Below are 72,089 nucleotides of genomic sequence, written 5' to 3'. Positions count from 1 at the left end.
TGGATCTGATGAAGAGCTGGGATTCTGGAGAACTGGGACTGGCTGGGCAAAGAGATTGAAAGCAGGACCTGGGGCTGCAGATTGCGAATGGATGAGGAGCCTGGGGAATTAGATTGGTAGAGGAGGCCAGGATGCTGGAGAGAGACAGACCAGATGAGGAGATGGGAGGGGGACAACTGGGACTGTCTGTCTTTGAGACTGCAACTAAAGCCAGTGCTGGGACATCCCAAGCCTCTCCAGGCACTTTCCACATTTTCCCAGATTCCCCCTTCATCTCTGTTTACTTCTCTTTTCAGTTTACCCCCTCAGGGACCACAGAGCAGTTAAAGGGAGGAACCACAGGATTTGCAAAGTAACTTCTTAAACATACACACTTTACTCTTAGGGCATGGCTACACTTGCAGATGTAGAGCGCTGTGAGTTAAACCCACCTTCGTAAAGCGCAGTGGGGAAAGCGCTGTAGTCTGTCCACACTGATAGCTGCAAGTGCACTGGCGTGGCCACATTTGCGGCACTTGCAGAGGCATTGAGAATGGTGCATTATGGGCAGCTGTCCTGCAGAGCACCTCTTCCCATTCTGGCGCTGTGGCTTGTGGGAAGGGGGTGGGGAGTGTGGGGCATTCTGGGTCCTGTCCCAACACCTCATGATGCATCGGTTTGCATCCTAACATTCCCTTTGCTTCCGTCCACGTTGGGCGCCGTCTTTCAGTGTTTTTAATACTACGCGCTCGGTCTTCCCTTTTGGTCTGCGGGAATGGAGTCCTGTCATAAATATAAAGGGAAGGGTAAACATCTTTAAAATCCCTCCTGGACAGAGGAAAAATCCTTTCACCTGTAAAGGGCTGTTGCCGGCACCCAGTGTCGAGAGGCTGAACAACAGCTTGAGTTGGTTTGTTACCCGGTGTGCTACACCCAATAATTACAACGGGGTGGAGAAGCAGAAAAGTTTATTTGAAGCTTCAAAAAGGTACAGGGAGATTTGAATCTCAAATCCTGTACAACAGAGCAGGAAGTTACACAGGCTTTTATACATTCTTTTTTTTAGCATACTTATTTAATAGCAAGCTGCTCCAAGTATCCATATAGCCAGCCAATCCAGTTCCCAGCTAGTTCCCTGATTCTCCGTATCATTTGTTAAACTATACATAAAGCTGCTTTATTCAGCATTGTGCTTCCATATCTCCCCTGTTTGGCCTTGCTTAGTTTCAGGCAATCTGACTCTGCAACATACTGTTGCAGATTCTCAGCATAACTGCTGTGTTTGCCTCCAGGCGGGGGGGCCAAGGACACTTGGGCCTAGCACACAGAGCTGCTGCGAGTGCCTCCAGGCAGGAGGGGGGGGGGCAAGGACACCGGGGCCTAGTGCGAGGGGGCTTCATCGACACTTGTGGTCTTCCATCCCCTCGAGTTACCTAGTGGCCATGCCCCAGTGTTCCCAACAACTCCCCGCTTTGAGAACACTTAACAGCCTTGGCTTTGAGTTTTTTTACTTGGGCTATTTATTTTTTTATAATATGACTTTGCATAAGCACTTTGTGATAGCTCTGAAGAGAATGACTTATTAATTTTTGCAAAAGGGCCCTGACACATGATACCGCACAGCATAATACCAGTAATACAAGCAGTACAGGAAAAAGAAATTTTAATAGCAGGCTAAATAAACCATCAAGCCAAGACGACAAACCCCAGCCTGAAAACAAGGTTTGCAACCAATTGTTTTCTGGGGCAGTATAGGCAACCTGTGCTTTGGCTCGGGCATGGGCCTTAGCCTGTACTATTTTTTTATAGATTTTATAATTGCTATTATTTATATATATATAATATTGGGGCCCGATAAGGGCACAAACCTTTTTTTGGGATGCCAAGAGATAGTTTAAAGCCAGCCTGTTTTGGAGGGAAAATGTTCTGAGCTGCTGTACCTTTTTATTTAATGTTTTTATTGCTGATTTTAAATTACTAACCGAGTTTTTTAACTTTAAGGCCACTTTCTCAAGTACCATTTGCAGCCTTACAGTATAGCGGCCTATGCATGCCAGGGCTGGCCCGGTAAACAGTGGCGCTATTTCCAGTACAGAGCACCCTACCAGCTTTTTGGTTGTGAGGGGATTTTTTATATTGCCCGCCAATGCTTTAGTCAGTCGCCGCAGGGTCTTTTTTTGTGACTTAACAGAGGTGTTTTGGGCATTTTTAATTTTTTTTTTGGGCAGTGTGGCAGTTATGGAAAGATGAGGAACTTTATGAGCTATATAACAGCTACCTGTCCAGTTGGCTGGCAGCACCTTGTAAGCTTTTTGGCCACATACAAAATAGTGACCCTGTAGGGCCCAATAAGGACTGTTTTTTAAGGGGATTTCTGGGATATTTAAGGCTGCTTTTTTAAACAGTTTATATGCCCCTAGGGGGGCATTCCATTTTTTTGATTGGGTACAAGTGGGGGCATTTTTAATTGTGCCGTTTAAATTACATTTGCTATAGGGACCACTACAAACCCACCATTGGCTTACTACATTGGAGATATTAACTGGACGGCAAGTTACATTTCCAAACCCCTTTTTTGTGGTAAGATTATTTGTAAGTGTTTTTTTAAAAGGGGAGGAACCATTATACCTACACTGTTGGCCTTCCCTGTTGGTTTTTATTTAATACTATTAGTTCACTGTGTAATAACACAGGAGCTTTTTTTTACAGGATGCCCATAGGGATTAGATTGGTTTCGGGTAAAACATAACACTTCCTTAGTGAGTACTGCAACTGAATACTTCTGGTTCTGATAGGTGGCTTGCTGTAAAGAGGTCTTGTTCCAGAACGGTGAGTCCGTTCTTTTTTGCTTTTTGGTGGTGGCTAATTTTGCTAGGGTTAAGGGCAGCATGTTAAGGGGCATTCCCGTTTTGGGGGATAGTGGAGTTGGAGCACACACCCAGCAATTAGTCTGGTTTGTTAAAGTAGCAACATGGTGCGCAAGCAAAACAAAGGAGTTATGCTCCCGATATGCACAATTTGGAAATACCAATATAAAGAATAATAATGTTACCCAATAAATTATTACCAGAGTTTTTTTAACCCAGGGTCTCCAGTACCTGGGTGGGCCCATTTTAGCATTAAGGTGCCCGCTATTTGTGTCTTTTAAACAGTAGCTTTAGCCCGAGATTGTCACTAGATGAGGAGTCAGCAGGTTGGATGGTTCACTGTTCTGCTGACGAGGGGGCAGGTACTGCCTTCAGACGAGAGTGATGGATCCAGTTTTTGTGTCCCTCGATTTTTGCTGCTGTATGGGAGATTAGCAGGACGGTATAGGGTTCTTTTTATTTTTTTTGGAGAGGCTTGTTTTTCCAGGTGCGAACAAGCACAGAGTCACCGGGCTGTAAGGAGTGAACGGGAGAGTCCAAGGGGAGAGGCTGGGAATTTTTGGTATACCTGTGAAGAGACAAGAGAACAGCAGACAGGGAACACATATACTGTGACAAAAAAACATTACTTAACTTTTATTCCCCTGACAGAACCGGGGTGCCATTCATGGGCTATGCCCTTTTAAACATAATTTTAAAGGGACCGAGCCCTAATCTACCCTTTGGGAGAACGCGGATACAGAGTAGGACGAGGGACAAAGCATCAGGCCATCGCAGTGAGGCTTCTTGGCACACTTTTGAGAGATGCCGTTTAAGGGTCTGATTGGTACGCTCCACTACCCCACTGGCTTGCGGTCTCCAGGGCGTATGGAGTTTCCAGGGGATCTGTAAGGCATGTGAGATGCTTTGAATGATTTTTGACGTGAAGTGTGTCCCGTTGTTAGATTTCATCCACAGGGGGAGTTCAAAGCGAGGAATGAGCTCCTTAACAAACTTGAGGGCCACTGTCCTGGCAGTGCAGTTACGGCATGGGAAGGCTTCTGGCCATCCGCTGAACCGATCCACTATAACAAGGAGATATTTGAACCCTTGGGTTCGGGGAAACTCAGTAAAGTCTATTTGCCACACTTGTCCGGGGCCCGGAGTGGGTTCTAGGGCAGCTGGTGGCACAGGATGTCCCGGTCGGGGGTTATTCTTTTGGCAGACTAAGCAGTCCGCTTGTACCTGGGCAGCCAGGGGTCGGAGTCCGGAAGTGATAAAGTATTTTCCCATTAGCTGGATAAGTGTTTTCTTGTCAGCATGAGTGGTTTGATGTAGTTTTTGCAGCACTGGCCGGATTAGGCCCTTTGGTAAGAGGACCTTTTTTTCTGGGGAATGGAGCCATCCCTCCTTTTCCCGGAGACTGAGTTTGTCAGTTAGCTGTTTTTTTTTCCCAGAGTACTGAGGGGTTGGAAGCTCCCCTACTGATGGGATAAGGGCATGCATATGGGCGTTCTTAGCCTGAGGGGATGGCAGGGTGGCAGCATGCTTAGCCTCTCTATCTGCCCGGGCGTTACCTCTGGCCACATTTTGATTTTCCCTTTGATGGGCTTTACAGTGTACCACCGCCACTTCCGAGGGGAGTTGTACAGCTTCTAGGAGCTGGAGGATTTGGGGCCCGTACTTGACTGGGGAGCCTTGGGCTGTCAGCATTCCCCTTTGCTTCCATAGGCCAGCATGAGCATGCAGCACACCAAAAGCATACTTTGAATTAGTAAAAATGTTGACCCGCTTTCCTTTTGACAGTTCAAGTGCACGGGTCAGGGCTATTAGTTCGGCAAGCTGGGCAGAGGTTCCAGCAGGCAAACCTTCAGCTTCCACAGTGTCATGGAGGGTCACAACAGCATAACCCGCCCTCCTTTGCCCATTTATTACAGTACTGCTATTATTAGTGTACCACTCATAATCTGCATTTGGGAGAGGTACATCCTTTAAATCCGGACGGCTGGAGTACTGGACATCTATGATCTTTAAACAGTTATGTTTTTGTTTCTCTGTTTCTGGCAAGAGAGTGGCTGGGTTAAGGGAGGGGCAAGGCTGTAGGGTGACTTCAGAGTTCTCTAACAGCTTAGCCTGGTACCAAGCAATCCGAGCCTGGGTGAGCCAAAGCCCTCCCTTTGCATCCAATAAGGCTCGGACCATATGGGGAGTATAGATTTGCATAACCCCTCCCAATGTTAGCTTCTCGGCTTTTTTAAGCAATAGGGCAGTAGCTGCGACCGCCCGTAAACATGCCGGCCAACCCTTTGCAACCTGATCCAATTGCTTAGAAAAATAAGCCACAGGACGCTTCCATGCTCCTAACAGCTGTGTAAGCACTCCTAGGGCCACCCCCCTTCGTTTATGTACATACAATTGAAACGGCTTAGAGAGATTTGGCAGGCCCAGAGCCGGGGCTTCCATCAATTTTCTTTTTAGGATTTTAAATGCCCTGTCAGCCTCTGGGGTCCAATAGAAGGGGTCATGATTTGCTCCTTTTACACAGTCGTACAGGGGTTTAGCCCACAGTCCAAACTCTGGGATTCATATCCTGCAAAAGCCTGCCATACCCAGAAATGCTCTGAGCCGCTTACGGTTCCTTGGGGTAGGAACTTGACAGATAGCTTCCTTTCTTTTGCTTGAAAGCTGACGCTCCCCTTGCCGTATGTGAAACCCGAGGTACCGTACCTCTGGGAGGGCAATTTGAGCCTTACTCCGTGCTACACGATATTCCCGGAGTCCAATAAAATTCAGGAGGCTCACGGTGGCTTTAAGACAGGGTTTTTGGCCCACAGTGGCAATTAACAAATCATCTACATACTGCAGAAGGAGAGCCTCCTCATTATCCCACTCCTGTAGGTCCCTGGCCAGAGCCTGGCCAAAAAGGGTGGGAGAGTTTTTAAATCCCTGGGCCAACACTGTCCAGCAAAGTTGCTTTTTAACCCTTTTTTGGTCCTCCCACTCGAAGGAGAAGATCTCCTGTGATGGGGTGGCAACTGGGATGGTAAAGAAAGCATCTTTCAGATCAAGGACTGAAAAATGGGTATACTGTCCCCCTATAGAAGCCAATAAGGTGTACGGGTTAGGGACAAGAGGGTGCAGAGTCTTAACCCATTCATTGACTGCCCTTAGGTCCTGTACCAGCCGATACGTGCCATCAGGCTTCTGTACGGGTAGAATGGGAGTGTTCCAGGCTGACTGACATTCCCGGAGAATACCATACATTAGGAATCGATTTATAGTTTCCTGTAAACCTTTTCTGGCTTCCCTCTTGATTGGATACTGTTTTACTTGCACTGGGCCTTTCCCTGGTATGAGCTGAATAGTAATAGGGGTCTGGTGGGTGGCCTTTCCTGGAATCCCTGATGCCCACACGAGGGGGTACACCTGGTCTTCCCACGGGCTCCATTCTGGGGCTTGCATGGCTGAGGACTCAACTGCAAGGGTCATGATCCAGGCATTCTCAGGGGGTAAGGTAAGGGTTATTTCGTCCTCAGTAAAATGCAGGGTGGCACCGAGGCGACAAAGTAGATCCCGTCCCAGCAGAGGTGTTGGACACTCAGAGAGGTATACCAGCTTGTGGGATATAGTCCTGTCTCCCAAAGCACATTCCGCTGGGGCATACACTGGGCACTTGGTGTCCCTGCCTGTGGCTCCCACCACAGTAAGGGAATCTGCTACTGGCAACTGAAGAGGCTGATTTACGGCAGTTTGGGCCGCTCCAGAGTCCACTAAAAAATCTATTTCTGAGCTTTTCACTCGCATCTTTACTCGGGGTTCCGGGGGTAGGGTGGTCCGTCTCCCCTGACACCCCTATTCCTGCTCCACCATCGCCATCATAGGGGCACCCCCCTTTTCTTTCCTCTTTGGGCACTCATTTTTCCAGTGTCCCTCCTGTCGACACAGGGCACACTGGTTGCGACCCAGTCGTCTCTCCTGCAGGCCCGGACGGTCGCGTCCACGGCCCCTTCCTCCCCGGCCACTTCTCTTAGTGCCGGCCTGTACCGCTGTTACCATTAATCTTACTTGCTTTTTTTGTTTGTTTGTTTTTTTTAGACTATAAGCTCGGTTTGCAGTCTTTAAAATTTGTGCCATGGTCATACCCATTAAATTTATTTTTTTTGTAACTTTTTTTTAATATTAGGGGCTGCTCTGCTCGTAAAAATTCCCTTAATAATTGACTCAGTTGCTTGATTATCGGGGTCTGCATTAGTGTTCTGTCGAATGGTGTCCCGAATACGCTGTAGAAAGGCCCTGGGCTTTCTTTTAAATCCTGCATTACTTTATATGGCTTTGCCCAATTATTATGTCGGACAGCCGAGTGACCGAGTCCATGCAAAAGCAACTCCTTATAGGAGGTAAGGCGGGTCATATCCCCATGATCATTTGGATCCCACCTGGGGTCTGCTCGGGGGACTTGTGCATCCGGGTCAGGGACATTAATACGATCCCGGTCGTACTGTCTCTGTGCCTCCTCCCTTGCCTTGGACACAACCTGTTGTTTTTCAACCTCAGACAATAGGGTTCGCAGGAGGACGTTACAATCATCCCAGTCCGGCTTGTGACTACTGAGGCACCCCTCAAAGACTGATATAAACCTGCTTGGGTTGGTGGAAAACTCTCCTGCCTGTGCTTTGAAAGCAGCCAAATCCACAGGATTAAAGGGCACATGAGTATAAACCTGCATAGTTGTGGCAGGACGCCTGTCTGATCCAGACCGGGCGACTTTAGTTTCAGTGATTAAGGGGTATAGGCCAACCATTGGGGACTTACAAGGTGTGGGTGCAGGGGCCGAAGGGGACACCGGCTCTGCCATTACAGTGGGGGTGGGGGTCTGGGGACTAACATTAGCTGCTACCAAACCAGTTGGAGTCAGATTACAGCGCTGTAAAATATCTGGTCGAGTACATAAAGTCAGAAACAAATGCGCATACATATGTTCATTCCATTTCCTTGTTCTCTGACAGAACAGGAGTAACTGAAGGATCATGTTGTAATTAATTGACCCTCCTGGTGGCCACCACTCCTGGTCCTCTAGTTGATATTGAGGCCAGTCAACTGTACAGAATCGTTTTAATTGGCTCTTAGTCATCGGATCCGCACCAAATACCTTCCAGTTTGCTAGAATGCACTCTAGGGGCGTACACCGTGCCCTAACTTCTGAGCTTTGTCCCTGTCCCATACCTACAGGGTAACTCGGGGCGTCCCCAGGTTCCAACAGAGCATATAATCCGGATTTTAAAGGATCCTACCTTATTCAAGGGACCGGTTCTTCACCGTGGCCTGCAGCTGCTCCTCCCCCACGTCTAAGGGACCGGTTCTTCACCGTGGTCCACAACAGCTTCTCCACTATATGAGTGCGTTGCACCGTTGTGCCCTCTGGGGTCGATCAAATCGCATCTCCTCCGAGGCCCCCGATGAACTCACCGGTGCGCGCTGGGCGTCGGTTCTCGCCGCAATCCTTGACCTCCAGGAGGTGTCCGGGCAAGGCTAAATTGCAGCCTCGAGCCCACCCAGGGACGCCAAAAGCTGTTGCCGGCACCCAGTGCCGAGAGGCTGAACAACAGCTTGAGTTGGTTTGTTACCCGGTGTGCTACACCCAATAATCACAACGGGGTGGAGAAGCAGAAAAGTTTATTTGAAGCTTCAAAAAGATACAGGGAGATTTGAATCTCAAATCCTGTACAACAGAGCAGGAAGTTACACAGGCTTTTATACATTCTTTTTTTTAGCATACTTATTTAATAGCAAGCTGCTCCAAATATCCATATAGCCAGCCAATCCAGTTCCCAGCTAGTTCCCTAATTCTCTGTATCATTTATTAAACTATACATAAAGCTGCTTTATTCAGCATTGTTCTTCCATATCTCCCCTGTTTGGCCTTGCTTAGTTTCAGGCAATCTGACTCTGCAACATACTGTTGCAGATTCTCAGCATAACTGCTGTGTGTACCTCCAGGCAAAAAGGCCAAGGACACTTGGGCCTAGCACACAAAGCTGCTGCAAGTGCCTCCAGGCAGGAGGGGGGGGGGGCAAGGACACCGGGGCCTAGTGCGAGGGGGCTTCATCGACACTTGTGGTCTTCCATCCCCTCAAGTTACCTAGTGGCCATGCCCCAGTGTTCTCAACAGGGTTAAGAAGCTAGAATAACTTCGCTGGCACCTTACCAAAATGACCAATGAGGAGACAAGATACTTTCAAAGCTGGAGGGGGGGAGAAACAAAGGTTCTCTCTGTCTGTGTGTTGTTTTGCCAGGAACAGAAAAGGAATGGAGTCTTAGAACTTACTAAGTAATCTAGCTAGATATGTGTTAGATTCTGTTTTGTTTAAATGGCTGATAAAATAAGCTGTGCTGAATGGAATGTATATTCCTGGTTTTGTGTCTTTTTGTAACTTAAGGTTTTGCCTAGAGGGATTCTCTATGTTTTGAATCTGATAACCCTGTAAGGTATTTACCATTCTGATTTTAGAAAGGTGATTCTTTTACTTTTTCTTCAATTAAAATTCTTCTTTTAAGAACCTGATTGCTTTTTCATTGTTCTTAAGATCCAAGGGTTTGAGTCTGTGTTCACCTATGCAAATTGGTGAGGATTTTTATTGAGCCTTCCCCAGGAAAGAGGGTGTAGGGTTTGGGGAGGATCTGGGGCGGAAAGACGTTTCCAAGCGGGCTCTTTCCCTGTTGTGTATTTGTTAGATGCTTGCTGGTGGCAGCAATAAAGTCCAAGGGCAAAAGGTAAAATAGTTTGTACCTTGGGGAAGTTTTAACCTCAGCTGGTAAAAATAAGCATAGGGGTTTTCATGCAGGTCCCCACATCTGTACCCTAGAGTTCAGAGTGGGGAAGGAAACTTGACAAGCCCGAACTGCTGAGGAGTATGCTGCCGAGTCTCGCCAGCACGTCATGTTTGGCAGTCCAGTTATTCCTCATGATCCAAAGTGACAGTGAGGGCTCCGACGATGATATCGACTCAAGGATTGTATATGACATGAGTTTGCTTGTGGCATTCATGGACATGCTCACCACCGTGGAACGCTGCTTTTGGGCTCGGGAAACAAGCAGTGAGTGGTGGGATCACATCGTCATGCAAGTCTGGGATGATGAGCAGTGGCTGCAGAACTTTCGGATGAGAAAAGCCACTTCCATGGGAGTCTGTGAGAAGCTCACCCCCACCCTGCGGTGCAAGGACGTGAGATTGAGAGCTGCCCTGACGGTGGAGAAGCGGCTGGCTGTTGCAATCTGGAAGCTGGCAACTCCAGACGGCTACTGATCAGTCGCTAACCAGTTTGGAGTGGGGAAGTCGACCGTTGGAATTGTGTTGATGCAAGTTTGCAGGGGCCATTAATCGGATCCTGCTCAGAACAGAAGAACCGTGAATCCGGGTAACGTGCATGACATTGTGGCTGGTTTTGAACAAATGGGTTTCCCTAACTGCGGAGAGGCGATAGATGGCAGGCATATTCCAATTCTGGCACCAGCCCACCTAGTCTCCGAGTATGTTAATCGGAAGGGATATTTCTCAATGGTTCTCTGGGAGCTTGTGGATCACCATGGGCGTTTCATTGACATTAACGCAGACTGGCCCGGAAAGGTGTCTGACGCACGCATCTGTCGCAACACTGGCCTGTTCAGGAAGCTGCAAGCTGGGACTTTTTTCCCAGACCGGAAGATCACCATAGGGGAAGTTGAAATGCCCATTGTGATCCTTGGAGACCCCGCTTACCCTTTCATGCCGTGGCTCATGAAACCCTACACAAGGAGCCTTGACAGCAGCAAGGAGCAGTTCAACAACATGCTGAGCCGGTGCAGAATGACTGTGGGGTGTGCTTTTGGCCCTTTAAAGGTCCGCTGGTGCTCTCTGTATGGGAAGCTGGACCTGGCCAATGACAGCATCCCAGCAGTTATATCCGCGTGCTGTACCCTCCCTAACATTTGTGAAGGGAAGGATGAAAGATTGACTCAGGCATGGAACTCGGAGGTTCAACACTTGGAGGCTGAATTTGAACAGCCAGAGAGCAGGGCTTTTAGAGGGGCCCAGCACGGGGCTGCAAGGATTAGGGATGACTTGAGGGAGCAATTTGAGGTTGAAAGCCACCGGTAATGTTTGATGCCCTGCATGGGAGTGAAGTGCAGTGGTTCCAATGTTAGTTGGAATCTGTGTTTGATACGCTGACTTGCAGTGCCTGTTGCTTTCCTGGGCTAAGGTATCTTTTACTTTATGCAATAATAAAGAATGTTTTCAAAGCCAAAAAATCCATTTATTGAAAAGAGACACAACTGCTTGGGAAACAGAAAGGGCAAGGGGGTGGGGAACGGTACAATCACAGATTTGCGTATGTCCTGTCTGGAGTGCTGTGCAATGAGTGCTGCACTTCAGGATGGCTATACGGCATGGTGATGGGGGTTGAGTGCAGTGGGTAAGGGTCGTAGTTTTCAGGACTGAGTGGTGAAGCTACAGGTGTTGGAGGCAGCTGGTGGCGGTAAAAACCCGGATATTGGGGAAAGTGGGTTGGAGGTGACATGGGAGCACAAGGGAAAGAGTTTTGGGACAAGGGCGGTGGGGGTGGGGGATGGGGCGGTAGTGCTCCAGCTGCATTGCTACAAGCGCCTGTATTGAGTGCGCTTGGCGCTCCATGATGCTTAGCAGCCGGTCCGGGCTTTGGTGCCGGCGATCCGCATTCTGCTGGCGGACCCTCCTTTCACTCTCCCGCCACTCCTGCAAGTTTTGATTTTCATTACTTGAATGCTGCATTACTTCATGCAACATGTCTTCCTTGCTTCTACGTGGCCTCTTTCTGATTCTTTGGAGTCTTTCGGTCGGTGATAACACGGACGGCTGAGATCTCAAGGTTTCATCTGCCAGAAGGTATCGTAATTCCTACAGCTGGAGTGCAGCTGAGACGGGACAGCTGCCTCCTCCCAAACACTGATGAGGTCCAGCAACTTGCCATTGCTCCATACTGGGGCTCTCCTGGCGCGCGGAGGCATGATCACCTGGAAGGATTCGCTGATAGCACTCCACGCCTGGCTGAGCAAACAGGAAGGGATTTTTCAAAATTCCCAGAGAATTTAAATGGCGGGTCTGACGGTTGGTCACCTGAGGGCAGGGCAGTAGAGTTCAAAGTGATGACCAGAGTGGCTAGCACAGGCATTGTGGGACACTTCTGGAGGCCGATCAGAGCGCACTATAGGATCAGGGCGTCCACACTGGTGCTGTAGCCGCGGAGTCAGAGGGCTCTACGTGCCTTGCCAGTGTGGACGGGGAGTGAGCTCGTGCGCCCGGGGCTCCTTTAATGCGCTGTAACTCGCAAGTGTAGCCAAGGCCTTAGACAGCACAAGAGTTACACATCTGTGCAAAACAATAAACACCTGACCTCAATCCCCGCTCCAAGTCCTCAACATTCCTGAGAGCCGTTAGGTTTTAATCAGTGTTCTGGGGCTCCTGGCACAGGATGGCTTTCTCATCTTAGAGAGCACATCACTTTAAAAAGCAGGCTGTGAAAGTTTTTCTTTGGGGCCTAGGACAGCTGGACTGCAAAGACCCACATCTTTGCAGTGGGCCCACCCCCATATCTGCCCACTTTGCAGTGTGAATGTTGTGACGGTGTGCTTTTCTGGTTTCGAGTCGGAATAGTCCTCCACTGCAATTCCCACCGTTCCCTGTACCCATATCTTCCTGACCTGTCTGCTATCTTCCCACTCCCCCTGTGTGCACCAGAAGTCACATGCTGCAGCCTCCAAACTCCCAGTAGCTTAAAACGCTCACCACCCTGTGAGCAGCTAGTCGGCGGGAGGAACACACCAACATTGCCATCAGTAGGTGGCAGGATTCTAGCTGTGACCACAGTTTCTCTCAGAGCTGCAGCAGTATACAGCTGTATGTCGCAGAGCCAACGGCTGGCAGAGTTGGACACGGAGCATTCTGCTGTTCAGTGCTGAGAGAGAATGAAACATTTGAAGCAGCATCAGAAGGTCCAGGACTCCAATAAAAAGTCAGCAAATGCACCTTGCACGTGCCCTTCCTATTCAGATCTAGATTGGGCGCTGTCAGTCTTACAGACAGGTCTCTTAAAATCTATAAAATTCAGGGGAGTAATGAAACCTAGGCCTCAAATCCTACCCCTTTTTACAGGATCGAACTCTCCGTATCTGTCAGCGGGTGTATTTAAAATCAAAACTGACAGGTAAATAACACAAACCAGATAACATTTATTACCTAACACCTTAATTACAAAGATAATAAGTTTGGCAGTTGCCAAGTCCCTAACAAGCAAATGATAGTGGCAGGAATAAAAGAGGAGAGAAAGAGAAGAGTGGGGGGGAAAGGTAAGATCCCTTCACAAGGTGCGTCTCTCTCCTCCTCTGCCGCTCATCTTCAAGAGTTCAAGCAAATTACCCCCACTGGGCAGAGTGAGTGCGGTATGCTGCCGCTATAACAGGCAGTGTGCATGGGTAAGGACAATTCAAGGACCTCCTCTGTCTCTGAAGTGGTGGAATAGACAGCAGCACCTTGATTGCTCCGCCCAAGCTGTCCCTGAGCCACGAGCAACAAACTGTCAGCCAACTGCCAGTCCATTGACAGCCAACTGACTTTCTGCACACAGCCCACTTCCTGCGTGGCACGTGGCACCAAAAAGGGTGGGGTCTCTCTCTCGCTCTGTTACTAGGCAGAATAGATATCATAGGACAACCAACGGTTACACAGGGCAACTCATAGGAAACAAGGGAAAGAACTTAAGGAAAAAGAAAAAGGGAGTATTATCCCTACATCGAGGGCTCTAAGCAGAGGGCCTATTATGACACATGCCATTTTGCTGAACCATAGCGGGCTCATTATCAGACAGGATAACGAGGGGGGTGCTGCAGCTGGGAACAATGAAGATCCTGCAAATGACTCTGAAGGCCAGGACGTGGTCGTCGAATTATATCAGAAGGAGCAGTTTGGAGAAGACACTGGTGAAACCCCTAAAGAGGGGGATGCGCCTGGCCAGAGACTGGAAGTCCAGGCTGGTAACTGCAACTCTTCTACCCCCACCCCGATTTTTTTTCTGGATAAATTGTACTTTCAAAACTCAGGACTTTGTAAATTATGGCCAAATAATTTACTGTCCTGGATAATATTCCATGCATCGTTGTGTGTGTGTCTTTGGTATAGTGCAGACGCCATGCCATTTGCCCAGCCTGTCCCCTCACCCTCCCTCCTCCACCTTCCCCTCCCCTTCAAGCAGCCTCTGCTGTGCACAATCCAAAATGGATGTTTTTTTCAAGAATTCAGAGTCTGGGCTGTATGGTTGGTGCTAAAGCCTACAGTCTTTAGAAAGGTTACAGAGTAGCAGGCATGTTGGTTTGTATTGGCAAAAAGAAAAGGATGACTTGTGGCACCTTAGAGACTAAATAAATTTGTTAGTCTCTAAGGTGCCACAAGTACTCCTAGTCTTTAGAAAGTTCACAAACAGAAATCCATGCCCCTCTGTATCCCCCCATTTCACGGGAGGCAGACAGGTGGGAGGGGAGGGGTTGAAACACTGCTTGGATGAATGCTCTCCATCCTAGCTTAGGCTTTGGTTGATTTCCTTCATTTTTTCCCAATCCTGGTAGTTTATTCTAGGAAATTTCTCATGTAGCATGAATTGTCAATGGTCTTTCAGGTGAACTGGGAGTGCAAAGCTGCTAGGGCATCCATAATAACTAGGGCCCTACCAAATTCAAGGACCATTTTGGTCAATTTCACGGGCAGAGGGGTTTTAAATTAGTCAATTTCACCATTTCAGATGTTTACATCTGAAATTTCACAGTGCTGAAACCATGGGAGTCCTGACCCAAAATGGGACAATGCGGGGAGGTCAAAAGTTGTTTGCGGGAGGTGTTGCAGCATTTCCCCCCTCACTTCTGTGCTGCCTTCAGTGCTGGACTCTGAAGGCAGCAGCCACTAACCTTCCTGAAGCGAGAGGAGGCTCCTGGATGTGGAGGTGGGTCCCAGCTGGTGGGAGCACCTCAGCTGGGGCTCGTAGCTACTGGTTCCCTGGCAGATTAATGCAGGGGCCCCGGCCAATTTCGGGGGCCCCAGAAAAATAGGCACCTGAGCCCCAGCAGGAGCCACAGGGGGAGTAAGCCCTGAGCCTGGGCAGCCAGAGCCCTGGCAGGAGAGAATTGGAGGGTGGAAGCCTCAAGCCCGGCACCCCAGTCCCTGCTGCAGCTGCGGAGCAGCAGCCCTGAGCCTGAGTGCCTCAAGTTCTGGCTCCAGCCGTGGGGGGTGAAGCCAAGAGCGTCCACTGCAGCTGCCGGGCAGAAGCCCTGAGCCCAGGTGCCCTGATCCCTGGCAGGAGTGTGTGTGTGTAGGGGAGAGGCAGAAGCCCCAAGCCCGGGCACCTGGCTGGAGTTTTCGGGAGCTCAAGATGTGAGTCTGGGTGCCCCAAACCCTGGCTGCAGCCTCAGGGGCCAGAAGCCCTGAGCCTGGGCACCCAGAGCCCTGGCCGGAACAGGAGCAGGTGGGGGTGGGGGCAGAATCCCCAAGCCTGGGCAGAAGCTGCCAGGGCCAAAGCCCTGAGCCCAACTCCGGGGCTGCTGCAGCACAGATCTGAGGGAGTACCAACCTCACTAATGCGCTGCGTCTACAGGTGAGTCTGATAGCCCCACCAAGAGCAATTGTGCAGGGGAAAATCTTGTCCTGTCCCCAGCCCAGCGGACTAGCGGGATGCTCCAAGCCGGCACGGGAAGATGAGATTTCACAGGGCAGGGCTAATTTCACTGTCCTTTATAATTGGTAGGGGCCTAGCTATAGAAAATAATGAGTACCAAAATGCTCTTCAATCTAGTCAAGAAAGGCACAACAAGAAGCAACAGCTGTCAGCTGAAGCCAGAGAAATTCAAATTAGAAGTGAGGCAAGAATTTTTGACAGTGACGGAGGCAAACCAATGGAACAAATTACCAAGGGAAGAGGTGGAGTCTCTGTTTCCTAATGGCCTCACATCACAACTGGTTGTCTTTCTGGAAGGTGGGTTTCAGTGAAACACAAGGAATTGAGCTTAATATGGGGTAAGTGTCTGAAATTTCATGACTTGTGAAATAGAGGCTGGATGAGGAGATCTAATGGCCTACAAATCTATGAAAAACTCAGTGCGGGATGAGGTACAGACTCTGCTGTTTTACTGGAAAGCCTGCTTGTTCCCCAGAATCAAGAGTGAGCAAGTGGGGTGATCGGGGGAGCAGCTCAAACATTCAACCTGGCTGTCCAGGGGCAGACATCAGCCCTGCAAAGGAGAGGTGGGTGTGGCAGTGACTTCACAAGGGTCTTTGGCAGGAATTCAGCCTATTGGGCAGAGTTGGTGAGGAGGCTGTGACCTCACAGAGCTCCCTTGACATCAGACATGCAGTACAGGGGTGCAGGTCAGGGGGAACCTCGGAGACCCCTGTAGCCTTGCTGAAGCAATCCTCCTTCTCATGGTCTCTCCTTGAGGACCAAGAGAGGATTTGTGTTCACGCACCTGAGTGCTAAGAAGGAGCTTTTTTGGGAGTTTTCACCTTCCTGTGTTGATTTTGGAGAAAGCAGACATCTCCTGTGTAGAAGGTAAGATTCTCAGTGAGAGTTGGAACTTCTTCAGTCTTCTCCATGCATTGCCAGCCGAGCTCTAGGCTCGGAAAACAAAAGGTAAATGGGCAGAAAAATGTCCCACGTAGGATTCTTCCCCTTAGTAACGGGCTACCTAATAGGTCTCAAAATCTAATTGTAAAGGAGGAATCGTTCTCAGGCAAGTATCTTTCTAGTAGGATCCTGCAGGGATTGGTTCTTGGCGCTAATGCTATTTAACATTTTGATCAGTGATTTGGAAGCAAATATACAATCATCATTGATAAAATCTTAGTTATGAAGTATTTCTGGAGATTTAATCTAAATCTGCTATGCTATAGTTTGAACCCATTGCCTCTTGTCCTGCCCTCTGTGGCAAGAGAACAATTTTTCTCTATCTTCCTCATGAAAGCCTTTCAAGTATTTGAAGATTGCTATCATTTCCCTCTTTTCCAATCTAAACATACCCAATTCATCCAGGCTTTGCTCATATGATTTACATTCCACACCTTTGATCATTTTTGTCACTCGCCTTCTGGATACTTTCCAGTTTCTCTACATCCTTTTCATACAGCAGTGACCAAAATTGGACACAGTACTCCAGCTGAGCCCTAACCAGCGCTGCGTAGAGCAGTACCATCATCTCCTATGACTTGCATGGTATGCCTCTCTTTATGCAACCCATATTGCGTTTGCTTTTTTGCATTTACTGTGCAGAGAGCCTGAAAATGGTTTTGTACCTCTATCTGCATTGGGGGTACATAGGTTCTCCTCTTTCTTCTTCTGGAGGTCACATGCTGCCAATATTCTCCCCTGTTCTGCACTGCACTCTTGGATTCTTCAGCATATGGTGCTTCAAGCACCAAACAGACTTCTATCTAGAAAACCTTCATGTTCTCTGATGCAGCGCAGGGTTGATACTTGCCTCCCTAGTCTTTTAACCTTCTCTTCCAATAGAGTGAGCACACACACACATTGGAAGAGTACAATGCCTACAGGAAAGGGAAACTGATATTTACAGAGGAGAAAAACAACAGGGGCAAAGATAGAGGAAGCAGTAAAACAGGGTTACATTCAACACAAGGCCCTACAGGCCCAGTGGTACCACACTCTGAAAGGGCTGACACCGAGCAATGTGTCTGCACACAGAGTTCAGGAGTCCTGGGCAAAGTTCCTGTCCAGTGGTGAGTCTTGGGTGCTCCTGGTCGTCTTTGGCGCCAGTAAAGTTTCCCCAACAAACCCCTCCAGTGTCGTCTTCTGCTGCTCTCTGCAAAGCCACACAGAGCGACATGCGACAACCTCCCCACTTAACTAGCTAACAGCCTCCCTCCTGATTCCCAATGCAAAGACACAAGCCCCAGTACTCACGGCCCCATACAGCCCTGGGCAGCACTGATACTTGATCCAGCTCCGATTTGTCCTTCTCATGCGAATCCACCCTAGCACAGTGCTCCTCCTGGCTCCTGTCCTGGGGTGTCCCTGATCCCCAGCTCTGTCCCTCCCAGGCTTCAGGCAGGTTCTCCGCTACTTCAATCTGTGAGGGCCTGCTTGCTGCAGCCCTTCTGTCTGGACCTCCAGACGCACACCCTATCGCTTTCTCCCCCATCTCTCTGCTCCCCTGCCCTCCCAACAGGACTTCCTCCGGATGGAACAATCAGCAAACCCTCCCCCACCCCCACCCCCCAAAAAGATCCACAGAGCTGGATCCAGAGGTTGGGTCCGATTGGTGCAGTCTGATAAGTGTCCACCAGGGGGACTCAGTCTGTGACAATGTTAGAGCCAGCTGGGTAACAAAAAATCCTTCCTCGCTGGGGATGTGGAGCTAAGCGAAATGGAGAAGAAGGAAAAGCATCCAGTAAAATGCTTCCTGAATTTTACACCAGAGAGGCAAGGAACACAATGAACCAGGGCCTGGTCTGGGAACCAGAACAAATACATTGTTCTCATCCAGGCTTTTCCATTCAATCACTGTGTGACCACAAGCAAGTCACTTCATGTCCCTGTGCCATACAGTCTCCCCAATTTTAAATGAAGATCATCAAGGTGGGTTTCTCATACCAGTTTAGAAGGTGGGAAACTCAGATGCATAGAACTGCAGCCTGTTGACACGCTAGATGTGAAGTGTGTTTGTTAACAGGGGACCCCCATGCGTGGTTCATAACCCCATAGTTGAAACTGCTGCTAAGCGTGTTTTTGAAAGCATATGAGAGTAGGGCTGGATGCCCTTTTCCTGTACTACAGGGGGGAGTGGGTGTGTGGTGCCTGGGGGACGGCGGGGGGTGAACAGACTCTCAGCCACTAACTGTCTTCAGCATTTACACCAACCATCTGGAAGTCAATATCACATCACAGCCGGTAACGTCTGCAGGGGCCACAAAGATTGGTGTCGTGGTAAATAATGATGAGGACAAGTCAGCCCATTCAAACAACACATCTGAATACAGCAAATGCCCAGTCCTAATCTAGGAGTGAGGGAGATTAATGAGTGGAAGAAATTGCCTAGGGAAGAGGTGGATTCTCTGTTTCCTGATGGCCTCACATCACACTTGGCTGCCTTTTTGGAAGGCGTGTTTTAGTGAAACACAAGCTATTGGGCTTAATATGGGGGTAAGGGTGTGAAATTTCATGGTTTGTGAAATAGAGGCCTCATTAGGAGATCTAATGGCCTAAAAGAAAATCTATGAATCTATGAAAAACTCAGTGTGGGGTGAGGAACAGACTCTGGGTAGCCTATTTGCTGCCCAGAATCAATAATGAGCATGTGGGGTGATGTGGGGAGCAGCTCAAACATCCTACTGGGCTGTCCAGGGGCAGACATCAGCCCTGCAAGGGAGAGGTGGGTGTGGCAGTGACTTCACAAGGGCCTTTGGCAGGAACTCAGCCTATTGGGCAGAGGTGGTGAGGAGGCTGTGACCTCACAGAGCTCCCTTGACATCAGCCAGGCAGGACAGGGATGCAGGGCAGGGGGAACCTGGGAGACGCCTGTAGCCTTGCTGAAGCAAGCCTCCTTCTCGCAGTCTGTCCCAGAGGACTAAGAGAGGATTTGTGTTCACGCACCTGAGTGCTAAGGAGGAGCTTCTTTGGAAGAGTTTCTTCTTTTGGTGTTGATTTTGCAGAAAGCAGACATCTCCTGTGTAGAAGGTAAGATTCTCTGTGATGGTTGGAACCAATTCAGCCTGATCCATATGTTGCCAGCCGAGTTCTAGGTTTGGAAAACACAAGTAAAGTTGTCAGAAAAATGTCCCAACTCGGACTCCGCCTCTTAGTAACAGGCTACCTAATAGGTCTCAAAATGTAATTTTAAATAAGGAATCATTATCGAGCGGGTGTCTTTCTAGTAGGGTTCTGCAGGGATTGGTTCTTGGATGTATACGACCTAAACTTTTGATCAGTGACTTGGAAGCAAATATACAATCATCACTGTAAAATCTGCCAATGACAGAAAGATCGGGGGAGTGGTAAATAATGAAGAGGACATGTCACTCATATGGAGCCATCTTGATTGCTTAGTTACCGGAGCACAAGCAAATAACATATATTTTAATATGTCCAAATGTAAAGTTTCCCTTTAGGAACAAAAAATATAGGCTATATGTACAAGAGGGGGACTCTATCATGGGAAATAGTGACCCTGAAAAAGACTTGGGGTCATGGTGGATAATCAACTGACCATGAGCTCCCACTGAGACACTTTGGCCAAAAGGGCAAATGCGACCCTGGGACCCATCCATAGCGGAATCTCCGGTAGAAGTAGAGAGGTTCTGTATCTCTGTACTGGGCACTGGTGCGACCACTACTGGAATATTGTGTCCAGTTCTGTTGTCCACAATTTGAGACAGATGCTGATTAATTTGAGAGGGTTCAGAGAAGAGCCACAAGAAAGATTAAAGGATTAGAAAACATGCCTTATAAAGATAGGTTCAAGGAGCTCAATCTATTTAGCTGAACAAAGAGAGGGTTAAAAGATGATGAGCATAAGAGAACAACTATTTGCTAATGGGCTCTTCACTTGAGCAGATAAAGGTATAACAAGATCCAATGGCTGCGAGTTGAAGCTCGACAAATTCAGACTGGAAATAAGGCAAACATTTTTAACAGTCAGCGTTTGAAGTAATTAACCCAGGGTTGTGATGGATCCTCCACAACTAGCATTTTTAAAATCAAGATTCGCTGTTTTTCTTAGATGTGCTCTCTAATTCAAACAGGAATTATTTTAAGGGAAGTTCTATGGCCCATGTTATACAGACTAGATGGTCAGAGTGGATCTTTCTGACCTTGAAATCTATGACTCACTGAGGCGTTTGGAATTTGTCCGTTTTTTGCTTCTCTTTTCCGCCCTTCCTCATGTCTTTTCTTTTCTCTTCTCTTGTTCCATTTCTCTCTGCTGCTCTACTTCCTGAGGCAGGTGGGGCTGTTCTCCAGCTGTCATTGTAGGAGGCCCTCACAAAGACGTGGGGTGGAATAGTGCACTGACAGAGATCTCCACCAGAGTGATCTCCTGTCCTGACTAGTGCTGTCTTCTGGCCACCTGTTGAGAATGCTCAGCCTCCAGTCCCTGAGAGTCTCCATGCTGATTGGGTGAGCTGGGGGTTATTACGGAATTAAAAGGGAGGAGATTCAAGTCATTGTTGGCTGAGAGCAGTGAGGTCTAAAGCACAATTCAATGGCATTTCTTTGTCAGTCTGTAATGCGGTAATTTTTGAAGACTACGTCGTATTGATTCCAAAATTTCAGGGAATTTCTAGGCATTGGTGGAAAGAACCTTGTTGATTTTATTTCAGAGTAGCAGCCGTGTTAGTCTGTATCCGCAAAAAGAAAAGGAGGACTTGTGACACCTTAGAGACTAACCAATTTATTTGAGCATGAGCTTTCGTGAGCTAGAGCTCACTTGAAGTCACTTGATTTTCTTTTTGTTGATTTTAGTGACAACTGGAAACCACTGCCACCAGGAAAGCTTGATCTCCACACTGTGCCCATTTAGTTGGTGCTGCAGGTAGAGGCACATTGTGACATCAGAGTTAACTGAGCCAGTCAATGCTAATCCTGTGCAGATGATTTGCATCATTAAACCCCATTGGTTAAAAGGAATCAGCAAATGATCCTGCAGGTTTCAATAGGAGAGATGACCAAGGCAGAGGCCGTAGGGTTAGGATTTAAGGTCAGGGTTATTGGAGTGAGTGAGTGATGGGTGGCTGAATTACCTTGGATGTCACAATGTTACTGCTCAGGCCACTCTGCCTGCAGAGCCCCATGGGCAGTGACTGACTGTCAAGGGGAAGATTTTGTTGATCTGAAACTTATAAACCAAGAAGAGCAGAAGAGGAATGGCTTAGACGATTTGACAATAAAATGTAGGTTTTACAGCATTATCCAGTGCAATTGCTACTGGTTCAGAGGTAGAAACTGGCCCTACATAAACAAACAAGTGTCCAACCCTCTAGTTAGTCTCTTTTAAGACTGAGTCAATAATTCATAACAAATTATTGATATGATGACTTTTGCTGCCTTCTCTCCTTCAATGGCATATGAGCAGTTTATGGTTCTCATGAATGTAGTAGTTCTCCTAAAATCAAGATGAATAAAAATCAATGGTTGTTTCAAAACCAAGAAACCCAAAAAGGGATTTTTTAAAAGTTAAATTGGATTATTTTTATTTAAATTAAAAACAGGTTTATTTTTAGAAAAACAAATCTATTGGAGATTAAATTTGAAATTATGACAACCCATGTTAATGCCTAAACTTGCAATAGCTTAGTAAAGTCATTTAAATTAAGTAATAAATATTGACAAGTCCATGGTTGCTGCCAAGTTTTAGTGGTAATCAAACCACTGAACTCATGGCACTCTTTGGCTGGAACCAGAGTTTATTGAAATGGTAAACCAGCTTTTGTCAGCAGTAGCCTCTTCTGCAGGCACAGAAAGAATATTTTTTTAATTTAAGTTGATTCAGCTAGTTCAGTTCAATAACCATTTCATTCAAATTTCAGAAACTGACTGGAAGTGGAAAAAGAAGGAAAGCTTGTTTTCCTCTTCCAGTCTATAAATAAATACTAGACGTGTGGGGGGGTCAGACCTATTAGTTCTAAAATCTGAGAGACACGATGACCAAATACAATCAGTTCATTTCACTAACTGCAGATACTTCCTTAAATCAGTTAGTTTTAAATGAAAAATATGTTTCGGTAAATTTTTTTGTTCTTATGTATCCAGCACATTTAAGGTAGTTTTGTTCAATTAATAAACCAATTGAAAATGCTGTTTTTGTGCATTTTTAAGTGCATTTGAATTTTCATCGAAATAGTGCGTGGACAAATCATGAGTAAAAAATCCATCATAGTCTTGGAAATAAATGCATCGTTTGCCATTTTCCAACATAATTAAAATGTAAAAATTAGACACAAGACATGTAAATTAAGCCACATGACTGCTTATATAAATGTACATAGATATACTTTACCATCATGGTTAGCAAAAGAAAAAGCACCAAATTTAGTGTAAAGACTATATTTAGTTGCAAATCAACATTTTTTAAAAAAAGAAAAGGAGTACTTGTGGCACCTTAGAGACTAACCAATTTATTTGAGCATGAGCTTTCGTGAGCTACAGCTCACTTCATCGGATGCATACCGTGGAAACTGCAGTAGACATTATATACACACGGAGACCATGAAACAATACCCCCTCCCATCCCACTGTCCTGCTGGTAATAGCTTATCTAAAGTGATCATCAAGTTGGGCCATTTCCAGCACAAATCCAGGTTTTCTCATCCTCCGCGCCCCCCCCCCCCCCACACAAACTCACTCTCCTGCTGGTAATAGCCCATCCAAAGTGACCACTCTCTTCACAATGTGTATGATAATCAAGGTGGGCCATTTCCTGCACAAATCCAGGTTCTCTCATCCCCTCACCCGCCTCCAAAAACCACACACACAAACTCAATCTCCTGCTGGTAATAGCTTATCCAAAGTGACCACTCTCCCTACAATGTGCATGATAATCAAGGTGGGCCATTTCCAACGTAAATCCAGGTTTTCTCACTGCCCCCCACCCCTATACACACACAAACTCACTCTCCTGCTGGTAATAGCTCATCCAAAGTGACCACTCTCCCTACAATGTGCATGGTAATCAAGGTGGGTCATTTTCAGCACAGATCCAGGCTTTCTCACCCACCCCGCCCCCCGGGAACACACACACATAAACTCACTCTCCTGCTGGCAATAGCTCATCCAAACTGACCACTCTCCAAGTTTCAATCCAAGTTTAACCAGAACGTCTGGGGGGGGAGGTAGGAAAAAGCAAGGGAAAATAGGGTACCTTGCATAATGACTTAGACACTCCTTGTCTCTATTTAAGCCTAAATTAATAGTATCCAATTTGCAAATGAATTCCAATTCAGCAGTTCCTCGCTGGAGTCTGGATTTGAAGTTTTTTTGTTTTAAGATAGCGACTTTCATGTTGGTGATTGCGTGACCAGAGAGATTGAAGTGTTCTCCGAGTGGTTTATGAATGTTATAATTCTTGACATCTGATTCGTGTCCATTTATTCTTTAACGTAGAGACTGTCCAGTTTGACCAATGTAAATGGCAGGGGGGCATTGCTGGCACATGATGGCATATATCACATTGGTGGATGTGCAGGTGAACGAGCCTCTGATAGTGTGGCTGATGTTATTAGGCCCTGTGATGGTGTCCCCTGAATAGATATGTGGGCACAGTTGGCAACGGGCTTTGTTGCAAGGATAGGTTCCTGGGCTAGTGGTTCTGTTGTGTGGTATGTGGTTGTTGGTGAGTATTTGCTTCAGGTTGCAGGGCTGTCTGTAGGCAAGGACTGGCCTGTCTCCCAAGATTTGTGAGAGTGTTGGGTCATCCTTTAGGATAGGTTGTAGATCCTTAATAATGCGTTGGAGGGGTTTCAGTTGGGGGCTGAAGGTGACGGCTAGTGGCGTTCTGTTATTTTCTTTCTTAGGCCTGTCCTGTAGTAGGTGACTTCTGGGAACTCTTCTGGCTCTATCATTCTGTTTCTTCACTTCCGCAGGTGGGTATTGTAGTTGTAAGAAGGCTTGATAGAGATCTTGTAGGTGTTTGTCTCTGTCTGAGGGGTTGGAGCAAATGCGGTTGTATCGCAGAGCTTGGCTGTAGACGATGGATCGTGTGGTGTGGTCAGGGGGAAAGCTGGAGGCATGTAGGTAGGAATAGGGGTCAGTAGGTTTCCAGTATAGGGTGGTGTTTATGTGACCATTGTTTATTCGCACTGTAGTGTCCAGGAAGTGGATCTCTTGCGTGGACTGGACCAGGCTGAGGTTGATGGTGGGATGGAAATTGTTGAAATCATGGTGGAATTCCTCAAGGGCTTCTTTTCCATGGGTCCAGATGATGAAGATGTCATCAATATAGCGCAAGTAGAGTTGGGGCTTTAGGGGACGAGAGCTGAGGAAGCGTTGTTCTAAATCAGCCATAAAAATGTTGGCATACTGTGGGGCCATGCGGGTACCCATAGCAGTGCCGCTGATCTGAAGCTATACATTGTGCCCAAATGTAAAATAGTTATGGGTAAGGACAAAGTCACAAAGTTCAGCCACCAGGTTAGCCGTGACATTATCGGGGATAGTGTTCTTGACGGCTTGTAGTCCATCTTTGTGTGGAATGTTGGTGTAGAGGGCTTCTACATCTATAGTGGCCAGGATGGTGTTATCAGGAAGATCACCGATGGATTGAAGTTTCCTCAGGAAGTCAGTGGTGTCTCGAAGGTAGCTGGGAGTGCTGTTCGTGTAGGGCCTGAGGAGGGAGTCTACATAGCCAGACAATCCTGCTGTCAGGGTGACAATACCTGAGATGATGGGGCGCCCAGGATTTCCAGGTTTATGGATCTTGGGTAGTAGATAGAATATCCCAGGTCGGAGTTCCAGGGGTGTGTCTGTGCGGATTTGATCTTGTGCTTTTTCAGGAAGTTTCTTGAGCAAATGCTGTAGTTGTTTTTGGTAACTCTCAGTGGGATCATAGGGTAATGGCTTGTAGAAAGTGGTGTTGGAGAGCTGCCGAGCAGCCTCTTGTTCATATTCCGATCTATTCATGATGACAACAGCACCTCCTTTGTCAGTCTTTTTGATTTTGATGTCAGAGTTGTTTCTGAGGCTGTGGATGGCATTGTGTTCCGCACGGCTCAGGTTATGGGGCAAGTGATGCTGCTTTTCCACAATTTCAGCCCGTGCATGTTGGCGGAAGCACTCTATATAGAAGTCCAGTCTGCTGTTTCGACCTTCAGGAGAGTGGTCACTTTGGATGGGCTATGACCAGCAGGAGAGTGAGTTTCGGGGGGGAGGGGGCGGAGGGTGAGAAAACCTGGATTTGTGCTGGAAATGGCCCAACTTGATGATCACTTTAGATAAGCTATTACCAGCAGGACAGTGGTGTAGGAGGGGGTATTGTTTCATGATCTCTGTGTGTATATGATGTCTACTGCAGTTTCCACAGTATGCATCCGATGAAGTGAGCTGTAGCTCACGAAAGCTCATGCTCAAATAAATTGGTTAGTCTCTAAGGTGCCACAAGTACTCCTTTTCTTTTTGCAAAGACAGACAAACACGGCTGTGACTCTGAAACCAACATTTTTGAATGATTCTAAACTAATGAGAATCAACCTATCATGAGGAAAATAACTAAAAAGTACAAATGCAAAACATGATTCAAATCAATGATTTAAATCAATCCACCCAGATGTCTACTTCTGGGATTCTGAATTTAGGAGACCAGACTGAGACCCTCATTGACTTGACACAGACAGGAACCCAGTAACAAATTCCAGTCCTGCGAGCATCCAAGCCTCTAAATCTGAGGAACAATTGAAGGCAGCAGGAGACTGAGGGGTGCTGAGAATTTCAAAACCCAAAGATGTGATATTGGCTCTGGATGGGGGAGAAGAAGGAAATCATCAGGGATTCTTGATAAATCACCCATTGTCCTTTGGAGCTGAAAGGTGTCTAACACTCATGACCTACTCAAATCGCACTACTGCTAGGAGTTAGAGAAGTGTCTCTATCCCGAACAGAGGTGGTGAAACTGAGGTAAAGAGCAATGCTGTGGCCGAGCCAGAAAGAGAAGCATAAGAAAAAAACATTCATCAAAAATGTTTTGCATTTAAAACTACCCGATTTCTTAAAGAAAGGAAATATTAGCTGTAGTTAGTGAACTGAATTGATACATTCTCGTCACCATGTTCTTCCAGATTTTTCAATGGGTAGATCTCATCCCCTCACACCTAGTGTTTATTCCTAGATTGAAGGAAGCAAACAAGTTTGCCTTCTTTGTCAACTCCCAGTGTTCTTTTCAAATTCAATTAACTAGTCATTGAACTGAACTAGATGAATAAACTGAAAGGAAGAAACTATTCCTTCTGCACTTTCACAGGAAGGGCTAATGCTGTCTAAAGCTGTTCTTGCACTTCCACGAACTCTGGTTCCGGGTGCTTCAGTCATTTGACTCTCCTTAAAACTTGGCAGTAAACATGTACTACTTAAGATGGATTTCTTTCTAGTCTCTTGAAATTATTTTAAGAGATGATAACAAATTTAGGCCTTAACATAGATTGTCAAATTCAAACTGAATTCGAAGCAGGTTTATTTTTAATGAAAAAGCCCATGGTGAGTTTAATTTGAAAAACCCGGTTCATATTTTAAAAACCCTCTATTGTTAATCCACCTGGCAAGGGACAGAAAAGCCTCCTAGCTCAATTCCCACCCCAAGAAGGGCTGATCCTCAATCCAAGGTCTAGGGCTGGGCTCCTCACTCCGTACAGGATTGAACTGAAAGCCCAGATCTAAACTCTAGGAATTTGGGTCTGACCGATGAGGGTCCAGTGCTGCATAGCACTTACAGAACGACTTTTCCTGGGTAAATCTCAGCACTTTACAATAGTGAGTAAGTATTAGATCCTCATTTTACTGCTGGGGACTGAAACACAGAGCGGGGGAATGGCTTGCCCGAGGTCCCATAAGTCAATAGGAAAATGGCCACTGAAAGCCAGGAGTCCTGACCCTCAATCCCCTGCCTCAGTCTCTCCAGCCGGTCACACTCCCTCTCAGAGCCAGGGAGACTGGGAACAGGGTCCTACTTGCAATTGCCAGCTCTGGAAAAGAACGTTCCTCTAGTGGTTAGTGTAGGGGCCTGACACAGGGCTCCTGGGCTCCATCCCTGGCTCTGTCACTGACTCCCAGTGTGACCCTGAGGCAGTGGCTTCCCCTGCCCAGGCCACAGTTTTCTGTCAGTGTGGTTGGAGTCCCTCCCCTACAGCCCTTGGCTTGTCAGGCTTCAGGAATGTGTGTGAGGTGCTAGGAGACCTTGAGATGGGAGGCGTCCTGCCCACAGTATGTCAGTGTTCTGGACCCCGGCTGCTAGCCTGAGTTTATCCATCGTTTGGCAATAAAACATGATTTTGTTTTCACAGCCACTGTCGGTCTCCCTGCTGGCAGGGCATTGTGCAGCTCCCTTTTCAGCCCACCTTGGTGCGGGAGAGCGAGGAAGAGGGCCAGGAATAGATCAACTCGGAGCATCTGCCACCCAGCACTGCGCCATCTAGACCTAGTGAGTGGCAGGTAGCATTTCCTCAGAGGCTTTCCCGTTCTGCTTGGGGAGAGGCAGAAATGGTGGGAGGAGGAGGGGGGATCTCCTCCCAGTGAGATTGGCTAACACAGCCCCCTGCAGCCCTTCGCTCTGGGCCTGGGCAGCATGTTTCTTGCAGGGTGTTCTCCAGAGCCATCTCCAGCCCAGCAATAGGGCTCCCAGCCCTTCCCTTGTAGGAGTCTCTGGGGGGTCAGACCCCGGTAGCTGCTGAACACCCACTACTGCACTGAACTCAGTGGGAACTGAGGGGGACTCATACCTCATATGATTGGGACCTTGTGAAGTTTAGCTGGGGACAAGTTCCCAGGGCAAACTCAGACTCCTTCGCGGGTTCTGGTCTTTCTCTAGCCAGAGAGGGCATGTAGCCTGGGCGGGAGGAGGGAGCTGCTTGTCCAAACAGACTGAAAACCCACTGCTCTGAACAGATGAGACTCCCCCTGTGTCACAGTGCCTCAGTAGGGACAGGGAGCTTTGGGAGCAGCCTGTGCTGTGAGCTGCTGCCAGCGTGTGTAGATTGTAGTCCCTGTGCCCCGTGGTGGGGCGTGCAGTGAGGGGGGAGAAACAGGGGGACAGAGCAGACAGGCCCGTTAGTGAGAGCCTGCCTTGACCCCAGACTCATGGCTTCTCCCCACTCAGTTCCAGGATGGAGAGGCTCAGGCCGATGATGGAGAGGCTCAGGGAAATGCTGCAGAAGAAGGCTGTGCAGCTCGCTCCAGAGCCAGTGGGAAGCAGCTGCCAGCTTCCCCAGGAGGAGAGCAGCCCCTCTGTCCCCACTGGAGGGGAAGTAGCTTGTGGCCAGGCCAAGCGGTGGATCTGCCTGGCATTCAGGAGGAGGGAGACACCAGCTCCCAGAGGAGGCCCTGAGGCATCTTCTGGGGCAAAATGGAGGTGGCCCAGGGTGTATCTGTGTGGGAGGCAGCGAGGACGGGACAGAAGCCAAGCAAGGCGGCTCTGTGGCTTCCTCTCCAGGAAGCAGAAGATCCAGGAGCCCAGCGCCAGGGCCCAGGAGAAGCCACCCCCCTGCCTGGCCACTGAAGAGGCCCCAGTCTGCCTAGGGGAGGAGATGGGCGACCCCTGCTGTCATAAATATAAAGGGAAGGGTAAACCCCTTTAAAATCCCTCCTGGCCAGAAGAAAAATCCTCTCACGTGTAAAGGGTTAAGAAGCTAAAGGTAACCTCGCTGGCACCTGACCAAAATGACCAATGAGGAGACAAGATATTTTCAAAAGCTGGGAGGAGGGAGAAAAACAAAGGGTCTGTGTCTGTCTGTGTGCTGCTTTTGCCGGAGACAGAACAGAAATGGAGTCTTAGAACTTAGTTAGTAATCTAGCTAGGTATGTGTTAGATTATGATTTCTTTAAATGGCTGAGAAAAGAACTGTGCTGAATAGAATGACTATTCATGTCTGTGTGTCTTTTCTGTAACTTAAGGTTTTGCCTAGAGGGATTCTCTATGTTTTGAATCTAATTACCCTCTAAGGTATCTACCATCCTGATTTTACAGAGGTGATTTCTTTACTTCTATTAAAAGTCTTCTGGTAAGAAAACTGAATGCTTTTTCATTGTTCTCAGACCCAAGGGTTTGGGTCTGTGGTCACCTATGCAAATTGGTGAGGATTTTTACCAAACCTCCCCAGGAAGTGGGGTGCAAGGGTTGGGAGGATTTTGGGGGGAAAGAGGTGTCCAAACTACATTTCCCAGTAAACCCAGTTAGAGTTTGGTGGTGGCAGTGGAGATCCAGGGACAAAGGATAAAATTAATTTGTACCTTGGGGAAGTTTTAACCTAAGCTGGTGAAAGTAAGCTTAGGAGGTTTTCATGCAGGTCCCCACATCTGTACCCTAGAGTTCAGAGTGGGGGAGGAACCTTGACACCTGCTCTAGCACCAGCAGCTCCACCTACACCCAAGGGGCCAGCAGCACCTCCGAGGAGTGAGAGCCCTGAGGCTGGAGGCTCCCACAGTACTGGTGAGGGGAGACCCAAGGGAAAGGGAGAGTGACTGGGGTAGGGAGGCTAGTAACACCCTGTGCCATTGGTTCACTAAGTTGTCAGTCCTCAGCTACGTGAGCCCCACTGACACCAATGGGTGTGGCACAGCCATGCCTGGTGCAGGGCATTCTAGGTGGAGTTAGGGGAGCTCCAGCCTCCTGGACCCCTGATGATGTTGCGGGGGTGGCCTGACTGCCATGGTGCCCTGAAACTGATGGAGCTGAGGGCATCTCTGGGAGGGGCAGGGTGAGGCCCCTTCTGCCCTGGGGTTCCTTACAGAGGAGGGGGGCACATTAAGCCTTCTCTCTCCACTGCACCCCGTCCTTCCCCTCGGCAGCAGCAGAAGTCACCCTCTCTCCTTTTCTGCCTCGCATTTCTCCCATGTTATCTGGGACCCTCAAGAGGGGGTGTTTGTCCCACGCAGGGCAGGGTCTCTGCTCCCCACAGACACTGTCCCAGTTACAAATCCTGCCTGTGCAGGAGGACCCTGTGGTTTTGGGCTTTTCCTATCCAACCCATGGAGGACCTGGGCCCTGGAGCCAGTTTGGTTGGGGTGGGGAGGTCCCTACCTAACAGGCTCTCTCTCTCCTGCAACCCCACTCCTAGTGGGTGCAGGACAGGGCCAAGCAGCTCCGCTTCCTGCACGCAATCCCCACTCTGTGCTTCCCTGCACAAAAGCAGGGGCAGGACACCCTGCGGCCGCACTGCTCCAAAGCGTCCCTTGTGGAGAGCATTGTGAGCGAGACCCGTGCCCAGCCCCTTGGGGGAGGGGGCTAGTCGTGGGATGAAGAGAAGCCTCCCCTGCACCAGTGTGGGGAGATGGTGGGGCTGGAGGCGGCAGCAGAGGATAGGGATTCCTGGGGCTGAATACTGGGAAGCTGGATATGTGTGTGTGCGGGGGGATATGCTGGCTGTGTCTGCAGTGCACTTTGGCCTCCTCTCTGGGAAGTGCCTGTGGGTAATCAGAGCCAGAATCCACCTGCTGTTTTGTCTCCTTTGGGTCTCCCAGGAGCTGATTGAATACCTTCCGCTGGGCTCTGTGTCAAGCTCCATCCTCTCCAGCTCTATGGCCACGGTTTGCCACCTCCAGGTACGAGAACCCTCCCGTCCAGTTTCTCTAACCCTGGTGCTGGTCAGGCTGAGACCTGGGACTCACGGATCCCCCCACTCCTAGGTTATTTGTGGCTGTTCTCATCCTCCGGCCGAGGAGGCGGGAACGTTCACTCTTTCCTGGCTGTGTGGTTGATTTTACGCCAGTGACATTACAGTGGCCTTAGGGAGAGGATCACCGGGGGGCGGGGGCAGAGATAACAGGGGCAGCAGGGTCCAGTGGTGAGATCAGGGGAATGGGCCCTAGTGCAGCCCTGCCAGTGTCTGGCTCTGTGACTTCAGCCAGGTCACTAGTCTCGTTGTCACCTCCATTTCCATTTTTTCTGGCCGGTGCCTATTTCCCTCATGTTTCATGTCCATGGTGATGCCAGCGCCACACTGGTGCTGCAAAGTCGAATCGAGGCTCCTCTTTCCTGCCAGCAAACTGGACCTGGAGCTGGAATCAGGCCTCCTGCGAGCTGTCCTGTGCAGTGTTTTTACCATGCGCCCAGGGAAGGACACCGCTCACTTCCGGGTAGGTCACCATCCTACTTCTCTGTTGCAGGAGCAGGAGTGGCCTGTGGTTTTGACCTAGTCCCTTGGTTTGGTGGAACTGCTGAGAATAGGGGAGGGGTGAGCAGAGCTGGGAACAGGCCCGGGGGTTAAGAAAATGGCAGGGAGGGCCCCTTCCCTCCAGAGGGGGTAGTGTTTCCCATCCTTGGCAGATCCTCTCCTTTCCTCCTCGTTCTGTGCTCTGCTGCCTGGACCCTGTCTGGGCGCCTGGCTCCCATTCATTGCAATTTGGCTGTTCCATACCCTGTTGGGTACCAGGCCCTGGAGGAAGAATTGCTAAGGGCAAGGATTAAAGTGCCAGGACAGAGACATCTTTGTCATCCTGCTGTCCTCCTTTTATTCCTCGGAAGAGAGACAAGGGGATGTGTGGGATTTGAACCCAGGTCTCTAGGGCTCCAGGTGGGCAGTGCCTGGGGGTACCTGTAAGTCATCTGGGCAACAAGGCAGACCCCCTGCCCTGATGCTGACACAGTGCCCATTTTGTTCCTGGTTCCTGCCTGCGTGCATGGCTCTGCCCTACCCTCCGGTTCCCAGCTATTGACTCAAGATTGACCCTCAGCTCCGGTCTCTTGCTGATGACCTTGGCGTGACCCTTGGCTCTAGATGTTGTCTAACAACTCTGGCTTAGCATTGTGCTTGCCCTATTCTTTCCTCGCTCCAGCCCCGCCACTGACCCACTCCAGCCTTGTCTCCTCCTCCTGATCCTCCCCAGTCCTTGGATTCTGACTACCCAGCTTTGACCTTCCACCTGTATCTGGACTCTGGCCTGATATCAACTTGGCTTATCTTTGGACTCTGACTACCCGGCTTTCACCTCTGGCCTGCACCTGGACTCTGGCTCCAGTTCTCATTCTGGTTTGTCTATGGAGTCTGATCTCGGTGGCCTGTATACAAAAGGGAACATATCACACCAGGTGTGAACCGTAGTCTTATTACTTGTGCCTGGCCCTATGGTGCCCCTACCAGAGTGGTTGAATGGAGATGACTGAAAATGTAAGGGTTTCCTACAACCTAGTCTAAAAGTTCCCTTTGGCCATGTTTACGCAATGTCCAAAGACCTAGTGGCTCTCCCTGTGTAAAACCATGAAAACTGGTAGAAAGGGTTTATTTGCTACTAAGCATTTCCAACAGGTTTCCCACAGGTGCCCTGGCCCTTTTTGGGAAGAAGAAAGGTGGGACTCTATGCCTCCATGTAGACTACCAGCCACTGAACAAAGTGACAGTTTGGAACCAATACCCCCTGCTCTCAGGGGCGGCCCTAGACTAGCTGCCAGCAACTGGTGCCCCAGGCGAAGATGCAATCAGTGCCTGTCAAGGTTCCTTCCCCACTCTGAACTCTAGGGTACAGATGTGGGGACCTGCATGAAAACCTCCTAAAGCTTACTTTTACCAGCTTAGGTTAAAACTTCCCCAAGGTACAAACTATTTTACCCTTGGACTTCCACGCCACCACCAAATTTTATCTGGCTTCCTGAAAAAACGTAGTTTGGACACGTCTTTCCCCCCCAAATCCTCCCAACCCTTGCACCCCACTTCCTGGGGAAGGTTTAGTAAAAATCCTCACCAATTTGCATAGGTGACCACAGACCCAAACCCTTGGATCTGAGAACAATGAAAAAGCATTCAGTTTTCTTACAAGAAGACTTTTAATAGAAGTAAAGGAATCACTTCTGTAAAATCAGGATAATAGATACCTTGCAGGGTAATTAGATTCAAAACATAGAGAATCCCTCTAGGCAAAACCTTAAGTTACAAAAAAGACACACAGATAGGAATATTCATTCTATTCAGCACAGTTCTTTTCTCAGCCACTTAAAGAAATCATAATCAAACACATACCTAGCTAGATTACTTACTAAATTCTAAGACTCCATTCCTGTTCTGTCTCCGGCAAAAGCATCACACAGATGGACCCAGACCCTTTGTTTTTCTCTCTCCTCCCAGCTTTTGAAAGTATCTTGTCTCCTCGTTGGTCATTTTGGTCAGGTGCCAGTGAGGTTACCTTTAGCTTCTTAACCCTTTACAGGTGAGAGGATTTTTCCTCTGGCCAGGAGGGATTTTAAAGGGGTTTACCCTTCCCTTTATATTTATGACAGTGCCCCAGGCCCAAACTGCAAGGGAAGGTCGAGACTGAGGTTTTTGGTAAACTGGGAAACATTTTGCCCCTTTTTTCCTTTTAATGTTTTTTAAGCGTTTTTTTTAAAACAGAGGCTTAATTATTCGGTTTGTCCATCCATCCGTCTGTCCAACCAATGTTTCTGAGATCAAATAAAATAGAGACACGACTTTTCAGAATAGATCTGTACACAACAGTGAGGTGATATTTCAGTTGATTTCAAATAAAAATGCATTTAAAATGTTAATTATAATTTTTATTATTCCAAATCCAAAATCATCCATTACACTATCCTGCTTTAACTGCCATTACCACCACATCCAATATGGAAAGACATAAGAAAACTCTTCAATGAACTTCAACTTGTATTTACAAAACACTCTCAATAAAAAACACGCTGTGCTCTTAAAACATGACTTTTTTTGCTTTAAGTTTTGAAAATTCAGTCACTCGTTCTCTTAGATCGAGTTTTCCAGCTAGTTCATGCTCTATTGACATTGTGGCAAGTCCAACAAGTCTCTCTTGCACCATTGTTGAACGCCAATATGTTTTTATCAATTTTAACTTTGACAAGCTACGTTTCCCACCAGCTACGGAAACTGGCAAAGTTGAAAGAATGCATAGAGCTATAAAAATGTTTGGAAAACTGGCTGAGAGTCTGTTTTCACAAACAAACTTCAGTACTTCTTCAGGAGTGGAATGTTTCTTAAGTCGTCTTGAAAAAGTCTCAGGCTCACTACACAAATCTGTAGCATCAATGTCTTTAGAATTTTCAGGAGTCAATGCCGACTCCAGTTTTATACCAAAGTCTCTTACCTGTTTTGCTGTTTTCTTTTGCAAGCTGTGGATATCATCTAGAAAGCCAAATATTGACTCTAGCTGCTGCATCTGTTGACATCTTTCACCAACCGAGTGAATAGCAGTATCAAGGACTGCAAAGAGAAATGCATATTGAACCTTTGTTTTGGGTTCTGAATAGGTGTGTCTTGTCATTCATATGAAAACTGCTGTTTCTTTTGCCGAATGCGAACTGGCTCTGGTTCAAAGTCTGTTGGAAAGTCTATTTCTTCAGCAAGCTTGAGAGAATCTACCAGTGTTCTTTCGAGCCCTTCATCACTTCTGAATTCCTCCAGAATATTTTGAGTTTGCTGCAGTTTTTGAAGAGCAGAATGTATGTTCAAGTTCTTTTCCTGAAGCTGCTTACAAGTGAGGTTAATCTCGAAAGGGATATTATACCACAAAATGAGTGAAGTCACAAATTTTGACTTTGGAAAGGCCATTTTCAGGAGCTTCTGCATCTGAACGTGCCATATTGCCAGATGATCCAGTAAAGGTAGTATCATCAGAAATTTCAATTAGGGCATCATAAATGTTTCCAAGTTCATAGTGAGGAGGCTTCAAAGCATCGATGCAACTCTCCCATCTTGTCTGACTAAGTGGTTTCACAGTTAGAGAATTCACATGGCGAGTCAGAATCTCCCAACGGCGTGTTGAGCCTGAGAAAAACACATAAACACCTTGCACCAGGTCAAAGAAACTGCTTGACTCCAAACAGCATCTAGCAGCATCATTGACAAACAAATTCAGAGAATGCGCGCTGCAAGGAACGAAAAATGCCCTAGGATTGATTTCCATCATTCTCCTTTGCACACCATTGTCTTTATCCTTCATATTACTCCCATTATCATAGCCTTGACCACGTAAATTTTCAACAGATAATGACATTGTTTCAATCTCTTGTAGAATAGTTTGTCATAAATGCTCCAGTCATCTCCTTCAGTGATACGAACCCCAAGAAATGTTCCTTTATGAGCACTTCAATATTATCTTCATCTGCAGACTTTTCCATATCCACAAAACGAATGATCATCGTCATTTGTTCAACATGACTCACATCTGGAGTACAGTCCAGTATTATTGAAAAGTATTTTGCAGAATGGGCAGCTTCTGTAATTTTCTTTTTAACGGCATTTGCTAGGATTTGAATCAGTTCATTCTGCCTATTTTTTCCTAAGTAACGAACCTGTGTTTCATGATCAGTTATTGTACGTAGATGCTCCTTCATGACTGGATCAAAGAAAGCGCCTGGTGGGGTCAGGCCCCTGAGCTAGCTGTCAAAAGTTGTTTTTGAAGTAGGGGAGGGGCTGCGGGACCCTGCAAAGATGATTTCTGGCGTGTGAATTCAAATCAGGACGATTTCTGACATCCTGACCTTTGCTGGCCCTGACTGATATCCCATCGCTCCAGCCAGCTGTGAGTGCCTCACATTATAGGGGGCGCTGCCAACACTGCCTGTTATTAAGGTTGCCCAGTGCTTCCCACAATAAGCCTTTGTTTTCAGTTGCTTATAACATTGTCAAACTGTAACTGGCTGGGCTGAAATTTCCCATGCTGGGTGTCTGCCCTGATGCTGAATATTTCCTGAAACATTCAGTCAACATAATTCAGTTGTTGTTGAGAACGAGGCTAGGCCACATCTTATGGGTCTGTTACAGGAGGGTGACTGGAAGATCACGATGGTGCTTTCTGGCTTTAAAGTCTATGAGTTTATGAAAACAGTGCTTAGCCAATGCTCAACATTTCAGGTGCCGTTGTCTTTTAAAAGCTCTAGCGCCCCCAGGTTTTGGAACAGGGACTTGAAATTTCCCAAGGAGGTGGCCTTTGTACCAGGGATGCACCTTCTGCTGTCTCTGAAAATCTACCTAAATTGACCAAACGAGAAGTCTTTGAAAAGTCAGGGAGAATGGAGCTGCTAACCTCAAAGAAGTCAAAATAGAGACTTCTTTGACGTTAGCAGCTCCGTTCGCCCTGACAATTGTGTCTGCACTGGCATGCTCCAGCCTGGGGCTGAGCAGGACTTTCCCTGTAATTGCAGCTCTCAGCTGCTGCGGTCTGTGCTCAGTCCAGGTACCTGAACTGAGAGCAGAGAGCCTGTCTCTCCTGTGCTCTCAATGCCCCCCTCCCTGCTGGGCCCAGAATAGGAGGAAGCGCTAGATTCAAATGCAGAGACTAGGGGACAGGGGTGAGTAGATTGGGAGAAAGAGCCTAAGGGATGCTGGAAGCTGGCAGGAGGTGAAAGAAACTGGCATTTGGAGGTGAGGGGAGGGCAGAGAATATGTCTGAGTGAGCAAGGAGACTTGCAGCCAGAGAGGAGGTGGGGAGTGAGAACCAGTGGGGTGGGTGGAAGGAAGTGAGGGGGAATGGGAGATGGATCTGATGAAGAGCTGGGGTTCAGGAGAACTGGGACTGGCTGGGCAAAGAGATTGAAAGCAGGAGCTGGGGCTGGAGATTCATGAGTATTGTGATTGGATGAGGAGCCTAGGGAGTGAGATTGGCACAGGAGGCCAGGATTGGGGGGAGAGACAGATCAGATGAGGAGATGGGAGGGGGACAACTGGGACTGTCTGTCTAGGAGATGGGCCCTGAACCAGTGCTGAGATGTCCCACACCTCTCCATCCACTTTCCACATTTTTCCAGATTCCCCCTTCACCTCTGCTCACTTCCCTTTCCGGTTTAGCCCCTTGGGGACCACAGAGCAGTTAAAGGGAGGAACCCCAGGCTCTCAAAGTAACTTCTTAAACACACACACACTTTACTCTTAGACAGCACAAGAGAGTCACAAATCTGTGCAAAAAATAAATTCCTGACCTCAGTCCCCTCTCTGCATTCTCAACACTTCTGAGAGCCATTGGGTTTTGGTCTGTGTCCTGGGGCTCCTGGCATAGGATTGGCTTTCTCATCTTAGAGAGCACATCACTTTAAAAAACAGGCTGTGAAACCTTTCCCCTGGAGCCGAGAACATCTGGACTGCAAAGTCCCACATCACCAGGAAGGGAGCCAGAGAAGAAGTGTGTATCTGGGACAAGGCCTTAGGAGCCCCACAGCTTGAAGCAGTGGCTGGACATTGGCTGACCCACATGGCTTGGTTGTAAGTTGGATCCAGAGGTTGGGTCTGATTGAGTCAGTCTAATGAGTGTCCACCAGGGTGACGCAGTCTGTGACTTGAATTTAGAACAAAGAGGCAAGGAATACACGAGATCAGGGCCCAGTCTGTGAACCAGAACAAATACATTGTTCTCGTCCAGGCTTTTCCATTGAATCACTGTGTGACCACAAGCAAGTCACTTCATTTCCCTGTGCCATAGAGTCTCCGAATTTTTAAATAGAGATAATCAAGGTGGGTTTCTCATACCAGTTTAGAAGGTGGGAATCTCAGATGCATAGAACTGCAGTCTGTTGACACTCTAGATGTGAAGTGTGTTTGTTAACAGGGGACCTCCATGCTTGGTTCATAACTCCATGGATGAAACTGCTGCCAAGCGTGTTTTTGAAACCATATGAAAGGAGGGCTGGATGCCCTTTTCCTGTACTACAGGAGGGAGTATGTGTGTGGTGCCTGGGGGGTGAACAGGCTCTCAGCCACTAACTGTCTTTAGCATTTACACCAACCGTCTGGAAGTCAATATCACATCACAGCTGGTAACATCTGCAGGTGGCACAAAGATTGCTGTCACGGTAAATAATGATGAAGATAAGTCAGCCCATTCAAACAACACATTTGAATAGAGCAAATGCCCAGTCCTACTCTAGGAGTGAGGGAGATTAACCAGTGGAACAAATTATCAAGGGAAGCGGTGGACTCTGTTTTTCTTGACGGCCTCACATCACAAATGGATGTCTTTCTGGAATGTGTGTTTTAGTAAAACACAGTATTGGTTTTGATATGGGGGTAAGAGTGTGGAATTTCATGGCGTGTGAAATAGAGGCCTCATTAGGACACCTAATGGCCTCACAATCTATGAAAAACTCAGTGTGGGGTGAGGAACAGACTCTGCTGTTTTACTGGGAAGCCTATTTGCTCCCCAAAATCAATAGTGAGCAAGTGGGGTGATCTGGGGAGCAGCTCAAACATCCTACCAGGCTGTCCGGGGCAGACATCAACCCTGCAAGGGAGAGGTGGGTGTGACAGTGACTTCACAAGGGCCTTTGGCAGGAACTCAGGCAATTGGGCAAAGGCAGTGAGGAGGCTGTGACCTCACAGAGCTCCCTTGACATCAGCCAGGCAGGACAGTGGTTCAGGGCAGGGGAAACTTCGGAGACCCCTGTAGCCTGCTGCAGCAAGACTCCTCCTTGCTCTCTGTCCTTGAGGACCAAGAGAGGATTTGTGGTCACGCACCTAAGTGTGAAGGAGGAGCTTCTTTGGCCATGTTCTCCTTTCTGTGTTGATATTGCAGAAAGCAGACATCCCCTGTGTAGAAGGTAAGATTCTCGTGAAGGTTGGAAACTGTTCAGCCTGATCCATACGTTACCAGCCGAGCGCTAGGCTTGAAAAACACAAGTAAAGTTGTCAGAAAAATGTCCCAACTCGGACTCCGCCCCTTAGTAACGGGCTTCCTAATAGGTCTCAAAATATAATTTTAATAAGGAATCATTATCGAACGGGTGTCTTTCAAGTAGGGTCCTGCAGGGTTTGGTTCTTGCATGTACGCTACCTAAAATTTTGATCAGTGACTTGGAAGCAAATATACAATCATCACTGTAAAATCTGCTAATGACAGAAAGATCGGGGTAGTGGTAAATAATGAAGAGGACATGTCACTCATATGGAGCCATCTCGATTGCTTAGTTACCTGAGCACAAGCAAATAACGTACATTTTAGTATGTCCAAATGTAAAGTTTCCCTTTAGGAACAAAAAATTTAGGCTATATGTAGAAGAGGGGGACTCTGTCCCGGGGGAACTCTATCATGGGAAATAGTAACCCTGAAAAAGACTTGGGGTCATGGTGGATGATCAACTGACCATGAGCTCCCACTGAGACACTTTGGCCAAAAGGGCAAATGCGACCCTGGGACCCATCCATAGCAGAATCTCCGGTAGAAGTAGAGAGGTTCTGTATCTCTGTACTGGGCACTGGTGCGACCACTACTGGAATATTGTGTCCAGTTCTGGTGTCCATAATTTGAGACAGATGCTGATTAATTTGAGAGAGTTCAGAGAAGAACCACAAGAAAGATTAAAGGATTAGAAAACATGCCTTATAAAGATGGGTTCAAGGAGCTCAATCTATTTAGCTTAACAAAGAGAAGTTAAAAGATGAGCATAAGAGAACAACTATTTGCTAATGGGCTCTTCACTTGAGCAGACAAAGGTATAACAAGATGCAATGGCTGCGAGTTGAAGCTAGAGAAATTCAGACTGGAAATAAGGCGAACATTTTTAACAGTCAGGATTTGAAGTAATTCACCCAGGGTTGTGATGGATCCTCCACAAATAGCATTTTTAAAATCAAGATTCGCTTTTTTTCTAAAATATGCGCTCTAATTCAAACATGAATTACTTTAAGGGAAGTTCTATATAGACTAGATGGTCAGAGTTGATTTTTCTGAGCTTGGAATCTTTGACTCACTGAGGAGTTTGGAATTTGTCCATTTTTGCTTCTCTTTTCCTCCCTTCCTCTTGTCTTCTCTTTTCTTTTCTCTTCTCTTCTTCCATTTCTCTCTGCTGCTCTTCTTCCTGAGGCAGGTGGGGCTGTTCTCCAGCTGTCATTGTAGGAGGCCCTCACAAAGACATGGGGCTGGAATAGTGCGCTGACGAGATCTCCACCAGCGTGATCTCCTGTCTTGACGAGGGCTGTCTTTTGGCCACCTGTTGAGAATGCTCAACCACCAGTCCCTGAGAGTCTTCATGCTGATTGGGTGAGCTGGGCGTTATTACTGAGTTAAAAGGGAGTTAAAGTCATTGTTGGCTGAGTGCAGTGAGGCCTAATGCTCAATTCGATGGCATTCCTTTGTCTGTCTGTAATGCGATAATTTTTGAAGACTATGTCCAATTGATTCCAAAATTTCAGGGAATTTCTAGGCAGGAATCAATGGGAAGAAAGTTGTTGATTCTGGTGACAACTGGAAAAAGAAACCACGAGCAAAGCTTGGTTTCTGCACTGTGCCCATTTACTTGGTGCTGCCGGTAGAGGTGCACTGTGACATCAGATTTAACTGAGCCAGTCAATGCTAATTCTGTGCAGGTGATTTTCATAATTCAACCCCATTGGTTAAAAGGAGTCAGCAAATGATTCCGCAGGTTTCAATGGGAGAGATGACCAAGACAGGTAGCAGGTTTAGGGTTTATGCTCAGGTTTATTGGAGTGAAATGAGTGATGCGTGGCTGAGTTACCCCTGAGTTACCACAATGACCGTAAGGGTCACCTGATTTCTGTGATGAATGGGACAAATCCCCCTCCAGGTACTAAACCACCTGGTGGTGACCCTGCGATTTCATGGGGGCATGGATGCTGCGAAGCCCCAGCCAGTGAGCACCCAGCAATGGGAACAGAAGGAGACAGACATTGAAACCAGAATGGCAAACCTCACAAACCTGCGTGTCTTTCTCCCCAAGGGCTGAACATCAGAGATGCCAAGGAGCTGTGGTGCCGGGAGGGGCTCGAGAACACCAAGCACCTTGGTTACAGTAATATGGCCAAGGTGGGGGAGGTAAGGACTCTCAGCTGGTGCATTGCAGCAGCTCAGATGCGGAGCTGTGTCTCCCGGCAGTGGCTGTGTCCTGGATACAGGGCCAGAGTCTACTCCTTATTTCCAGCTGACAGTGTTCAGCTGCAAGAGGCTGAGGATTCTGGGTTGGAGCTTTGCTAACGGCCCTGGTTTGTGTGTGTTACATGGATCCATTGATAGGTGGCATAACAGGAAACCTCTAGGACCTTGAGTTAATTGCGGATGGTGTCTCGAGGGATCCGGCTTCGCTCAGTGACTCCCTGGCTGACACCTGAGTATCCGAGATGGGAGCCACTGGGTCAGTGAGTTGGGAAGGATACACCCAGCTATTGCGTGACCAGATCCTTGTTGGATCCCTGCACCCTGTGGAAGAACAAGAAGGGTGTGGAGTTTGCTTAGCACCATCATGAGTCAGGAAGCAGTATCTGCGCCTGCCCTGGGGCTTGGGTCAGAGACACTGAGCTCCTACCCTGGCCTGAATTACTTCACCATACGTAAGGCTCATGGAAATGTCAGTGGGGTGGGGAGTGGGGAACGGAGGCAGTTCTGAACGGCCCGTACCTCTAGCATGTGAGCTGCAGGAGATATCGCTGCTGGACTCAGTAGAGGGTCCTGTGTGGTCTTTGTGAGCTACGTTCCAGAGCGCGCCAGGCTCATGCACATGGACGCATTCCCAGCATGTCATGGCACCTGCGTTGAATCCTGCTCCAGAAAGAGCTATGAGAGGCCTCGGTGCCTGCAACCTCTCACTGAAGGGGGTTCCCTGGGCCATGGGACCCCAAAGGTCCTCGTGGGGAATTAGCTGGCTTGGCTGCAGCAGGACTCCGACTCTCCACATGAGCCTCTAGCTGGATTTGGAGCCTGGTTCTGGACAATTGCCAATGGCTCTCGTGCTGTTGGTTTTAGGTCTTCGGAGGGATCTTCTCAGAAGGGCAGAGAAGATCCTTCCTGCAGGTGGCTCTGATGGCCATCCACGACCCCTGGCTACATGTCAGCCAGGCTGGGCTGGTCCTAGCTTTCTCCATCATGGGGGAAGGCGGACAGCTGATAGGGGATGAGGTAACCAGAGGAGGATTAATCTAGCTTTTGGGAGGGACCCAGGGCTTTTCACCTCCAGTTCACAGAAGATCACTGCCATCCCATCCCCATTTGCTGACCTGGGAGCAAGGAGACGAATGAGTCACGGCAGGTGCCATTGTTAGGCGCCAGCTTGTCCCCTGAGCAGATCAAAGCAGTTCAGACCCAGCTCTCCAGCAAGGCTATTTCATAACAGGCATCACATCAACAGGACAAGCTGCCTCAGATGTGGTGAAGGGCTGGGTGGAAATTTAGCTGGCTCCAGGTGCCGTTATTACTCTTCGTTGCCGGGAGTGTCTGAGTCTCTGATTAATCCTTGTTCCCTTGCAGGAGGAGGATATTACTGGATATTACAGACAAAGTGATGGCCCACCTATTTTACATCCGGTGATTGTGCCAGGTGCCCAAGGCACTCCATGCGCATGGGACATCCCATGGGACACCCTTAAAAGGCCCCCACCTCACACGTCGAGCAGCTCACACTCCCTGCTGCAGGTACTGCTCTGTCTCACTATACATTGGGGAGAGGGGCTAGTGGGAGTGGAGATAGAGGTGACAGCACTGAGTGAAACCCTCTCCCTTCTGGGTGGGGCGGGCCTTCCCTCTGCTCCCAAATCCCCTTTGTCTGGGGCATGAGGTTCTTCCCCATCCTTTTTTTCTTGGCCTTGGCCTCTCTGCCATCGCCCCTTTTCCCATGCCAAGCTCTCCCTGCCCAGCCTGATGCAGAAGGGCCTGCATGTTAGGCCCATGTCCCCCAGTGGAGCTCTGAAAGCTCTGCATTAGAGCAGGGGGAATGGCCTAGTGTCACATCTGAAACAATTCCTGACCCGGGCTGCTGTGGCAGGGCCCCTCAGTCCCTCCTCCATACCAAGGGGCCACAGGAGGAATCTGCCGTCAGGGAGCCAAACCTAGAACGCCACCTCCCTCTCACCACACGCCCTCCCCGACTCTCCTGCCCCTTGCCCAGAAGCCTTTATGAAGCATCAGGCTTTCAGCACCATGGGGCTGGCCCCGCCCAGGACAACTACAAATGAGAACATCGGTAGAACCATGGTTTATCATCAGTAACCACTGCAGTCTGGGAGTGCTGGGATGATTTAACTGGGAATTGGTCCTGCTTTGAGCAGGGGGTTGGACTAGATGACCTTCTGGGGTCCCTTCCAACCCTGATATTCTATGATTCTATGATTCTATGATTCTATGGTGGCCTGATGTGGAACCCCTCCCCTGTGCTCACTGCTCAGAGGTGCCCCTGGCCCGTGTCACCTTTGAGCTAGTGAATGTCCAATCCATCCTGCACCAGGGGCCCAGTCCACCCACATTGTATCTGAACTCTTCCCAGCCAGGAATGAAACTCCCCCCAAGCACCCTGGGAAGTGAAGGATCCTCCCCATCTGACAGGTGGGGACAAAGACACAGAGGAAGGGCTGTGGTGCCTGGTCACACAATCCTGGGTGTAGCTCTGGGAACTGGACTGGGTCCCAGGCTAGTGCCTTCCCCCCAGGGGCAGCTTCACTTTCTGCCCTTTATTCTTCCCTCCTGCTAGGGGGTCTCTGAGTATGAAATGAACAGGAGCAAGGCATGGTGAGGAGGCCATGACACCTCGCCTTGGTGGGAGCTCCCCTTGGCCTGGATCCCAGCCCAAGGACAGAGACATCTTTGTCATCCTGCTGTCCTTCTTTTATTCCTCGGAAGAGAGTCCCTAGATGAGGATGCTTGGGACTTGAACCCAGGTGTCTAGGGCTCTGGGTGGGCAGTGCCTGGGAGTACCCTCAAGTCATCTGGACAACAAGGCAGACCCCTGCCCTGCTGCTGAGACAGTCCCCATGTTGTTCCTGGTTTCTGCCTGCATGCACCGCCCTGCCCTACCCTCCGGTTCCCGGCTATTGACTGTCTTGACCCTCGGCTCCGGTCTCTTGCTGCTGACTTCGGCATGACCCATGGCTCTCGACATTGGCTACCAACTCTGGCTCAGCATTATCCTTGCCGTATTCTAGCCTTGCTCCAGCCCCACAACTGACCCGCTCCAGCCTTGCCTCCTCCTCTTGATCCTCCCCAAGCTCTCGGACTCTGACTACCCGGTTTCAACCTTCCGCCTGTATCTGGACTCTGGCTTGATATCGACTTGGCTTAACTTTGGACTCTGATCACCCGGCTTCGACCCTTGGCCAGCACTTGGACTCTGGCTCCAGTTCTGATTCTGGTTTGTCTACAGACTCTGATCACATCATCATCTCCAGCGTCTTCCTGGATCTTGATTCTAGCATCACTCTTAGCCTAGGTGCAATCCTATGTCTAGCTGTGACCTCAGCTCCAACCACTAGACCTAATTATCAGATGCAACATGTGACATCAGGTGGTGCGACTGTTTGCAGAAAAGCAGGCTTTCCAGAAGTAAGTGGCCTGTACATAAATGGGGATACCAGGTGTGACTCAAGGCCTTGCTACCTGAGCCTGGCCCTGTGCTGCCCCTGCCGGAATGGCTCAATGGAGGTGACTGAAAATGTAGGGGTTTCCTTAACCAGCCTCTGCCCCTGGACCTACTCCACCATTCTTGACTCTGACACCCGACATTCCTGATAAATACCAGGATTATGTGGACATCTTTGAAAGAAAGGAGGACACATTACCTCTGCACCAAGACTATGACTGCCCTATTGACCTAAACCTTGCCCAAAAGTGCCTTTGGCTGTATTTATGCAATGTCCGAACCAGAACTAGTGGCTCTCCCTGTGTAAAATCATGAAAACGGATCCAAAGGGTTTATTTACTATTAAGCATTTCCCACAGAGGCCCTGGCCCTCTTTGGAAAGAAGAAAGGAGGGACTCTATGCCTCTCTGTAGAATACCAGCCCCTGAACAAAGTGAAAGTTTGGAACCATTATCCCCTATCCTTAATCCCAGAATTTTTGGATCACATGAAACCTGTACGGGCATTCATCAGAGTAGACTTCCAAGGACTTACAATCTAACACTCATTTGGGCGGTGGACAAATGGAAGAGAGATTTCAATACATTTTATAGACACTTTAATTGTCTGGTAATGCCATTTGGATTGACCTTGCAACACTTCTTCAGTGATGTATTTGGGGACATTCTGGATCAATACATTGTCATCTATTTAGATGACATACTTCTCTTTTTGGAGAACCCAGAGCAGCATGTGCCCCACAACAGACCCCAGAGAGGTTGCGGCAGCATGGTCTCTATACAAAATTGGAAAAGTGTACCTCTAGCCAGCTCTCCATGGAGTTTTTGGGGTACATCTTCTCCCCAGAAGGCATTAAGATTGATGCAAATAAGGTGAAAAGCCATCCACAACTGGGAGGAAGCTTGAAGTACTCAAAAAGAGCAGTGCTTCCTAGTCTTTACCAATTTTACTGCTGCTTCGGCCCAGGGTTCTCAGTAGAAATAACCCCCATGATAGCTCTCCTCCACAAGACTGTCCAATTTGTTTGGTCACCCAAGGCCCAACAAGCCCTCAAACAGCTCAAAATTGCCTTCACCGCTGCACCTGTTCTGGCACACCCCAATCCAACTGGAGCATTCATCATAGAAGTTGACACATCTAATATACCAATCGGGGCCATGCTCTCTGGGGCATGGCTTCCAGCACCAGCTGCACCCCTGTGCATACCGCTCCTGGAGGCTCACCCCACAGACAAAAACTATAGGAGTCCCTTGATAATTAGGGAATGAGAAACAACATTCCATGTGGGACCCAATAACATTTACTGAGGACTGCCTGTGTGTTCTGCCAGGATGTCCCCCGCTGAAGGTCCTACATCTGAAACAGGACACCTCCCAACAGGGCACTTTGGGTGCTTCAAAATCTCCTGCCTAACCTCCTGCTTCATTTGGTGGTGCTGGATATGGGCTGAAATTCAGACATGTTGACTAGTGACTTCTGAGCTCTTACCAAGGCACCACACACCAAAATTCTTGGCACCCTATGCCTCTGGAGACCTTGCCCCAGCCATGGGCAGCCATTGCCAGGGATTTCATTGTAGAACTCCCTGAATCAAATGGCCACATGGTGCAACTGACTATCATAGATCAACTAACCAAGATGGCATGCTTCATCCCCCTGTGACTGTGTATCTTCAGCTGAAAGGACAGATCAGCTCCAAATTTGCCAATGACACCTTTTTTTTTTTTTTGGCTAACTATAGATGTCCCCCTGATTTCATCGTACACAGCAATGGCCTCGCCGAAATTCCTGGCTAGCAATCTGATTCAATGAATCTATCACATTCAAGAAGAACTAAGGGGGCATTCGAGGACACTAGGAAGGTCTTCAAATAGTATGCGGACTGCCGATGACAGGAGGGGCCAGTCTTCTCAGTAGAGAAACCATTTACTGAAAGGAGGTACCAAGGGTCTGGCACTGACCAAATCCATAAGCCCCATCTGTGGCAGCAGTTCCTACCCCATCCCCCTTCCTTGGTCTTCTGATCCCATCTCCTCTCCTGCTTGTAGGGAGCAAAATCTGGGTCTCTCCCCTCACTCTGGAACAACCTGTGCACAGACTGCCTGAGCCCCATGCAGATAATGGGACTGTCCTCCCCTTACCTCCTGTGTGTTTGTGGAAGAAACTATTATCTCTATTTTACAGACAGGGAATGAAGGTGATGGACCTCTCTAAGGTCACACCTACAAACATGGGGTGGATCTGGGAACGGGACTGGGTTCTACTCTCGTGCCCTCCCCACAGGGCAGCTTCACTTCCCCCCTTCATTCTCCTCTCCCTTCCTTGAACGGTAAATGAGCAGGGGCTTCCTCCCTTCTCTGTCTTCCAGGCTTTGGGATCTGTCCATGCCTCCTACATCAATGCAGCCAGCAGCTGGCCCAGCTTGGGGAGCAATGACCGCATCCTGTCAAACTGACAGGAGCTGGCTCTCAGTGATGCTTAGATGGAAAACCACACCCCCCTCACAGAGGTAGGAACTACTCACTCATCTGGGTGATTGCAGCTCTTGGGACAAAGATCCAGTTTCTGGTACGCAGCCTGGCTGAGAGCAGCCCTTATCCCTGGATCCCAGCCCTGGAACTCACATGTTGTTCTCATTGTACTGTGTTGATTTTATTCCTAGGAAAAGCATCGCCAAAGGAGGCGTAAGGATCCTGGACTCTATTGCTTGCAAGAAGCTTCAGCCATCTTCACAGGTAGAGGTCACTGTCTTTCATACAATTACACCAGTGCCCTTTCTGGTCTCCAGCTCTGCTCCCTCCAGCAGGACAGAGACAAGCCTTAACTCCCAGAGTCCTGATTTCCTAGCTTTCCAGGGGCTGAGGGCTTGTATTGTCCCCACCCTGTCATCAGATACTTTTCCTATGGGAATCTCATGAGAGCAGAGAAGGAATCTCCTCTTCTCTTAGAACCAGTCTATTCAGTAAATCCACCCACACTGACCTCATTTTAGCTGCTTTGTTTAGCTGAGATTAGCAGTATCTTCTGAAAACCCTTAGTGTGTGGGGTGAGGTGGATCAGGGGAGACTGGAGCTCCAGCAGGTTCCCCTGAAGAACACCACCCTGTCTTTCTGTGGTCAGGCTGGGATGCGCTGTCTATCATGGAGGTGAAGACCGGATGGGAGCTGCTGGATTGGCCTTGATATGCCGTGTCCTTGTACAGATGAAGGACCGACATCACAGAGATGGCAAGAAGCAAAAGATGTACCACAGATGGCTGGGAATGGGCTGAACAACCTACAATGACAGGTAAGTAAAACCCTGGCCACATACAGACACCACAGGCATTGGTGTGGATTGAACCAGGGTCCATCAGCACAAGCCCCTCTCACTCAAGCTAAAGGGGTCACTCTAGGCGTGTAGGAGAGGTACCGGGTGAGTCTGATGGAATGAATAGAAAGGGGAGCCTGAGCGGAGGTTGCTGGGTCCTTCCCAGTAGCAGCAGGATGCTGCAGGAAGAAGGGTCTGTAAGGTGGGAGTGGGAGGGGAGGAGCAGATGACTGAGGTGGAGATATTTTTACACAGGGAGATGTTTGCATAGGGAGCTTTGGAGGTAAGAAGGAGAAGTCCAAACTGGACATGGAAAAAGGGCAGCCAGAGTCAGACTTGGGAAAGTGGGGAAGACAGCACCAGGAGAGGAAGATCATCTCAGCAACTGCAGTTTGGATGGCTGGCAGCGGGGAGGGAAATTCACCGGAACGGCCAGGGTGAGGTGCCTGACTAGCTGTGAGTGGAGAGTCCCATTACAGAGCATGCTGCAAAGCCAGCAATCCCGTGCCACTGCAGATGCAGAGTCGTTGTCTTTCTCCCCCTACACTGCCAATGGAGGGAAGCGTCTGACCCTGTGAATTTCTCCCTGGCTACAGATAACCCATCCTTGCTCTCAGTGAAATGCTATGGTGTACTGTACACAGCATGCATGACACTCAACCTCGGAATGCTGTTAGCACTGTTGTGCGGTGATGGCCAAATATCATTGATGAGCATTGCTCTCTTAGGCCCCTTTCAGAGTGTATTGAGCCTGTGATGAGCCAACCTTCCCTCCCCCATCCCTGCAGGGCTTGGCTCACAGAAACTCTCAGGGAATGGGTTCCTCCACCACAAGCCGGGGAGTGGGGCTAAGCTGCTCCAGGGTTGTACTGCAGCCTCAGGGCTATAGTGACATGTTCCAGTGAGAGAGGGGCTGTACCAATGGGGAGGCTGCATCTCCGAAGTGGGGGATAATCTCACGGTTTGGAGACTAGTGACGCAGCTGGGAGGACATTCCTCTAACAGTACAAAGGGAGGGTACTAAGCTGTCAAATGGGGTTCTAACTCAGGGTATTGGGAAGATATTGACTAGAGGTGGTAAATAAATGTGAAGAGAAGAAACTGAATTGTTTATGCACCATTGCTAGGAGACTGGGTAAGAAGCAGGAGGAACTAAACGTTCTCACTGATAACTACATTTGATAGAGTTGGTATTATTGAAACCTGGGGGCATGACTTGCATGACTGGACTGTTAAAGTCACCTGCTGCAGTGGCCGCCTTGTGTCTGGCATTTCCCAACTTTTGAGTGCTTGACTTTGCAACCGGAATGATTTTCGTGTTGCTTCTCTCTGTGTGGGTGATCAATATGCAGAACTTAGAACTTTAGCAAGATTCTGGATTGTTGGCTGTGCTACAAGCACTGCTTATATCAACTGTCCCTATATGCTGAGTCTTCAACCCTGCTGGGTCTGAGAGCAAGTCTCCCCTTCCTTCTTCAGACCCGCAATCGTCCAATCAACACTGAAGAAAGCAACCTTTTCTCATATAAACTGATAGCTACAAGTATTTTCTATTTTTAAACAAGGCACTACCCCAACTCGACACACGTGTGGTTACGGTCCTTAATGCACTACTGGAAGGTGCTCAGACACTGTGGTGATTAGCATGGTATAAAAACCTACATAGGCTAGCGGCCATCAAGGAAGAAAGCCAAAGTTTCTCTTCTTCCTGGTCCTTTGTTCTTTTTTGGAGGCCATTTCCAGCCCTACCTGGCTGAAGTTTTGTTCCCCTGGTGTATCAAACTCATCTGTAGGAGCCTCTAACTCTCTGCCACCACTTCCTCAGGTGCCTTTCTTTAAGCCCAGTTGGGCAGCAGGTTCAGTCACAGTGGCACTGGGCACAGCTTCTTTTTAAAGGGGCCAGTCACACCGTGCTTGTCATTATAAGAGCTTAGTCCTGCATATAGCTAAATGTAGGGTAGTGGCCAGATATAGGGCATGTTGCTCCTTGAAGTAAATGAAGCAAATGTGCAGCCTTTTCAATACCAGTAATAGTCTCTCATGCTCAATAAGAAGATCCCTTCCCTCCATTGAAGAACAATGTCTGATTTATTGATCTAATGGCCGCTACCCAAAAGGTGTTTCAGCCAGATGCCCATTTCTGAGTTGAAGTGCTTCTGGCGTGCACTCAGAAGCACCAAGAGAGAGAAAAGGAATATTTGTAAATGTTTAAGAACAGCTCCCAGGTGGGAGCATCAGAGAAATAAGGGACAGACAGTGTCCTCCTGCCTTCAGCCACCAATTACCCTGCCCCTCCTGCTTTATATAAACTCATCGTTAGTTCCTTTTCAAGGGGATTTCTAGCCTTTTGGTTGTAGTTCCAGTGGTTCTGGGTTCTTCCTTCTTTGTTATTTTTTGATCTTTAGAGAGAAATTTCTCTCCTGTTTTTGTGGTTGTGTAATTTTAGCGCCCTCGTGGCCAACATAGAGTCTGCTCTGCAGGTAGCTCTGGCCAAGAAAAGGCACGTGCAGGAATGCATCAGGGAAAGCCCCTTCCCCCCCAGAGACACCTGTCCCCAGTGTGAACCAGAAGAGTACAATGAATACAGGAAAGGGAAATATTTATTTACAGAGGGATGAAAGGAGAAAAACAACAGGGGAAAAGCTAGGGGGAACGGTCAAAAACAGGGTTACATTCAACACCAGGCCCCACAGGCCCAGTGGTAGCACAGTCTGAAAGGGCTGACACCGAGTAATGTGTCTACACACAGAGTTCAGGAGTCTTGAGCAAAGTTCCAGTCCAGTGGTGAGTTTTGGGTGCTCCAGGTTGTGTTCAGCGCCAGTAAAGTTTCCCCAACGAACCTCTCTGGTGCCCTCTTCTGTCACTCTCTGCAAAGCCACACAGAGTGACAGCCTCCCCAAGTAACAAGCTAACAGCCTGCCCCTTAATTAGGGTGACCATATTTCCCTATGCTGAATACGGGACACCTGGTAAAATTACTCGTATTCAAGCAAGTTCAGCTGCAATCAATCAGAACGATGCAGTACAAATGTTAAAATTAACATCAAGTTTACTGAGCCCCTGTTAAAAAGAAACACTGAGTAGTTGGATTCCTTTTATTTCCCTTCTTACCTTTTAGGCTTTAGGGTTCACATGGAGAGAGGTGACACACACACACTCCCGTTCATCTCTCTGATACAGGGAGGTGACGGGTGACCAACAGGCTCGACCCTCCCTGCTTGGTGCTCTCCGCCCTCCATGCCTGGCTGGGCCCCTGGGCCGGATCCGCCTCTCCTGGTACCTGGTACCACATCTTCCAAAGGCAACCTGTGTGGGGGGGGTGGTGGCACACAAGTTCACATGCCCCCCCACCCCAGATTTCTGCCTGGGTTCACACCAGAATGTGGCCAGCAACAGCCTTTCCGCACTATGCTGGGGGGAAAGGATGGAAGCTGCTTCCAGCCACAGCTGGGGAGGGGGGTGGGGAGGAATGACCTGGCCCATGTCTTTGCAGAGCTCATCTCTTCCCCCTCTCCCCCTGCCCGTGGCTGGAAGCACCTTGCTCCTTTCTGCCCACACGGTGTCGAAAGGCAGCTAACACCTCCAGGCTGCTGCTGGCCACCTTTATAACCCAGCTGCCTCCTGGCCCCTGGCTACAGCGCAAGCAGGAAGGGATGAAGCCCTACGGATGCATTGTGCCCAGAGAACCTGACTGCAGGGGCTTGAGTGAACCTGGCCAGTGAGGTGGCTCAGCAGGGGAGGGTGCCTAGGGGACGGACCAAACCCTGTGCTCCGGGGTGGGGGTGGGTGCAGAGGGTGCTAGGCCTCTGTCCGGGGGACTGCTGTGGAGTCTGCAGGGTCGGGATGCAAACATCCTGGAAATCGCTTCCCCGCCTCCCCCCGCCGCCGCTCCAGAGCTTAGCTGAGGGGCAGAAAGGCTTCCCTGTGCCACGGCTGCCTGGGGCTTTGGCACATGCAGGGCTTGGCTCCTCCTGGCCAACACCCCAAGCCGAGGGTCTTGAGCTTTCCTGTGGGGCCAGCCCAGCCAGAGACAGTGGGGGAAAGAAGTAGCCTGCTGGCCCGGCTGTTGGTGAGCTGAGCACTCCGACCAGGGGCTGGTTCTCCGCACAGTGCTGGGAGCGGGACACTCCCCGCTGGTGCAGATATGGAGGAGCAGCGGGGCTGGGGTCAAGGTGAAGGGGCAAAGCAGGGAGAGGACAGCGAGAGGGGGAACACCCTGCCACCAGCTTTGCACACCCACCCCCATTGTCAGCCACTGGGTCCCCCCACTCAATGCTGGTGGGCAGGCGGCTGGCAAGCAGGGATCCAGCCAGCAGCGGGACCCACCAGTACCGACTGGGGGGAGACAGAAAATACGTGACAATTAGACCGTTTTTAGCAAAAAGTTGCGACACCAGCAGGAGGGCTTAAATACCCTGTCGTGCTCTTCCCCCCTCCCCGCTTCCCTGCCCTCCCAACAGGACTTTCTCCTCATAGAACAATCAACTCCCCATCCCCCGGGAAAAGATTTAAAGGGGCCATGCTCTCTAAATCCCAAAGGGGTAACAGTGCGTGTTTAGGCAGGTTGGGGAGAGAAGTGACTCGCCCTGCCCTTCCTGACACCAGCACCAGCCTTTAGAATACTAACTCTAAAGAAAAGTTCGAGCTCCATGGTTTGTCTTCAGGCTATTTGGCTTCCTGGTGGGGTCACTCCAGGTATTAACAACATTTTATAATTAATTTATTGTTTCTGGATTAATTGCTGTTTTTTGGACTCTGGACATGATTCTGCTCTCGCATCTTATTTCCCTTGGGCAAGCAGCAAAAATCTGATGGCACAAGCTGGTACAAAGAAAACAGAGCTAACATAAAAGACCAACTTCAACCCAGGTGTAAGCAGTGGCCAATCCACTAGCAGTTAAGAGGGGTCACCCCTGCTTGTGGCCAGGCTGAACTGGCAGTGTAGTATGGTTTCCACCGACTGGCTGTATGACATACCAAAGGGCCGAGTCATGGCAGGTGTTCAGCACCCCGACTTCCATTGCACCCCATGGGGATTAGCTTGCTCAGCCCTTTGAGCCAAGCACCTGGAGGGGTCAGACCCTGGAGCTAGGTGTCAAAAGTTGTTTTTGAAGTTGGGGAGGAGCTGTGGGGCGCTGCAAAGAAGATTTCTGGTGTGTGAATTCAAATCAGGAGGATTTCTGACATCCTGACCTTTGCTGGCCCTGACTGACATCCCATTGCTCCAGCCAGCTGTGAGTGCCTCACATTACAGGGGGCGCTGCCAGCACCGCCTGTTATTAAGGTTGCCCGGTGCTTCCCACGATACGCCTTTGTTTTCAGTTGCTTATAACATTGTCAAACTGTAACTGGCTGGGCTGAAATTTCCCATGCTGGGTGTCTGCCTTGAGGCTGAATATTTCCTGAAACATTCAGTCAAAGTCATTCAGCTTTCGTGAGAATGAGGCTAGGCCAGATGTTATGGGTCTGTTTTGGCGGGGACGAGATGACCACAGTGGTCCCTTCTGGCCTTAATCTATGTAGACAGTGCTCACCAATGCTAAACACTTCTGATGACATTTTGTTTGAAAAGCTCTAGTGCCCCCAGGCTTTGAAGCAGGGACTTGAAATTTCCCAAGGAGGTGGCCTTTGTGCCAGGGATGCGGCTTTTGCTGTCTCCGAAAATCTGCCTAAATTGACCAAATGAGAAGTCTTTGAAAAGTCAGAGTTCACACAGACCCAATAGAGGCTTCTTTGAGGTTAGCAGCTCCATTCCCCCTGGCAATTGTGTCTGCACTGGCATGCTCCAGCTTGGGGCTGAGCAGGACTTTCCCTGCAATTGCAGCTCTCAACTGCTGCGGTCTGTGCTGGGTCCAGATACCTGAACTGAGAGCAGAGAGCCTGTCTCTCCTGTGCTCTCAATTACCCACCTCCCCCATCCCACTGGGCCCAGATGAGGAAGTACTAGATTGAAATGCAGAGACTAGGGGACAGGGGTGAGTAGATTGGGAGAAAAAGCCTAAGGGATGTTGGAAGCTGGCAGGAGGTGAAAGAAACTGGCATTTGGAGTTGAGGGGAGGGCGGAGAGTAGACCTGAGTGAGCAAGGAGACTTGCAGCCAGAGAGCAGAGAGGAGTGAGAACCAGTGGGGTGGGTGGATGAACATAAGAACGACCATAGTGGGTCAGACCAAAGGTTGATCTAGCCCAGTAGCCTATCTTTGGACAATGGCCAGTGCCAAGTGCTTCAGAGGGAATGAACAGAACAGGTAATCATCAAGTGATCCATCCTCTGTTGCCCATTTCCAGCTTCTGGTAAACAGAGACTAGGGACACCATCCCTGCCAATCCTGGCTAATGGCCATTGGTAGACCTATCCTCCATGAATTTATCTAGTCCTTTTTTGAACCCTGTTATAGTCTTGATCTTCATAACATTGCCTCTGGCAAAGACTTCCACAGGTTGACTGTGCATGGTGTGAAGAAATACTTCCTTTTGTTTGTTTTAAACCTGCTGCCTTTTAATTTCAGTTGGTGACCCCTAGTTCTTGTGTTATGAGAAAGAGTAAATTACACTTCCTTATTTACTTGCTCCACACCAGTCATGATTTTATAGACCTCTATCATAGCCCCCCTTAGTCATCTATTTTCACAGCTGAAAAGTCCCAGTCTTATTAATTGCTCCTCATATGGGAGCTCTTGCATACCCTTAATCATTTTTGTTGCCCTTTTCTGTGCCTTTTCCAATTCCAATATATATATTTTTGAGATGGGGTGACCACATCTGCACGCAGTATTCAAGATGTGAGTGTAACATAGATTTATACAGAGGCAATATGATATTTTCTGTCTTATTATCTAGCCACTTCTTCATGGTTCCCAACATGCTGTTCTCTTTTTTGACTGCCGCTGAACATTGAGTGGATGTTTTCAGAGAACTATCCACAATGACTCCAAGATCTCTCTCTTGAGTGGTAACAGCTAATTTAGACCCCATCATTTTATATGTATAGTTGGGATTATGTTTTCTAAAGTGCATTACTTTGCATTTATCAACACTGAATTTCATCTGCCATTTTTGTAGCCCAGTCACCCAGTTTTGTGAGATCGCTTTGTTGCTCTTCACAGTCTGCTTTGGACTTAACTTTCTTGAGTAGTTTTGTATCATCTGCGAATTTTGCCACCTCACTGTTTACCCTTTTTTTCCAGATCATTTATGAATATGTTGAATAGGACTGGTCCCAGAACAAACCCCTGAGGGACACCGCTATTTACCTCTCTCCATTCTGAAAACCGACCATTTATTCCTATCCTTTGTTTCCTATCTTTTTACCAATTACCGATCCATGAAAGGACCTTATCCCATAACAGCTAACTTTGTTTAAGAGCCTTTGGTGAGGGTCCTTGTCAAAGACTTTCTGAAAATCTAAGTACACTAAATCCACTGGATCACCCTTGTCCACATGCTTGTTGACCCCCTCAGAGAATACTAGTCGATTGGTGAGGCATGATTTCCCTTTACAAAAAACATGTTGACTCTTCCCCAACAAATCATGTTCATCTTTGTATCTGATAATTCTGTTCTTTACTATAGTTTCAACCAGTTTGCCTGGTACTGAAGTTTGGCTTCCCAACCTGTAATTGCCAGGATCACCTCTGGAGCTTTTTTAAAAATTGGCATCACATTAGCTATCCTCCAGTCATCTGGTACAGAAGCTGATTTAATCTCCCACAGTTCGTAGTTCTGTAATTTCACATTTGAGTTCCTTCAGAACTCTTGGGTGAATAACATCTGGCCCTGGTGACTTATTACAGTATAATTTATCAATTTGTTCCAAAACCTCCTCTAATGAATCTCAATCTGGGAGAGTTCCTCAGATATGTCACCTAAAAAGAATGGCTCAGGTTTGGGAATCTCCCGCACATCCTTAGCCATGAAGACCGATACAAAGAATTAATTTCATTTCTCTGCAATGGCTTTATGGTCCTTGAGTGCTCCTTTTGCATCTCGATTGTCCATGGCCCCATTAGTGGTTTAGCAGACTTCCTGCTTCTGATGTACTTTAAAAAAAATGGCTGTTACTTTTTGAGTCTTTGGCTAGCTGTTCTTCAAATTCTTTCGTGGCCTTCCTCATTATAGTGTTACACTTCATTTGCCAGAGTTTATGCTCCTTTCTATTTTTCTCCCTAGGATTTAACTTCCACTTTTTAAAGGGTGCCTTTTTGCCTCTCGCTGCTTCTTTTACTTTGTTGTTTAGCCACGGTGGCATGTTTTTGGTTCTCTTGCTATGTTTTTTAATTTGGGGTATACGTTTTAGTTGAGCCTCTATTATGGGGTTTTAAAAAGTTTCCATGCAACTTGCAGGGATTTCACTTTTGGCACTGTACCTTTTAATTTCTGTTTAACTAACCTCCTCGTTTTTATGTAGTTCCCCTTTCCAAAATTAAGTGCTATTCTGTTGGGCTGCTGTGGTGTTTTCCCTGCAACGAGGATGTTAAATCTAATTATATTATGGTCACTATTACCAAGCGGTTCAGCTATATTCACCTCTTGGACCAGCTCCTGTGCTCCACTTAGGACTAAATCAAGAATTGCCTCTCTTTTTGTGGGTTCCAAGACTAGCTGCTCCAAGAAGCAGTCATTTAAGGTGTCAAGAAACTCTCTCTGCATCCAGTCCTGCGGTGACATGTATCCCGTCAGTATAGTTGAAATGCCCCATTATTATTGAGTTTTTTATTTTTGTAGCCTTTCTAATCTCCCTGAGCATTTCACGGTCACTATCATCATCCCGGTTAGGTGGTCTGTAGTATATCCCCACCGCTATATTCTTATTGTTCAAGCATGGAATAACTATCCATAGAGATTGTATGGTACAGTTTGATTCATTTAAGCTTTTTACTTCATTTGATTCTATTTTTTCTTTCACATATAGTGCCACTCCCCCACCAGTACGGCCTATTCTGTCCTTCCGAAATATTTCGTAGCCTGGTATTACTGTGTCCCATTGATTATCCTCATTCCACCAAGTTTCTGTGATGTCTACTGTATCAATATCCTCATTTAAGATGAGGCACTCTAGTTCAGCAGTCTTATTATTTAGACTTCTACCATTTGTATATAAGCACTTAAAATTGTTACTTTTCAGCTGTCTGCCATTTTGTGATGTAAATGAATGGGACTCTTTTTCATTTGATTGTTTCTCATCCAATCCTAGCAGTATTTTATCGTCCATCCTCTCCTCCTTACTAGAACACAAAGAATCTCCATTAATAGATCCTCCCCTAAGAGACGTCTCTGTTCCAACCACATGCTCCTCCACATATGTCAGCTTTCCCCCAGCCCTTAGTTTAAAAACTACTCTACGACGTTTTTAATTTTAAGTGCCAACAATGTGGTTCCACTTTGGTTTAGGCGGAGCCCATCCTTCCTGTTTAGGCTCCCCCTTTCCCAAAAGATTCCTCAGTTCCTAATAAATCTAAACTTCTCCTCCCTACATCATTGTCTCACCCATGCATTGAGAACCTGCAGTTCTGCCTGTCTAGCTAGCCCTGCGTGTGGAACTGACAGCATTTCAGAGAAAGCTATCATGGAGGTCCTGGACTTCCATCTCTTCCCCAGCAACCTAAATTTAGCCTCCAAGACCTCTCTCCTATCCTTCCCTATGTCATTGGTACCTCCATATACCATGACGAGAAAGGAGGTGAGGGGGAATGGCAGATGGATCTGATGAAGAGCTGGGATTCTGGAGAACTGGGACTGGCTGGGCAAAGAGATTGAAAGCAGGAGCTGGGGCTGGAGATTGCGAATGGATGAGGAGCCTGGGGAGTTAGATTGATACAGGAGGCCAGGATGCTGGAGAGAGACAGACCAGATGAGGAGATGGGAGGGGGACAACTGGGACTGTCTGTCTTTGAGACTGCAACTAAACCCAGTGCTAGGACATCTCAAGCCTCTCCAGGCACTTTCCACATTTTCCCAGATTTCCCCTTCATCTCTGTTTACTTCTCTTTCCAGTTTAGCCCCTCAGGGACCACAGAGCAGTTAAAGGGAGGAACCACAGGATTTGCAAAGTAACTTCTTAAACATACACACTTTACTCTTAGGGCATGGCTACACTTGCAGATGTAGAGCGCTGTGAGTTAAACCCACCTTCGTAAAGCGCAGTAGGGAAAGCGCTGCAGTCTGTCCACACTGATAGCTGCAAGCACATTGGCGTGGCCACATTTGCGGCACTTGCAGAGGCATTGAGAATGGTGCATTATGGGCAGCTCTCCTGCAGAGCACCTCTTCCCATTCTGGCGCTGTGGCTTGTGGGAAGGGGGTGGGGAGTGTGGGTCATTCTGGGTCCTGTCCCAACACCCCATGATGCATCGGTTTGCATTCCAGCATTCCCTTTGCTTCCGTCCACGTTTGGCGCCATCTTTCAGTGTTTTTTTGTACTGCGTGCTCGGTCTTCCCTTTCGGTCTGCGGGAATGAAGCCCTGTCATAAATATAAAGGGAAAGTTAAACACCTTTAAAATCCCTCCTGGACAGAGGTAAAACCCTTTCACCTGTAAAGGGTTTAAGAAGCTAGAATAACCTCGCTGGCACCTGACCAAAATGACCAATGAGGAGACGAGATACTTTCAAAGCTGGAGGGGGGGAGAAACAAAGGTTCTCTCTGTCTGTGTGTTGTTTTGCCAGGAACAGAAAAGGAATGGAGTCTTAGAACTTAGTAAGTAATCTAGCTAGATATGCGTTAGATTCTGTTTTGTTTAAATGGCTGATAAAATAAGCTGTGCTGAATGGAATGTATATTCCTGGTTTTGTGTCTTTTTGTAACTTAAGGTTTTGCCTAGAGGTATTCTCTATGTTTTGAATCTGATTACCCTGTAAGGTATTTACCATCCTGATTTTACAGAGGTGATTCTTTTACTTTTTCTTCAATTAAAATTCTTCTTTTAAGAACCTGATTGCTTTTTCATTGTTCTTAAGATCCAAGGGTTTGAGTCTGTGTTCACCTATGCAAATTGGTGAGGATTTTTATCAAGCCTTCCCCAGGAAAGGGGATGTAGGGTTTGGGGAGGGTTTGTGGGGGAAAGACGTTTCCAAGCGGACTCTTTCCCTGTTGTATATTTGTTAAACGCTTGTTGGTGGCAGCAATAAAGTCCAAGGGCAAAAGGTAAAATAGTTTATACCTTGGGGAAGTGTGAACCTCAGCTGGTAAAAATAAGCGTAGGGGGTTTTCATACAGGTCCCCACATCTGTACCCTAGAGTTCAGAGTGGGGAAGGAAACTTGACAAGCCCGAACTGCTGAGGAGTATGCTGACAAGTCTCGCCAGCACGTCATGTTTGGCAGTCCAGTTATTCCTCATGATCCAAAGTGACAGTGAGGGCTCCGACGATGATATCGACTCAAGGAATGTATATGACATGAGTTTGCTTGTGGCATTCATGGACATGCTCACCACCATGGAACGCCGCTTTTGGGCTCGGGAAACAAGCAGTGAGTGGTGGGATCACATCGTCATGCAAGTCTGGGATGATGAGCAGTGGCTGCAGAACTTTTGGATGAGAAAAGCCACTTCCATGGGACTCTGTGAGCTCACCCCCACCCTGCGGTGCAAGGACGTGAGATTGAGCGCTGCCCTGACGGTGGAGAAGCGGGTGGCTGTTGCAGTCTGGAAGCTGGCAACTCCAGACAGCTTCTGATCAGTCACTAACCAGTTTGGAGTGGGGAAGTCGACCGTTGGAATCGTGTTGATGCAAGTTTGCAGGGCCATTAATCGGATCCTGCGCAGAAGAACCGTGACTCTGGGTAACGTGCATGACATTGTGGCTGGCTTTGAACAAATGGGTTTCCCTAACTACGGAGAGGCGATAGATGGCAGGCATATTCCAGTTCTGGCACCAGCCCACCTAGTCTCCAAGTACGTTAATCGGAAGGGGTATTTCTCAATGGTTCTCTGGGAGCTTGTGGATCACCATGGGTGTTTCATTGACATTAACGCAGACTGGCCCGGAAAGGTGTCTGACGCACGCATCTTTCGGAACACTGGCCTGTTCAGGAAGCTGCAAGCTGGGACTTTTTTCCCAGACCAGAAGATCACCATAGGGGAAGTTGAAATGCCCATTGTGATCCTTGGAGACCCCGCTTACCCTTTCATGCCGTGGCTCATGAAACCCTACACAAGGAGCCTTGACAGCAGCAAGGAGCAGTTCAACAACATGCTGAGCCGGTGCAGAATGACTGTGGGGTGTGCTTTTGGCCCTTTAAAGGTCCGCTGGTGCTCTCTGTATGGGAAGCTGGACCTGGTCAATGACAGCATCCCAGCAGTTATATCCGCGTGCTGTACCCTCCCTAACATTTGTGAAGGGAAGGATGAAAGATTCACTCAGGCATGGAACTCAGAGGTTCAACACTTGGAGGCTGAATTTGAACAGCCAGAGAGCAGGGCTATTAGAGGGGCCCAGCGCGGGGCTGCAAGGATTAGGGATGCCTTGAGGGAGCAATTTGAGGTTGAAAGCCACTGGTAATGTTTGATGCCCTGCATGGGAGTGAAGTGCAGTGGTTCCAATGTTAGTTGGAATCTGTGTTTGATACGCTGACTTGCAGTGCCTGTTGCTTTCCTGGGCTAAGGTATCTTTTACTTTATGCAATAATAAAGAATGTTTTCAAAGCCAAAAAATCCATTTATTGAAAAGAGACACAACTGCTTGGGAAACAGAAAGGGCAAGGGGGTGGGGAACGGTACAATTACAGATTTGCGTATGTCCTGTCTGGTGTGCTGTGCAATGAGTGCTGCACTTCAGGATGGCTATACTGCATGGTGATGGGGGTTGAGTGCAGTGGGTAAGGGTTGTCGTTTTCAGGACTGAGTGGTGAAACTACAGGTGTTGAAAGCAGCTGGTGGCGGTAAGAACCCGGATGTTGGGGAAAGTGGGTTGGAGGTGACATGGAAGCACAAGGGAAAGAGTTTTGGGGCAAGGGCTGTGGGGGTGGGGGTGGGGGCGGGCGCGGTAGTGCTCCGGCTGCATTGCTACGAGGCCCTGTATTGAATGATGCTCAGCAGCCGGTCCGTGCTTTAGTGCCGGCGATCCGCATTCTGCTGGCGGACCCTCCTTTCACTCTCCCGCCACTCCTGCACTTTTTGATTTTCATTTCTTGAATGCTGCATTACTTCATGCAACATGTCTTCCTTGCTTCTACATGGCCTCTTTCTGATTCTTTGGAGTCTTTCGGTCGGTGATAACATGGACGGCTGAGATCTCAAGGTTTCATCTGTAAAGGCGACTGGCTACCTTCCTCATGGCTTGAGAACAGCTCCTGGTTGCATGCATGCAGGGATTCCGGGGTGTCTTCCTCCGCCTCAGCACTCTCGCTCCTGCTTTGCTTCTCCTCCTCCTCCCCCTCCTCCTGCCTTGTTGCAGTGGGCTCTGAAGTGTCCATGGTGGTCCCCGGAGTGGAGGTGGGGTCACCCCCAAGTATCGCGTCCAGCTCTTTGTAGAAACGGCAGGTCACAGGGGCAGCACCGGAGTGGCGGTTTGCCTCGCGGGCTTTGTGGTAGGCATTCTGCAGCTCCTTCATTTTAATCCTGCACTGCAGTGCATCCCGGTCATGGCCCCTTTCCATCATGTCCCTTGATATCTGCCAGAAGGTATCGTAATTCCTACAGCTGGAGTGCAGCTGGGACGGGACAGCTGCCTCCTCCCAAACACTGATGAGGTCCAGCAACTTGCCATTGCTCCATACTGGGGCTTGCCTGGCGCGCGGAGGCATGATCACCTGGAAGGATTCGCTGATAGCACTCCACACCTAGCTGAGCAAACAGGAAGGGATTTTTCAAAATTCCCAGAGAATTTAAATGGCGGGTCTGACGGTTGGTCACCTGAGGGCAGGGCAGTAGAGTTCAAAGTGATGACCAGAGTGGCTAGCACAGGCATTGTGGGACACTTGTGGAGGCCGATCACAGCGCACTATAGGATCAGGGCGTCCACACTGGTGCTGTAGCCACGGAGTCAGAGGGCTCTACGTGCCTTGCCAGTGTGGACGGGGAGTGAGCTAGTGCGCCCGGGGCTCCTTTATTGCGCTGTAACTCGCAAGTGTAGCCAAGGCCTTAGACAGCACAAGAGTTACACATCTGTGCAAAACAATAAACACCTGACCTCAATCCCCGCTCCAAGTCCTCAACATTCCTGAGAGCCGTTAGGTTTTGATCAGTGTTCTGGGGCTCCTGGCACAGGAGTGGCTTTCTCATCTTAGAGAGCACATCACTTTAAAAAGCAGGCTGTGAAACTTTTTCTTTGGGGCCTAGGACAGCTGGACTGCAAAGACCCACATCTTTGCAGTGGGCCCACCCCCATATCTGCCCACTTTGCAGTGTGAATGTTGTGACGGTGTGCTTTTCTGGTTTCGAGTCGGAATAGTCCTCCACTGCAATTCCCACCGTTCCCTGTACCCATATCTTCCTGACCTGTCTGTTATCTTCCCACTCCCCCTGTGTGCACCAGAAGTCACATGCTGCAGCCTCCAAACTTCCAGTAGCTTAAAACGCTCACCACCCTGTGAGCAGCTAGTCGGCAGGAGGAAGACACCAACATTTCCATCAGTAGGTGGCAGGATTCTAGCTGTGACCACAGTTTCTCTCAAAGCAGCAGCAGTACACAGCTGTATGTCGCAGAGCCAACGGCTGGCAGAGTTGGACACGAAGCATTCTGCTGTTCAGTGCTGAGAGAGAATGAAACATTTGAAGCAGCATCAGAAGGTCCAGGACTCCAATAAAAAGTCAGCAAATGCACCTTGCACGTGCCCTTCCTATTCAGATCTAGATTGGGCGCTGTCAGTCTTACAGACAGGTCTCTTAAAATCTATAAAATTCAGGGGAGTAATGAAACCTAGGCCTCAAATCCTACCCCTTTTTACAGGATCGAACTCTCTGTATCTGTCACCGGGCGTATTTAAAATAAAAACTGACAGGTAAATAACACAAACCAGATAACATTTATTACCTAACACCTTAATTACAAAGATAATAAGTTTGGCAGTTGCCAAGTTCGTAACAAGCAAATGATAGTGGCAGAAATAAAAGAGGAGAGAAAGAGAAGAGTGGGGGGGAAGGTAAGATCGCTTCACAAGGTGCGTCTCTCTCCTCCTCTTCCGCTCATCTTCAAAAGGTTGAGCAAATTACCCCCGCTGGGCAGAGTGAGTGCGGTATGCTGCCGCTATAACGGGCAGTGTGCGTGGGTAAGGACAATTCAAGGACCTCCTCTGTCTCTGAAGTGGTGGAATAGACAACAGCACCTTGATTGCTCAGCCCAAGCTGTCCCTGAGCCACGAGCAACGAACGGTCAGCCAACTGCCAGTCCATTGACGGCCAACTGAATTTCTGCACAAAGCCCACTTCCTGGGCGGCACGTGGCACCAAAAAGGGTGCGGTTTCTCTCTCGCTCTGTTACTAGGCAGAATAGATATCATCAGACAAACAACGGTTACACAGGGAAACTCATAGGAAACAAGGGAAAGTACTTAAGGAAAAAGAGAAAGGGAGTATTATCCCTACATGGAGGGCTCTCAGCAGAGGGCCTATTATGACACATGCCATTTTGCTGAACCATAGCGGGATCATTATCAGACAGAATAACGAGGGGGGTGCTGCAGCTGGGAACAATGAAGATCCTGCAAATGACCCTGAAGGCCAGGACATGGTTGTCGAATTATATCAGAAGGAGCAGTTTGGAGAAGACACCGGTGAAAACCCTAAAGAGGGGGATGCGCCTGGCCAGAGACTGGAAGTCCAGGCTGGTAACTGCAACTCTCCTACCCCCCACCCCGATTTTTTTCCTGGATAAATTGTACTTTCAAAACTCAGGACTTTGTAAATTATGGCCAAATAATTTACTGTCCTGGATAATATTCCATGCATCGTTGTGTGTGTGTGTCTGTGATATCGTGCAGACGCCATGCCATTTGCCCAGCCTGTCCCCTCACCCTCCCTCCTCCACCTTCCCCTCCCCTTCAAGCAGCCTCTGCTGTGCACAATCCAAAATGGATGTTTTTTCAAGAATGGAGAGTCTGGGCTGTATGGTTTGGGTTAAAGCCTATAGTCTTTAGAAAGGTTTCAGAGTAACAGCCGTGTTGGTCTGTATTCGCAAAAAGAAAAGGATGACTTGTGGCACCTTAGAGACTAAATAAATGTGTTCGTCTCGAAGGTGCCACAAGTACTCCTAGTCTTTAGAAAATTCACAAACAGAAATCCATGCCCCTCTGTATCCCCCCATTTCACGGCAGGCAGACAGGTGGGAGTGGAGGGGTTGAAACACTGCTTGGATGAATGCTCTCCATCCCAGCTTAGACTTTGGTTGATTTCCTTCATTTTTTCCCAATCCTGGTAGTTTATTCTAGGAAATTTCTCATGTAGCATGAATTGTCAATGGTCTTTCAGGTGAACTGGGAGTGCAAAGCTGCTAGGGCATCCATTATAACTAGGGTCCTACCAAATTCACGACCATTTTGGTCAATTTCACGGGCAGAGGGTTTTTAAATTAGTCAATTTCACCATTTCAGATGTTTACATCTGAAATTTCACAGTGCTGAAACCATGGGAGTCCTGACCCAAAATGGGATCATGCGGGGAGGTCAAAAGTTGTTTGGGGGAGGTGTCACAGCATTTCCCCCCTCACTTCTGTGCTGCCTTCAGTGCTGGACTCTGAAGGCAGCAGCCACTAACCTTCCTGAAGCGAGAGGAGGCTCCCGGATGTGGAGGTGGGTCCCAGCTGGTGGGAGCACCTCAGCTGGGGCTCCTAGCTACTGGTTCCCTGGCAGATTAATGCAGGGGCCCCGGCCAATTTCGGGGGCCCCAGAAAAATAGGCACCTGAGCCCCAGCAGGAGCCACAGGGGGAGTAAGCCCTGAGCCTGGGCAGCCAGAGCCCTGGCAGGAGAGAATTGGAGGGTGGAAGCCTCAAGCCCGGCACCCAAGTCCCTGCTGCAGCTGCGGAGCAGCAGCCCTGAACCTGAGTGCCTCAAGTTCTGGCTCCAGCCGCGGGGGCTGAAGCCTCGAGCGGCCACTGCAGCTGCCGGGCAGAAGCCCTGAACCCAGGTGCCCAGATCCCTGGCAGGAGTGTGTGTGTGTAGGGGGAAGGCAGAAGCCCCAAGCCCGGGCACCTGGCTGGAGTTTTCGGGAGCTCAAGACATGAGTCTGGGTGCCCCAAACCCTGGCTGCAGCCTCAGGGGCCAGAAGTCCTGAGCCTGGGCACCCAGAGCCCTGGCCGGAACAGGGGCGGGTGGGGGCAGAATCCCCAAGCCTGGGCAGAAGCTGCCAGGGCCAAAGCCCTGAGCCCAACTCCGGGGCTGCTGCAGCACAGATCTGAGGGTGTACCAACCTCACTAATGCGTTGCGTCTACAGGTGAGTCTGATAGCCCCACTGAGAGCAATTGTGCAGGGGAAAATCTTGTCCTGTCCCCAGCCCAGCGGACTAGCGGGATGCTCCAAGCCGGCACGGGAAGATGGGATTTCACAGGGCAGGGCTAATTTCACTGTCCTTTATAATTGGTAGGGGCCTAGCTATAGAAGTAGCTTGAGAGATGACTTTATTTCGGTAAAGAACTCCTTTCATGGAGAGAAAATAATGAGTACCAAATTGCTCTTCAGTCTAGCCAAGAAAGGCACAACAAGAAGCAACGGCTGTCAGCTGAAGCCAGAGAAATTCAAATTAGAAGTGAGGCAAGAATTTTTGACAGTGACGGAGACAAACCAATGGAACAAATTACCAAGGGAAGAGGTTGAGTCTCTGTTTCCTGATGGCCTCACATCACAACTGGTTGTCTTTCTGAAGGGTGGGTTTCAGTGAAACACAAGGAATTGAGCTTAATATGGGGTAAGTGTCTGAAATTTCATGACTTGTGAAATAGAGGCTGGATTAGGAGATCTAATGGCCTACAAATCTATGAAAAGCTCAGTGCGGGATGAGGTACACACTCTGCTGTTTTACTGGAAAGCCTGCTTGTTCCCCAGAATCAAGAGTGAGCAAGTGGGGTGATCGGGGGAGCAGCTTAAACATCCAACCTGGCTGTCCAGGGGCAGACATCAGCCCTGCAAAGGAGAGGTGGGTGTGGCAGTGACTTCACAAGGGCCTTTGGCAGGAATTCAGCCTATTGGGCAGAGGTGGTGAGGAGGCTGTGACCTCACAGAGCTCCCTTGACATCAGACATGCAGTACAGGGGTGCAGGTCAGGGGGAACCTCGGAGACCCCTGTAGCCTTGCTGAAGCAATCCTCCTTCTCACGGTCTCTCCTTGAGGACCAAGAGAGGATTTGTGTTCACGCACCTGAGTGCTAAGAAGGAGCTTCTTTGGGAGTTTTCACCTTCCTCTGTTGATTTTGGAGAAAGCAGACATCTCCTGGGTAGAAGGTAAGATTCTCAGTGAGAGTTGGAACTTCTTCAGTCTTCTCCATGCATTGCCAGCCGAGCTCTAGGCTCGGAAAACAAAAGGTAAATGGGCAGAAAAATGTCCCGCCTAGGATTCTTCCCCTTAGTAACGGGCTACCTAATAGGTCTCAAAATCTAATTGTAAAGGAGGAATCGTTCTCAGGCAAGTATCTTTCTAGTAGGATCCTGCAGGGATTGGTTCTTGGCGCTAATGCTATTTAACATTTTGATCAGTGATTTGGAAGCTAATATACAATCATCATTGGTAAAATCTTGGTTATGAAGCATTTCTGGAGATTTAATCTAAATCCGCTATGCTATAGTTTGAACCCATTGCCTCTTGTCCTGCCCTCTGTGGCAAGAGAACAATTTTTCTCTATTTTCCTTATGAAACCCTTTCAAGTATTTGAAGATTGCTATCATTTCCCTCTTTTCCAATCTAAACATACCCAATTCATCCAGCCTTTGCTCATATGGCTTACATTCCACAACTTTGATCATTTTTGTCACTCGCCTCTGGATCCTTTCCAGTTTCTCTACATCCTTTTCACACAGCAGTGACCAAAATTGGACACAGTACTCCAGCTGAGCCCTAACCAGCGCTGAGTAGAGCAGTACCATCATCTCCTATGACTTGCATGGTATACCTCTCTTTATGCAACCCATATTGCGTTTGCTTTTTTGCATTTGCTGTGCAGAGAGCCTGAAAATGGTTTTGCACCTCTATCTGCATTGGGAGTACATAGGTTCTCCTCTTTCTTCTTCTGGAGGTCACAAGCTGCCAATATTCTCCCCCGTTCTGCACTGCACTCTTTGATTCTTCAGCATATTGTGCTTCAAGAACCAAACAGACTTCTATCTAGAAAATCTTCATGTTCTCTGATGCAGCGCAGGGTTGATACTTGCCTCCCTAGTCTTTTAACCTTTTCTTCCAATAGAGTGAACACACACACACATTGGAAGAGTACAATGCCTACAGGAAAGGGAAACTGATATTTACAGAGGAGAAAAACAACAGGGGCAAAGATAGGGGAAGCAGTAAAACAGGGTTACATTCAACACAAGGCCCTACAGGCCCAGTGGTACCACACTCTGAAAGGGCTGACACCGAGCAATGTGTCTGCACACAGAGTTCAGGAGTCCTGGGCAAAGTTCCTGTCCAGTGGTGAGTCTTGGGTGCTCCTGGTCGTCTTTGGCGTCAGTAAAGTTTCCCCAACAAACCCCTCCAGTGTCGTCTTCTGCTGCTCTCTGCAAAGCCACACAGAGCGACATGCGACAACCTCCCCATTTAACTAGCTAACAGCCTCCCTCCTGATTCCCAATGCAAAGTCACAAGCCCCAGTACTCACGGCCCCATACAGCTCTGGGCAGCACTGATACTTGATCCAGCTCCGATTTGTCCTTCTCATGCGAATCCACCCTAGCGCAGTGCTCCTCCTGGCTCCTGTCCTGGGGTGTCCCTGATCCCCAGCTCTGTCCTTCCCAGGCTTCAGGCAGGTTCTCCGCGACTTCAATCTGTGAGGGCCTGCTTGCTGCAGCCCTTCTGTCTGGACCTCCAGACGCACACCCTATCGCTTTCTCCCCCATCTCTCTGCTCCCCTGCCCTCCCAACAGGACTTCCTCCCGATGGAACAATCAGCAAACCCTCCCCCACCCGCATCCCCCGAAAAGATCCACAGAGCTGGATCCAGAGGTTGGGTCCAATTGGTGCAGTCTGATAAGTGTCCACCAGGGGGACTCAGTCTGTGACAATAACCACATATGTTAGAGCCAGCTGGGTAACAAAAAATCCTTCCTCGCTGGGGATGTGGAGCTAAGCAAAATGGAGAAGAAGGAAAAGCATCCAGTAAGATGCTTCCTGAATTTTAGACCAGAGAGGCAAGGAACACAAGGGACCAGGGCCTGGTCTGGGAACCAGAACAAATACATTGTTCTCATCCAGGCTTTTTCATTCAATCACTGTGTGACCACAAGCAAGTCACTTCATTTCCCTGTGCCATACAGTCTCCCCAATTTTAAATGAAGATCATCAAGGTGGGTTTATCATACCAGTTTAGAAGGTGGGAAACTCAGATGCATAGAACTGCAGCCTGTTGACACGCTAGATGTGAAGAGTGTTTGTTAACAGGGGACCCCCATGCGTGGTTCATAACCCCATAGTTGAAACTGCTGCTAAGCGTGTTTTTGAAAGCATATGAGAGTAGGGCTGGATGCCCTTTTCCTGTACTACAGGGGGGAGTGGGTGTGTGGTGCCTGGGAGACGGCGGGGGGTGAACAGACTCTCAGCCACTAACTGTCTTCAGCATTTACACCAACCATCTGGAAGTCAATATCGCATCACAGCCAGTTACGTCTGCAGGGGGCACAAAGATTGGTGTCGTGGTAAATAATGATGAGGACAAGTCAGCCCATTCAAACAACACATCTGAATACAGCAAATGCCCAGTCCTAATCTAGGAGTGAGGGAGATTAATGAGTGGAAGAAATTGCCTAGGGAAGAGGTGGATTCTCTGTTTCCTGATGGCCTCACATCACACTTGGCTGCCTTTTTGGAAGGCGTGTTTTAGTGAAACACAAGCTATTGGGCTTAATATGGGGGTAAGGGTGTGAAATTTCATGGTTTGTGAAATAGAGGCCTCATTAGGAGATCTAATGGCCTAAAAGAAAATATATGAATCTTTGAAAAACTCAGTGTGGGGTGAGGAACAGACTCTGGGTAGCCTATTTGCTGCCCAGAATCAATAATGAGCATGTGGGGTGAGGTGGGGAGCAGCTCAAACATCCTACTGGGCTGTCCAGGGGCAGACATCAGCCCTGCAAGGGAGAGGTGGGTGTGGCAGTGACTTCACAAGGGCCTTTGGCAGGAACTCAGCCTATTGGGCAGAGGTGGTGAGGAGGCTGTGACCTCACAGAGCTCCCTTGACATCAGCCAGGCAGGACAGGGATGCAGGGCAGGGGGAACCTAGGAGACCCCTGTAGCCTTGCTGCAGCAAGCCTCCTTCTTGCAGTCTCTCCCAGAGGACTAAGAGAGGATTTGTGTTCACGCACCTGAGTGCTAAGGAGGAGCTTCTTTGGAAGTGTTTCTCCTTTCGGTGTTGATTTTGCAGAAAGCAGATATCCCCTGTGTAGAAGGTAAGATTCTCAGTGAGGTTGGAACCAATTCAGCCTGAACCATACGTTGCCAGCCGAGTTCTAGGTTCGGAAAACACAAGTAAAGTTGTCAGAAAAATGTCCCAACTCGGACTCCGCCCCTTAGTAACGGGCTACCAAATAGGTCTCAAAATGTAATTTTAAATAAGGAATCATTATCGAGCGGGTCTCTTTCTCGTAGGGTCCTGCAGGGATTGGTTCTTGGATGTATACGACCTAAACTTTTGATCAGTGACTTGGAAGCAAATATACAATCATCACTGTAAAATCTGCCGATGACAGAAAGATCGGGGGAGTGGTAAACAATGAAGAGGACATGTCACTCATATGGAGCCATCTTGATTGCTTAGTTACCGGAGCACAAGCAAATAACATATATTTTAATATGTCCAAATGTAAAGTTTCCCTTTAGGAACAAAAAATATAGGCTATATGTACAAGAGGGGGACTCTATCATGGGAAATAGTGACCCTGAAAAAGACTTGGGGTCATGGTGGATGATCAACTGACCATGAGCTCCCACTGCGACACTTTGGCCAAAAGGGCAAATGCGACCCTGGGACCCATCCATAGCGGAATCTCCGGTAGAAGTAGCGAGGTTCTGTATCTCTGTACCGGCCACTGGTGCGACCACTACTGGAATATAGTGTCCAGTTCTGGTGTCCACAATTTGAGACAGATGCTGATTAATTTGAGAGGGTTCAGAGAAGAGCCAGAAGAAAGATTAAAGGATTAGAAAACATGCCTTATAAAGATAGGTTCAAGGAGCTCAATCTATTTAGCTTAACAAAGAGAGGGTTAAAAGATGAGCATAAGGGAACAACTATTTGCTAATGGGCTCTTCATTTGAGCAGACAAAGGTATAACAAGATCCAATGGCTGCGCGTTGAAGCTAGACAAATTCAGACTGGAAATAAGGCAAACATTTTTAACAGTCAGGATTTGAAGTCATTCACCCAGGGTTGTGATGGATCCTCCACAACTAGCATTTTTAAAATCAAGACTAGCTGTTTTTCTACAATATGCGCTCTAATTGAAACAGGAATTATTTTGAGGGAAGTTCTATGGCCCATGTTATACAGACTAGATGGTCAGAGTGTATCTTTCTGACCTTGAAATCTATGACTCACTGAGGCGTTTGGAATTTGTCCATTTTTTGCTTCTCTTTTCCTCCCTTCCTCATGTCTTTTCTTTTCTCTTCTCTTGTTCCATTTCTCTCTGCTGCTCTTCTTCCTGAGGCAGGTGGGGCTGTTCTCCAGCTGTCATTGTAGGAGGCCCTCACAATGAGGTGGGGTGGAATAGTGCACTGACAGAGATCTCCACCAGAGTGATCTCCTGTCCTGACTAGTGCTGTCTTCTGGCCACCTGTTGAGAATGCTCAGCCTCCAGTCCCTGAGAGTCTCCATGCTGAGTGGGTGAGCTGGGGGTTATTACGGAGTTAAAAGGGAGGAGATTCAAGTCATTGTTGGCTGAGAGCAGTGAGGTCTAAAGCACAATTCAATGGCATTTCTTTGTCAGTCTGTAATGCGGTAATTTTTGAAGACTACGTCGTATTGATTCCAAAATTTCAGGGAATTTCTAGGCATTGGTGGAAAGAACCTTGTTGATTTTATTTCAGAGTAGCAGCCGTGTTAGTCTGTATCCGCAAAAAGAAAAGGAGGACTTGTGACACCTTAGAGACTAACCAATTTATTTGAGCATGAGCTTTCGTGAGCTAGAGCTCACTTGAAGTCACTTGATTTTCTTTTTGTTGATTTTAGTGACAACTGGGAACCACTGCCACCAGGAAAGCTTGATCTCCACACTGTGCCCATTTAGTTGGTGCTGCAGGTAGAGGCACATTGTGACATCAGAGTTAACTTAGCCAGTCAATGCTAATCCTGTGCAGATGATTTGCATCATTAAACCCCATTGGTTAAAAGGAATCAGTAAATGATCCTGCAGGTTTCAATGGGAGAGATGACCAAGGCAGAGGCCGTAGGGTTAGGATTTAAGGTCAGGGTTATTGGAGTGAGTGAGTGATGGGTGGCTGAATTACCTTGGATGTCACAATGGTACTGCTCAGGCTACTCTGCCTGCAGAGCCACATGGGCAGTGACTGACTGTCAAGGGGAAGATTTTGTTGATCTGAAACTTATAAACCAAGAAGAGCAGAAGAGGAATGGCTTAGACGATTTGACAATAAAATGTAGGTTTTACAGCATTATACAGTGCAATTGTTACTGGTCCAGAGGTAGAAACTGGCCCTACATAAACAAACAAGTGTCCAACCCTCTAGTTAGTCTCTTTTAAGACTGAGTCAATAATTCATAACAAATTATTGATATGATGACTTTTGCTGCCTTCTCTCCTTCAATGGCATATGAGCAATTTATGATTCTCATGAATGTAGTAGTTCTCCTAAAATCAAGCTGAATA

The sequence above is a fragment of the Lepidochelys kempii genome, chromosome 2, assembly GCF_965140265.1.
Source record: "Lepidochelys kempii isolate rLepKem1 chromosome 2, rLepKem1.hap2, whole genome shotgun sequence".
Taxonomy (NCBI): Eukaryota; Metazoa; Chordata; order Testudines; family Cheloniidae; genus Lepidochelys; species Lepidochelys kempii.
This window is presented reverse-complemented; position numbering follows the sequence as displayed.